This window comes from Micrasema longulum, unplaced genomic scaffold, assembly GCF_059751315.1.
Source record: "Micrasema longulum isolate JH-2025_06_02 unplaced genomic scaffold, ASM5975131v1 h1tg001716l, whole genome shotgun sequence".
NCBI lineage: Eukaryota > Metazoa > Arthropoda > Insecta > Trichoptera > Brachycentridae > Micrasema > Micrasema longulum.
In genome coordinates this window covers 111,959-171,798 of record NW_028278894.1, presented here as the reverse complement: position 1 = coordinate 171,798, position 59,840 = coordinate 111,959, and the positions used below count along the sequence as shown (strand labels likewise).

At 32.1% G+C, this 59,840-nt stretch overlaps 1 protein-coding gene across 3 annotated transcripts; it reads left to right on the top strand.

Annotated features, from left to right (window-relative positions):
- The first annotated feature begins 8,108 nt into the window (after nucleotides 1-8,108).
- Nucleotides 8,109-49,746, top strand: LOC148274232 (high affinity copper uptake protein 1-like). 3 transcript variants are annotated; one of them, XM_088237406.1, is made up of 4 exons: nucleotides 8,109-8,300; nucleotides 44,363-44,496; nucleotides 47,384-47,622; nucleotides 48,235-49,746. In XM_088237406.1, exons 2-4 carry the CDS (start codon nucleotides 44,374-44,376, stop codon nucleotides 48,434-48,436), a joined length of 564 nt encoding a protein of 187 aa, XP_088093532.1. In that variant the 5' UTR covers nucleotides 8,109-8,300; nucleotides 44,363-44,373; the 3' UTR covers nucleotides 48,437-49,746. The 3 variants fall into 3 exon arrangements, with proteins under 3 accessions (XP_088093532.1, XP_088093533.1, XP_088093535.1); XM_088237407.1 differs by lacking the exon at nucleotides 8,109-8,300 and adding an exon at nucleotides 28,990-29,056; XM_088237409.1 differs by lacking the exon at nucleotides 8,109-8,300 and adding an exon at nucleotides 30,025-30,041.
- The last annotated feature ends 10,094 nt before the right edge of the window (nucleotides 49,747-59,840 follow it).

Here is a 59,840-nt window from a genome sequence, read left to right as displayed (position 1 = left end):
AAAGTCGGTAAGTGGTTTTATTAAAATATTTAATAAACATTTATTAAAAAATAAACTCCCGAGTTTCAAATTTCGATTGGTACGCGAGTGAATAAGTCTTTAATTTCGTGTGTATTTGAATGAACACCCGGGATGAATAGGTTAAATAAAATAATTTCTCTCGCCAAAAATTCCAGTGCAGTAGAAGAAATATAAAGTAAAGAGACTATGCATTTTTGTTTGTAAATTTGTATAAATCAATTTAATTGACAGTTATAATACGTAGGCCGGTTTTGAGGTTTACTACCCCATAGTCAGCATTACGCATCCTGTCCTATATGTTTGTAAGTATACGTACTGACGATGGTTACTCAGGGAATCTTCATGTTAATTAATTAATTAATTATGGATAACTTATATAGCGCCATTTTCGTAATAAAATACCTCAAGGGCGCTTTACATGGTGATTCTATTGTTAAGTTAATTTAATTGAAGCTTTTAAATTTGTAATTTAATTAAAATAATTTATTTTGTTGTCACGTGCTACGGATTTATTCAAATGATTTAGAGAACAAGTGGGTTTTAAGTTTTTTCCGAAACATCACTTCATTTTCATTGCCTCGCACCTCTGCTGGGAGAGCATTCCATGCCATAGGGCCTGCGACCGCAAATGCGCGTTCACCAAATTTAGTGCGCTGTTTGCGTAGAGGTATAATAACTTTTCCTCTCGCCGTAGACGTAGCTGATCTAAGCGTGAGACGCCTGTCAGCTAGTTCATCTGGAATGCATAGTTCCCTTAGATATTCTGGAGCCGAGTTGTGCAGTGACTTATACATAAGCCAACAGAGTGTCTATGTTTTGCTCAACGAAGTTCGGCAAAAGGTCTCTAGAAAATATTGCCCATTCCGAATTTGATAAACTGTCCGATGAGCTAAAACACGAAAAGTCGAATAGCAAATCCAAAGTGTCTCAATTAAAAAATATAACTTAAATATTTTTGATAGTGATAGTTATTAATGTAATTTATTTTTTTATGGTGTAAAGTACTGTGTTTTATGTTTCTTATATTATGTTTTCTGACTATTTCCGATGTATTAACTATGTATGATATTATGTATTGTCACAAAAATGTTTTCTTTTTATGTAAGGTCCCTAATGAGTTTTTTTAATAACTCCTGGGAGTATAATATGTACTTTATGTTTTATATGTTTTGTGAACCTTGAAATCGGTGAAGAGTAGGTAATAGAGTCAGAATGTATCATTATCATAATCGTCAATAGCGCCATGGCCCATTGTGGGCCAGGCCTCCTCCAGAATCTGTCTCCATTACTCCCTGCATCCAGTTCGTCAGGGCAATTGCCATCGTGTCAGTTTCCACATTATCTATCCATTTAAATTTCGATCTGCCTCTGCTTTGTCTGCCTTCCGGAGTGTCATTAAGCATTTTATCGATTTTTTATCTTAATTTATTCTGTGGATTTTTGTTGTTGTATTGTTAATTGCCTATTAAACTAAGCCAAATATTTGAAAAAAAATGTTTATATCATATTATCAGCGCTATGAATTTTTAAGTTTTGTATTTCGGAAATAACATCGCGCGTGATGTTGGAGGTTTTTCGTTTATGGCAAGCAAACCGGATATCCTTCATAACTCTCATATCATTAATTAGTTCATATGAACTAGTAACATCGCTAAAAGTAGTGCGTTTTAAAGATATTTTTTATGATTTTTTCGTATATTTTCAAGAAACTTTGCCATACAATTGGTTGCTCTAATTTTTACCGTGCAAAAAAATCATTTTTATCCAATTTCCCGTAGATATAAAGTTCCTCATTGAAAATATTTTTAATATAATTTTCGAAACAAGTATTCATCAATATTTGGGGTTTAAAAATTAACACATACAAAACGGCCCGCAGTTGTCTCACGTCGCTTTGACGTCACACGTCATGCCCGCCGAGTGCTTTTCTAAGGGCCTTTTCACACATGCCACGCTAATTCACCCGGCCCGGTAATTTTACCGGGTTCACCCAACAAAAGGTGACACGTTGTGTATGCGTTGTAGGAAGAACGCGGTAAAGTTACCGGGCCGGGTGGATTTGCATGGCATGTGTGAAAAGGGCCTAACAAACATTTCGTACAAGTATAATTCGGTAACATAGGGCCCAAAATACCGTTTTCAAGCAAATAAACATGTGCGCATTTTAAAACGCTGTAAAAAAACTATACGACTTCGCACGGAAAAAATAAACATGCCGTTTCCATTGTCATTTTTTCCTAATTTTAAAATAATACTAAATGAACGTGAAAAGACCCCGTTGCGTAGTAAATTTTAGAATTTATTTATAAAATTATGCAATACAGTTTATTATACAGGTATGTATTGTAAAAACAAGTTTTAAATCAAAGTAGATCACCCAGTTAACAGTTGCATAATATTGCTTAAAACTTGTCCTAAAATGTTTACACAAATGTTTTGAAACCTACTTTGCCCACTGAGTAGTACCTACTACCTAACTTACTTGTTAGGTACCTACCAATATTTTACAGTTTTAGATACTATTTATATCAAATTATTATAGGAAAATAGATTAATATATAACTGACATTGGTATTTGGTCAGAAAAATTTTGAATGAGGAAGTTCAGTGCTGCGGGAAATTGGATTTAAAAAATGTTTTCTTACACGTGGTAAAAATTAGAGCACTAAATTGTAATGTGACGTTTTTCGAAAATCAACGAAAAGAATAATAAAAACTGTTTTCACATAAACGAACCAGTTCATGTGAACACGTCTTTATAATAACCAATCAATAATTGTAGTGTTGTTATGTTGTTGTGATAGATTTCCGGTTTCCGGACCAGCCATGCTTTTCGATGTATTGCGATGATTAATTATAACAACTTACTCGGCGATTAGCGGACAATTTTTCGATGTTTTTTTAAAAAGGAATAATCCGCTAAGCTTCTATTTTGAGGCTTCTCAGCAGGTGGGATCAAGGGGATACGGAAGGAAGTAATGAAAAATACACCACAACACCCAGATGAATTGAGAATAAAAAGTTTCTCGGATTTTCTTTCCGCAACTGGCGGGAATCGAACCGGCCATGACAGTTTCACAGCTGGCCGTCAAATCAACTGCGCCACGGTGCCTGCTTTTAAAAGTCAGAAAAACTCACTGAATTAAACTTGTGACGCTGAAGGCTGAAGGCGGTGTAATTTCCAAGTTTCGGCGGGGGTTTTCAAAATTACAAAACTTTGATAAATCAACGCGATGACAAAATGATACATACTAATAAAATGAATTGAAAATTTGCCTTAATTTAATAGTCGATTAACGGTCGGGGTAGAGTGGGGTTCGAACTTCGGACCTCTGATCCGTGAATCCGCAACACTAGCCACCGGACCACAACCCGATTATTTTGTAAATGAGTCGTATAATTCCGAACCCCTCTATAGTCAAAGATGGAAAAAATATATTTTACAGAGAAAAAATAATACTATTCGTAATATGCCATATATGCCCTATCCTGGATTCAAACTAAAGATAATTACTCTTCTTTTCTATGATATATTTTGCTGTTCTTTAATAATAAGGAATATTTTTATGTTTTTATTTTTTTTATTTCCTTTTTTAATTACTATAAAATGAAAAAGTATCTTATAATCTTTTACAGAATATTTTCTTTTCTCTTTCTTATATTACACAAAAATATTATACCTGTCAATTTATTATAGGAGAAAAATTCATAAACATTTCTTGTATACCCACGAACAGGCCATGCCTTTATGGGATTTTTTGGTTAACTATTTTTTACTGTTAATATGTGTTTCATTGCTATGTAATTATCCTTTAATTTTCATATACTCCGTTTTACCTTTTATGTATGTTGTAAAAAAACAAAAAAAAATACAAATAAATAAATATTTATATATAGTATAATATGTGAGTATATATATCTATCGTAATATGCCATTAGACGGCCGATATGAACATTAAAATTTTACTTAAAACATACAGTAGAAATACAATACCTATTTACAACCAAACCATGATTCACAATTAATTTATTTTTTTAAATTGCAAATAAAAGGGTTCGGACTAAAGTATTTGAACTAACTAACTAACTAACTAACCATCACGCCATTTCCCCGGAGGGGTAGGCAGAGAGGATAGAACGCCACACCACTCTGTCCTGGCACACTTCCTTTGCTTCCTTCACATTCATACATCTTCTCATGCACGCACGTCGATTATTCCGACTTTTCACATGACCACTTTCAAGAATTTGTTGTACTTGATCATGCCATGTCTTTCTCGGCCTTCCTCGACTTCTACAACCAGACACATTCGCATCATAAATCTTTTTAGCCGTTCTTTCATCATTCATTCGCTCCACATGACCGAACCATCGCAAAAGACCTTTCTTAATTTTGTCGATAATGCTTAACTCAGCCTTGCATTCTGCTCTAATTTCGACATTAGGGCACCTATCATACATTGTTTTTCCACACATTCGCCTGAGGGATCGCATTTCAACAGCATTCAGTCTACTTTCGTCCCTTTTTTTCCAACTCCATGCTTCGCTTCCATACATTAGGGTTGGTACCAGAACTCTATTATGAACTGCTAATTTAGCCTCTTGCGATAGACACTTATTTGCTACGACAGACTTTAAGGCACCATTAACTCTGTTACCGGCACTAACCCTCCTTTCAATATCCTTGTCCATATTTCCATCTCTAGTAAACATACTACCCAGATATACAAATTCTTCGACCTGTTTCAAACTATCTCCATTTACTACAATCTTACATTCAGTCATAGTTACATTTCTTTCAAAGACCATGACGTTCGACTTTTGCACATTCATTAGCAAATCACTCTCCTTGCACACTTCGTAAACCTTTGTAACCAAGGATTGCAGTTCCTCTTCGCTGTCAGCTAGGAGGACTGCGTCATCGGCGTACAGAAGGCAACTGACAGTTAGATTACTCATTTTCACTCCCACATCCATACTTTTCAATTCTTTCATACATTTATCCATGTATATGTTGAATAACCACGGTGACATTACACATCCCTGTTTGACTCCTTTAGGGATGTCAAACCAGGAAGTTAATGACCCATTTACCTATTTTAATATATTTAAAATTATGATTAAAGGCATATTTTAATTTATAAATTAAAAAAAATACCGCAAAACTTGTATTTATTAAATTTATTTGTATAATTTGTTTTCTTTAAACCACTAGAACAATTTTTACTGAAATACTTCGATTTTAAATAGTACCAATGTACCTAAGTTAAGTCTACCTTTCAATAGGTGGAATCTGCCGGTCGAAAAGTAATTATATTTTAGTTACATAAAACTTTTAAGTGTATTTTTTATAAGTTATACGTTGGAAAATAATTGTTTTATCTTATTTTTCTTAATTAACTTAATTTTTTTATTTGCCTGATTTTGAAAAAAAGCGGCGTTAAAAAAATCGTATTATTAATTTTTATGAGACTGTTTTGTGATTTCTGGGTTTCGTTGAAAATCTATCATAATCCACCGACCGGTTTAGAAACGAACGACTCAATTGCATTCTTTATAAAAAACATCGTTCTATAGTGTAAATGAAAATAGTACGCACATAGCATGTTTTATAATTCAACATAATATTTAATGGGTTTCAAAACAATGTTTTATTATTTTCTGTATACATCGCTTTTTTTCTTTTATTGGTTCACTGGTTTTTTTATTTAAAAAATAGTTAATAGACTATCAAACTAATCGATTTTTTTTATGAATCGTATTATAATCGCTACGATTTTTTAAAGTTATGCAATTTTGAAATTATTCCTCCTGTGACGTTACGAGCTGTCTTCGGTAGGTTGTGCTGCCATTTGAAAGTAGAACCGCGTAACTGTAAAATTACACCTAACGTAGAAAAAAATGGCTACCCGGAAACCAAACATATATCACAACAAATAATATCGCTATAATTCATAGGTTTGTGTGAATTTAAACTTGTGACTTTCCAAAGTAGTTAATTTTTATTAAAACCATTTTTATTATTTTTCCGTGTATTTTGGAGAAACTTGGGCGCACCATTAAGTGCTTCAGTTTTTGCCGCGTGGAAGAAAACATTTTGTGTATCCAATTTCCCGTAGTACTGAACTTTCTCATTCAACGTTATTACTACCCTTATCACGGGTTACCCCAGTAAGTACACATTAACAAAACATTTTTGGAACTTAATCTAACTTAATTTTTTTTTGGAAACACAATATTGACATCTTTACTTATTCTAACATTATTGATCACTATTATACACCTATTGCCCTAATTTACTTATTAATTCACTATTTATAATATATCTAACCTAGTATTTTTAAAATATAAACTCCTTATAGTTAATTAAAAATATATTAATTTACACTTTTCTCATCTTTTAAATTTTCTGGCATTTCTTTAAACAGATTTATTCCTTTGTACATAAGGCAGTTCTGGGACATTGTTTTTGATTTCTTTTCCAGTCTTATATTTGCAGATTCTCTAGTTGCATAATTATGAAAGAGCTCATTATTTTTATTATTTGTTTTGGAAATATCTCGGAACTATTCCATTAATTATTATGTTAATTTCATTAACAACATTGAATTTGATTTTTTTATCAAATGTTGTAATATCTAGAAGTCGAATCATTTTCTTAATTTACGGACGTCTACCACATTTTAATATTTTTCTCATCGCTTTGTTTTGCATTATTTGGAATCTCATCAGATCTCCCGCATTACGTAAAAATATATTTATTACTTCTACATTGAATTATTGTTTTTATTTTTAAATAGTATGTATGTATGCTTGTGTTGTATCCTTACTAAACACAGAGCTTTTAGTCTCACAGGGTTTAGTATACGTAATATATTATTATGGGGTTCGAATTATCAGTAGGGTTGCAGTGAGTCATATCTTGCTGGAGGGTGTTATTCTATAAAATGCTGCAAACGCCCAATTGCATTCTACCGGCAACACTACCGACTAGTCCAATTCGTTAGCGTCCACGTCGCGAACCCTGGGCAATAGGATCACACTCATAACGGTGTGATCATAGCAGATAACGGTGTGATCACAGCAGATAACGAGAGGAAGAAAGGCGAGTTTCTGACGCCTCCAAACCAGAACCAACCAGCTAAAGGTAATCCTGACAGAAAAATCGACCAGAGAGGGCAAAGGGAAACCACTCTGGTAATATTTTCCCAGGAATCACTATGGCGAGTACATTCAGCAAGCAGTTATCCTGGCTGCGGAATATAAGACTAGGACATGATCGAGATGCTTTCGTTTTAGCGATCGCTAACGTCAGAGGGACCTGAAAAGGCACAGCAAGAAGAATATAATATAATATTATGTACTTTTGTAATAAATAAATAAGTAAAGATGTAAGACTCAAAGGCGTCGTGAAAGCAATAGAGCCATTGAGTGGGTATTCAACACTTGAGGATGTAAGTATCACTAGTCCTGAGTTTGATTTCTGGCAGGGTGGACGTGATTTATTTACTTATTATTTAATTTTTCACTTAAATAAAGTTTATTACACATTATTTGAGACATAAGTCTCAACTCCATGGGACTAAAAGTCCTGTGTTGAGTTGGGACGAGCAATTAGTTGACACCAACACACGAGTATATCATCACCAATAATATAGGATCAGAAACACAATAATAATAATAACAATAAAAAAAATTGGATATATTGAGCATCAATATGGTAAACAGTAAACTCAAACATTTGGAAAATCATCAAGGAGTTTCCCACTCAAATCCTTCTCAATAAGAAAGATGCAGTCCTTAACTCCTCTCTGGATAATAGTTTTTGTCCTGATATTGAATTAGTATTGGTATTATCGTCCGTAGTGGTTAGAATTTTGACATTTTTGGGTGCCGGGAATGATGATGATGATTTTTCAACCAGAACATGAGGTCTCCTATGCGACTAACGTTTTTTCAACTTTCAGTTGAGGTTTTTCTTTTAAATCGCCACCACTGTATATAGCATACGAGTATAGTAGTTCTATAATTGGTCAGATAACCACAAGTGAAAATTGCTTTAAATTAGTAGCGTTGCGGTGATCAGAGACACTCGTCGAACACATCTCGTGGTGTGAACAACATTCCCAGAAAGAATATTATATTTACTAACCGTCGAATTTTCCGAACTTTATAATAACAGTTTCCGCTCAGAAATAATAAGTAATTAGCAATCAGTTATAATTAATTTGTTTTTGTGATTTTGTGTTGTGGATTTTCCGCAGATTATTTTGATACAGGTAAGAGATTTTCCACTAATTATAAATGTTTATACCTCGAAATAATTTAACCTAGTTAAGTAATACATTACGGTGGTGTAAACATCGATTTTTAACATTATTTTAAGTATCTACATATGTCAAAATCTTGAAAAAAACAGATAAAAGAATTGTAGATATACCGTCATCATCGTTCCTTCTGCGCACCTAATGGTGTATAGGGTATTGTATTGGTACACCAATCACACCTTATCTTTATGAGTTTTGTTACCAGGGACTATAAAATATTGCAATATAAAACCACAATTTTAATAAATAACAAACAAAAATACGTGTTTTTTTAAAACTATTTTAAAGTAACTATTTTTCGATCAATCTTTGTTTTAAAACAAATCTGTTTTTATTTGAGTGTAAAGATAAATTTAAAACGTATTTATTAATTTCAAATACTATTAACATATAAAAATATGATGGTATAGGCTCTCACATAGGCATAAAAATATGCTTGAAAAATATTTGTTTTAATCAAACTAATTAATAAATAAAATGTATATTATAAGGATAAATACAAGGTTGTATGTTTACATATAAAATTTACTGTTTCATATCCTATATTCATAAAAAAATATACAACAATAGTGGCTGATGAAACAGATGTTTAAAAAATAATGAATTATTAAAATATGTTAAAGAGAATGATGAGAAATTCTAATTTGAAAAACATACATACATAATACATATGTTTTTAATGTACCTTGTTTATGTCCTCGCACTGAAATTACTCCCTCTGCTGTGATGAAATTTATTGATTGAAGGTTTTATTTCAATACTTATGGTGCTTTGTTAGGATATGTTAGGAAACAGTTTGTAGGGGTAAATAATTCCATCTCAAACAGCATTAATGTATCTTCGGGTGTACCACAGGGTGCTCACCTTGCTCTTTTGCTATTCAATCTGTTCATCAATGATATAAAAAATGCTTTTTTTACTTCATCAATTTGGCTGTTTGCTGATGACACTAAAATTCTCAAACAGATTGACAGCCCTTCCGATTGTTCACTATTACAATCTGACTTTTTGTCTTTTAGCATCTGGTGCTCATCTAATAATCTACATCTCAACTTAACTAAGTGCAAGGTTATGAGATGTTTTCGTCTGGAAAATCCAATCATATACGACTACTCACTGAACGATGAAATATTATCATCTGTGTCTAGTATACGAGATTTAGGTATTATACTTGACACTAAACTTTCTTTTACAATTCATACTGGAGGTTGAGCTTATCCAGAGACCTATATACGTATAATGAGTTAGAGACTACCTTGAATATATCTTCTCTTCAAGACCGTCTAAATAAATCCGAACTTATAGTCCTATTTAAAATTCTAAACTCACTTTTTGATGCGCCTGAACTACTGTGCTCAATAGAATTAAATATCCCAACTAGAAACCTCAGACAAAACTTACTCTTTCATACCGATGTCCATAGAACTAAATATGGTTTTCATTACCCTATGCCCAGAATTCTTAGGTCTGCCAACAAACATACCAATCTTGATTTCTTTGATAACAAGTTGTCTTCTTTCAAACGATCACTGAATCAAATTCAATTATAAACACCTCTCTCCCGCTTCCACTCCCACAAAGTCTACTATAAACCATTGAGTCTTTCTAATTTTTTTATAATAATTTTCTATGTATAAATGTGTCCATAAAAATACCCATTGGGCGTATATATAAATAAATAAATAATGTTAATTAATAATTTGAAAATAAATTTAACGTGATTTTTTTCGCTCTTTTCTACGTGATTATTCGAATTCTAATGTTATAGGGAAATAAGCATTTACGTATGTTTACCTTCCCAGTAATAAAACCCTAGACCTCAAGTATGGAAGGCGAATGTGCCAAACACTACACCACGAGGCGGATTAATCTCCACTCGATTTCTCTTCCCAGGATTTTTACCTGAGAGTAGCCATCAGCCAATTCCACTAGATAGAGGAATATCCATCTCCTCCTCCCAAAAACTCTGCGACCTAGAGTATGCCGATGCTGCGGTTATAATTGACGATTTAGTCTGGGGTCTTCAGGCCACTGTAGATAGCCTAAATAGGTACTCCGCATGCATGGGTTTAAAATTAATATTGCAAAAACCCATGTATTGTGTAACACTTCATGTCTTGATGCCCAAAAACCCCTGACTCTGTCAAACCAAGTCATCGAAAGGGTCGAGAGTTTCAAATACCTGGGTGTATGTGTTAAGGAAAATGGCAGCTTTCAAAAAGAACTGGGAGTACAGCTAGGAATAGGAGATCGGATATTTACTCAATGTGATATGACATGGCGATACTTGCTTCCTGCGCTGGTCATTCTCTTTCCTTTGGGGACGACTGTTTAGCTCGGATTTGTATGGAGTGTCATCTCTATATATTTTAACTCAATGTCTATCACACGTTTGCACTAAATTATTGCCACAAAAACATGACGAATTTATGTTTTAATGTGTAAATAATTGTAAATTTTACGGCAACGTATTTTATGCACATTAAATAAATTATTATCGCTTTGGCATTGACTAATGCGCTGACACTTGATTTTTAAATTGTTTATATAAATATGATGACTTGAACACATGTAATTTCAAATCAACACTTTAATAATTAAAAATATTTCCTATGCAATACAATTCACTTTCTAATGAACTAAAAAATATACAAAACATATACGTACTTAAAAAATACCCAAATAAATCAGTTCCTACAGTCCGTGTGACGAGTGATATGTGATGTTATTTTATCGACTTTTTATTTTAACTATTGTGTTATTATACATAATATCCCCTCATACTAGCACTTCTGCTGATGGGAATATTAAGTACAAATAAAAAATGCAATGTTATAGCAATATTTTTAATGTAAAAATAAAAGTAAATAATATTAACATATTAGAGAGATATGGAGGACATTTTAGATATATGAAAATGGAAGTACAGACATTTATAGGATGACCCGTCGCGTCGTTTCTTGTGTTTTTTTTTTTTTAAATAATGAAACATTAACATTCTTATACTTCACCCAAATGATTCAATTTTGGTGGCCATTTTTCATGAGTTGTAAATAATTCACTATTCAAAAATGGAAATCAAGTAGAGGTAGAGTGGGGTTCGAAACTCGGACTTCTGATCCGTGAGTCCGCAACACTACGGGACCATAACCCGTTTCAGTGGTCACATTACACACTGGAACAATTACCATTCTGCCAGTGTTCCACATTCCTTCAATTCCTCTATCTGTTGAATTTCCTGAAGTTAAAGAACTGAAATCTCAAAATATAAAAATCCAAATACCGGTAGATTCTAAACAAAAACACAATTCGTCTAATGATAAGGTAGTATTAATATGTTATCTGTTGTCAAAACCACATGACGAGTTGTTAATTTGTTTTGGAGCAAGGAGCTTCTCATACCACAGATAAGATTAATTTAAAATAAAATTGAGTTGTAGCTATTTTGGAATAGAGAAATATGGACTCCCAGATCACAAAGTTAACAATCGCAAAGTTCAATTGTCTATAAAGTAAAATCGAAGTTTTTGTACGAAAATATAGACATTTGTACGAAGTTTTGAAGTTATCTTCAATTGAATGTAGCTATGCAGAAAGCACAAAATTTGAAAAAATGTGATATTGGTGTTATCGGGTGTAGTAAGGTCAATCCTATGTTCAGCTAAAAACCGCCTGGTAATTTTCATACAAAAAACGGAAATAATCACCTTTTGAAAATAGCGTTCATAACAAAAACGGCATTTTTCAATTTACTGAAAACACACACAGTAATAGAACAATCTTACGGTATAGATGCTGATGGGAAGATAAATGCCTCCAGAAATCTTGTTTTTAGTGGATAAATACGACAGTATTTTAATTTTATAAATGCATTAATTTAAAAAATACCGGTCATAAAAAATCACTAATCATTTCTAGAAACATAATGAAATATTTTAAAAGTTATTATAACAATTAATGGTGGTGATTCTTTACAATTAAGTTCCATTATATAAATATAAAATAACCATTAACATATTACAACAGAGATGAAGAACATTTAAGAGAAGGTAATATAGAAGTCCAGGCATCTACAGGGCTTATGACCTGTCAATGGCTGGTTTGAGTGGCCACTTTACACACTGTGTAACATTCATCATTCTGCCTGTATTTGAACATCTATATTCCTTCAATTCTTCCATGAACTTCTATATTACCTTCTCTTAAATGTTCTTCATCTCTGTTGTAATGTGTTAATATAAACAGCTCCCTAAGGAGTTGAATCCAGTCCTTGTCTACAAAGATTTGGACAAACTCAAAATATTGTTGATAAAATAACCAGATTAATACATAATGACACAACATATATCAGAGTTTTTTTAGGGCCAGCTGTTTTCTGCACAATGGTTATGAGGTAAAAATCATTAAAGCTGGCCAAATACATCATTAAATTCTTTTTTCTATTACAAAAAAAAAAACGAATTTGTGCATTATTTATCATTTGTCAAAGTAAAAAAACATTCCTACTGTTGTGTAGATTTGGTTATTCACTCTTTTCACAAAAGTGCTATTATCTCAGTTTCACTTTTCTATGGCTGGCTGCTTTCTACATAACTACGTTTAATAAATAAACTATGAACTCACGTTGAGATTATCTTCAGGTTTAGTTGTAAGGCGTTATTTTTAAAAACAGATTGTTGACGCGATTTGACGCGAATCACAAAAAGTCCTCTCCTGAAAAATTACGAAAAAAAATGGTCCTCAATGAGGAAGTTCAGTGTCTTTTTATTTTTTTTATATTTGATAATAGAATATTAAACTAAGCCATTTTTTTTTTTTTATATATCGTATTATCAGCGCTATGATTTTTTTAAGTTTTGTATTTCTAAAATAACTCCGCGTGTGACGTCAGAGGTTGTTCTCTGAAAGTTCTTCCGGTTGGTTCATTTACGGTGACCAAACCAGATATCCTTCAAAACTCTCATATCATTGGATGGTTCATATGAATCAGTAACGTCGTTCAAAGTAGTGCGTTTTAATTAAAATATTTTATTTTTTTTTCGTACTTTATCAAGAAATTACGTCGTAAAATTTAATGCTCTAATTTTTACCGCGCGCAAGTAAACATTATTTGTTTTTTGAAAATTTCAAGATAGCTCTGGTAATTTTCAACGTAAAACCGGCTCAGGGCCAATTAAGCAGTCGTCTTTAAGTAAAATGAAATATTATGTATCAAAAATGGAATACTCACAAAAAATTAATAATTTAAAAAAATAATTATAGGTTACCGACGACGATACTAAAAATGTTCACATAAACACGAACATTTTCGTACAGAAAATTCAAGTTTACAAACTTTGTTACTTTCTCATTTCTCAATGTTTTGATTAGGAATCTACCCGTGTACAATAATAGTTCTGTAATAGTATTAGTAGGTCGGAAACTCAAAGTCATTCGACCTTGAAGGTGGATGTAGTTGTGCCATTTATATTCAAGTCATATGAGTATGTGGCGTAGGCGTGATACAATTCAATTTTATAATGATAAATAACTGTGAGATAATCGTTTTTTTTTAAAACGCCTGCGTTCTTGTTATATACTAATATATTAAATTTTGACCAGATTTATGGCAGAATACTGATTGAGAGAGTAAGAAAAGTGACTAAAGATAGAGTGTGGGATATACAAAGTGGATCTATGAATGAAAGAGGATGTATGGATCAAATATTTGCTATGCGAAATATGACAGAAAAGTTTCTGGCCAAACACCAGAAACTTTTCTGCGCATTAGTCGATCTGCAAAAGGCAAGTGATAGAGTTGACAGAGAGAAATTGTGGAAGGTTTTATCGGAGTATGGAGTGAATGGTAACCTGACAAGGGCTGTTGCGTCTCTGTACAAGGACAGCACAGCATGTGTGAAGGTGAATGGGTCATTCACATCGTGGTTTAACATTCCTAAAGGAGTCAAACAGGGATATGTAATGTCACCATGGTTTTTCAACATATACATCGATAACTGTATGAAAGAACTGATTGATTTAAGAATGTGAGCAAAAATGAGTGGTAAAACTGTCTTCTGTATGCGGATGATGCCGTGTTTCTTGCTAGCAGCAAAGAAGACCTGCAATTCTTGGTAACAAAAGTCTACGATTTATGCAAGAAAAGCGATTTGCTTATGAATGTTGATAAATCGAAAGTGATGGTTTTTGAAAGGGAGGAAAATTCAACTAAATGTGAGATTAGTGTGAACGGAGATATTCTAAATCAGGTAAGAATTTGTGTACCTGGGAAGTATGTTTACTAGGGATGAAAAGACCGAGAGAGGTATTTTAAAAACCTACTTTGGCAAACAAATGTTTATCGCAAGAGGCTAAACTAGCAGTTCACAATGGAGTTCTGGTGCCAACTCTAATGTATAGAACGAAGTATGGAATTGGAAAAATGATGATGAAAGTAGGTTAAATGCTGTCGACATGCGATCCCTCAGGCAAATGTGTGGTAAAACGATGTATGATAGGTGCAAAAATGTCGAGATCCGTGAACTGTGTAAGGTTGAGATATGCATTATCGAGAGAATCAAGAAAGGGGCGCTGCGTTGGTTTGGACACGTAGAGCGAATGGACTATGAAAGAACGGCTAAAAGGATCTACGATGCGAATGTTTATAGATGCAGAAAACGAGGAAGGCCGAGAAAGACATGATACGATCAAGTCCATCAAATACTTGAAAGTGGACATGTCAAAAGTAGGAGAAGATGTATGAATGTAGAGGAAGCGAGGTCTGTATGCAAAGATAGAGTGATATGGCGTTCTATCCTCTCTGCCATCCCTACGGGGATGGTTTGTTTGTTTGGACCTGTTTTCTGGTCGTAAAGTCGTCAGTAACAAGCATGTTGCGGTCGCGGGGAGTTCGATCCTCAAACCTTGACCCGTGAATCCGTGCCACTATAGTATCATTTACATGTGGAAAATATAATAGATATGACAATATTGTCTTGTCCGCGATATTGTCCGAATAGCCTTGACCGCGCAGGACAGAACACTGGAACAATATGAGAATTCGGCCGCTGTTCACACGTGAAAACTGTAAAAATGAATACACGATTATTTATTACGAGCGAGTTTACGAAAAATACTATTTATTTTAAACCAAGAAGTATTGGAATAAATTGGTAAAGAACGAACTTATTCATAAAAATGTTTTTTTTCTGCCTCCATTTACGACAGACAAAATACGCGTAGCGACGCGCACGCGTCATGCAAATCGCTATTGTCATAAGCTCCTGCAGAGATTATGAGGCCCTGTGGGGTTATCATTATTCCGCGGAGATAGCCTGTCCGTCTATCTCGGTGGCAATGTCTCGGAGTAATGTTTTGTCCTACGAATTTTTGTTTACACAAGTCGTGGACAGAACTGTATTGTTCACGTGTTAACGGCCTTTATGGAATCACAAACCCGTCCATTATTTTCAGTATATCTAAATATTTATAGACAAATGCTGGATTAATGCTCAAGATTCTTAACAGGATGATTGACAGTTATAACTACAGAACTAGGAAATCTGTTGAGAAGGGAATATGAAACATTAGGCATTCACATGGCTTGCCGTAATTGACTATTAACATAACATGGAGATTTAAGAGAAATAATATGGAATTCTAGGCATTTACACGGCTTATAACCCGTCGTCGGCTGGTTTAAGTGGCCACTTTACACACTGGTAACATTAATCTTTCTGCCCATGTATTTAACCTTTCTCTTCCTTTAACTCTTCCAACTGCTGATTTTTGTGAAGTTAAAAAGCTCGTAATAATTTTTCAGGGAAAATCATTTCTTGAAGAAAAAACACTAGGTAATAATTTTTCATTCGAAAAATTGAGTACGAAATGAAGTTGACTACAGCCAATAAAAATATCAACATTTTGTGATAAAAAATACCAATAAACGACTAACATTGGTAAGTCCACAGGATAAATGTTGTACCTTCTCACTGTAAAGATATGTTAAATTTAAAGTTATTGTCAAGTTAATTCCAACGGACGTCATTTTGCTGTTTTTATTTTCATTTCTCGGGAAGAGACAATGAATGCAAACTGGACAATGAATGATTGAATCTGTTGATTGAAATGGTCGTAAATATAAATATATTTATACCGAGAAGCGGAAAACTTTTAATTCGACTATTATAAATAAGTTGACATCATCATTAATATTATTCTTCTAACCAGAGGCTCATTTAGTGTTGTTCTTTTACACAAACAAATGCGAAAGGTCAATTTTTTGTTAGATTTCTTCCAGTGTCTTCCAGTATTAGCTTTTAATTGGTGATGAATCTGGGCCTATCATTCTTATTCTTATTCTTAAAGGTGAAGTTCAGTGCTAAACTAGCTCCTGACGTCACTGCGACATGTGAATATCTAATGTAACGGGTCGCCGTGAATAGTTCTTGCCCTACAAGCCCAGGTCTTTAAAGAGCCTGGCTACTGTGCGGAAGGTGAAAGTTTTCATTTTGCTAAATCTCCCCCTCCAAGCCCAGATCCGTAAAGTTCGGGCTATTTAGTAGGGAGTAGAGGTGTGTAGTTCGCGAACGACCCGGTCGTACTGACAAGGTCGGGAACATTGAACTCGAGATACGTTTTTCACATCTCGGTCAGTTAGTTTGCGAACGATAAGAGCGCCGAACTAAATGTGTTATCGTGTCATTGTATCTTCGTGTCATTTGGATCTCTAGTTCATTTAGTTCATTCTAAGACTGTTGTTGTGTCTAAGATGTTGTGTACGTCCCCTGTCTCTGTGGTTAGTAGGTAGATTAAACTCTTTATCTGTACTCGGATGGACAAAGGCACGGGATTGCGCGGTGTGGGGTTGAGTGGGGAGTAGAGACATGCTGTGGAAATTTCATGCGTATATGTGTATCTTCCTCGGGTGATTAAATTACGAGTAGGTAGTAAGTAGGTATTATGGATAAAGATTTGAAGTTACGGCGAAGCGCGGTACGGAGTGGGGCAGGGTGTTGAATTTTTCGCGCGAAGCGAAATGTTTTTAAAAAATTTACTTCTGCGCTTGGTGATTTTGTTTTTGTTTTTTTAAACGATTTATTTTATTTTTGTGAAAGTGCATAAGGTGTTTCGGAAGGCTAACTGTTTTAAAATAACAGTTACATTTTTTTAAACACTCTAACTCATATTTTATTAAAGCCCTTTAAATGTGAACAAGAGGTTAGTTTGTTCGCTCGAGTTCATTAGATATTACATCTTTTAATGTTTAATATCAGTACTTAAAGAAAACTTTTATTAATTAATTTATTTATTAATTTCAAACTTACATTCGTTAACATACATATTCACTAACCTATTACGGCTTTTTATGCTAAACTCGTGTTAAACCATAATAGTTAGCATAAAAAATATAAAGTGTAAAGTAACTTTATACAATAGTGATTAAAATATTATTTATCAAAGAATAACAATTCAAATATAAGAAAAAAAAAATAATTACAAATGAAACAATGTTTAAAAATAAAAACATCAATCTTATCGTGGAATAACTTATTTGGTCAGTTATCCATTTTGTATTTTTTATGTATTTTTTTCCATTTACATAACTTTATTTTATATATTGTATAACTTTACACGTTATAGTTATAAAAATATGCATTAAAAAAAATTTAAAACCCGCTAAGGGGATTTATAATTTTAAAATACAAACAAAACATTAATTATAAAAAAAATAACAAACTTTGCATGAAATATAATTGTGCTTATTTGTTCCATAAAAAATGCCTTAACGTTATCTTTGTAAATAAAACAATTTACCTTTTTTAACGGGTTTGTAATATTATAATATCTAAAGAACAATATTATAAAACCGAGGAAAGAATTTATGAATAAAATCCCATAATTAAACCAGACAAAGGTTTAAAATTATTTGTTTCATTCACCTGCTCGTACACATTCGGCTCAAGCAAACAAAAGAACTAAACGAACTAGAGACACGAAAGATTTGGATATACAAATGATAAGAAGATGCGAAAGATGCGGAGATATGATGACCTAAATGAGCCGAATGAGCAAAAGATACATTTGTTCAATTGAACTACCTAAAAGATTCGGTCACTTTGGTGATGCAGATCAAATGATACGTATCTTCTAGGTGATAGGGTCTTACCCACGTCTAATAGGGGGAGAGCTCTTTAACATCCCCAGGGATGCGGCTTATTTTATGATGTAAAGCATGATATTCACATATAATGTGTGTAGGTGTTTCCTCATCTGCACTGCAGAACCTACATCTAGAAGTTTCAGAAAGGTTCATTCTAGGAAGGTGTTTGTTTAATCTGCAGTGCTCTGCTAGGGCTCAAGTGATTTGGGCCTTTTGCTTTCGCAGGATTTGACCCCCATATTAGCTAAAACCGTAACGCAAGGACTGATTATTTATTAATCCAATTTTGTATTCTAGCGGGATCATATAAATAACAGCTTTAGTATGCACCGGTAAAGCAGATAATGGGTACCGATTATTTCTCAATTTCTTGACAATTTGCCAATCAGTTTTATGGAGAAACTAAATAAATTCGTATCGCGTACCGAGAGCTCCCTCCACAGTTTCACAGAAATAATGCAGCTCTTGATACTGTAAATAAATACTTCTCCGATGAAATTGTCAAAAGAAATTATGCAATTGCAATAAGTATTAATGATTCCGTGTTTATTTTGTACTTCCTTATTCTTATTACAGGACAAAATTTACTTTTTATGTGTGATGAAAAGTATTCTTCGCCCACATACGAAAAATATTTAAATGCACACAAGGTATTAAAAAACACGTTATTCTATTATAGATAGTCACACATTTTCAGATTAAATGCTGCTGTTGGAAATATAAATTAGTATTTTGGACAGTTCCTAACTCTTGAATGAGGAACTTCAGCCCTACGGAAAATTGGATACCCAAAATGTTTTCTTACGTGCGGTAAAAATTTGAGCATTAAAGTGTACGGCAAAGTTTCTTGAAAGTGTACGAAAAAAAAAACCGAACGACGTCACTAGTTCATATGACTCAACCAACGATAAGAGTTCTGTGAAGATTTCCGGTTTACTTAACTTCAACGGACCAATCGGCAGAACTGACCGAGAAAAAATGGGAGAGAACTTGAAATGTCACAGGTGGAGAAATTTCAGATGGACAAAACTTTTGAAAATCATGGCGCAATACATTAAATACGATACATTAAAATTTAAAAAAATATTTTTTTGGTCTAAACCTAACTAGTCTAACTTAACTAGTTTAGTTTGGTCTAAACCTAACTAGTCTAGCTAACGTAGTAGTCTATTAACAAACATTTTTATTTTGAAACCACTGAACTTCCACTATTATTTTTGGAGACTGCGTGGAACGAAGCAAAGTATTACCTCCTCTTTAGATCACACAGTTCACACTACGTTAATTTTTACTTTTTCCATGGCTTCACATAGCAAACAAACATGGAAATAACGTAGATTTGTTCAAATTTATCTTTATTGAAATTAGAATCTATGGTTTTAGGGCATTTATTTACTAAACTGTAATTATTAACAATGTGTAGTACTGTTTCTGGCACTGATTACCTTAATATAGATGTAGACAATGCTCCTGTCACTCCAAAACTTAATATTTTTATCTTCTGTTATTTTGTCTTATTTGCTAAAGTAATTTTTTTTCTACGTTTGCCACTGTTTTTTATTCGTGTTGTTTATATACACAAGTGTTTTGTATTTTGTTTTTATGATTATATTTTTCATACTTTGTTAAAGGCATAAGCCGTTAGAAAAAACAACATGTATTCAACAATAATCTTTAAGTGCAGGTCAATGAACAGGCGATAAAACGTGAATCGATTTAAATATTCAATTTAAGCGTAATCAAGGTGCGACATTTTGTTGAGACGTTATGGAGTTTTGTTCTTGCATAACCACATTTTCAATCACGAAACGAGCAACCGCAATTATCTCAGCTAAAAAGTGTGACAAAATCTAGACTATTTGATTTTGAAACAATTCACCAAATCGTATAACGCCGTTAACAAGTTTAACTTGTACAATTGCGAATCACTCACTAAAAATACTAAAAGTCTCGATCTTAGGCGGTAAAATTTTCAATATTTACTCGTAGTTATTTCATTTATTGGGGAGTCATACATACAGCATAATACAGAAACAAGTAATAAGATATAATAAATACATTAAACAGTCGTAAGGCCATAACTTTAGGAACCTAAAAATGATTCACATACTCGCAGATTCGTTCTAAAATAATGTTTCGTTTTTCAATCCGGTATCGAGAATGTGCAGATTATTTATTTAAATCTTTAATTACAAGAATAAGTACTTTGGCAGACGTATTTCTAAAAACAATATTTTCCAGCCAATCGAAAAATAGACTAGTCAAAAGAAGAGATAGTCAAAAATTTGTACTATAAACATGAAAAAATCGAATTAATGAAAAATAGCAGCTGTTTTTCAACGGGGAGATAAAGCTTGCACACATTAACTTAAATAATAGTACATTATGTCATATATGTTGAAGGATGAAGAATGTGGAATTAGGTAATGAGTTTGAAAGGACAGAGAAAGAGGAACCAAGGAAAAATTAAAATACATTTAAGTAGTATTAAAGGTACGGAGATTGTCATTTTTGTCAGCAGATTGTTCAGGTTTAAGAAGTGTATACAAGAAGCATTTTAATGCTAATGTAATAATATGAACTCAAATTTTATTTCAATCACTTAAAGTATTATTTTATTTTTCACAATCTTCACAATTTATTTTATATAATTCATTGGTTTTCAAGCACATAATAAATTTAAAAAAACGTGAACCCATTTCTTATTTATTCAACATATTGTATTTTTAAATTTGGAGAATAGAAAGGGAAATTTGAAAAGGGAACATGGATGTCTAGGCACTAACAGGGTTTATGACCTGTCATTGACTGGTTTAAATTGCAACTTAACACACTGTGTTGCAGTTTTTAGTGTGTAAATATCTTAAATTCTTCTATCTGGTATTTTTGTGATGTTAAAGAGGTGAAACCTTGATTGATTTGGCTTAGATTCAGCGATGCCATACTTGAATGCGAAATAATTCAGTCAGATGGGTAAAAGCTGTAGCTTAACCTAATAAAACTTGCGTTTTTATGGTACATATTGAAATGGCTTTAATTGGTTTTATCTAAAAGAAAAACCCAAATCGATAACTTAAAACTATCTACATGTACAATTTTTTGTTTATGAATTGTTTAAAGTACCTACTTGCCTTTTATCTCAAGTGACAGTTGCATTGTTAGTACCTACGCCATTTGTTTGCTCATTTTACTATAGGTTTTTTATACAAAGATAACAGTTTACGTCGTACAGTCAACTTACTGTCAATAATGCTTCGTAAAGCTGTATTTTCATTGATGCTGCGTAGGTTTACAGACGCCACGTCATGTTTGCAGTCGGTTTTTCCGTAAACATCAACTTGTTTACAGCTTACAGTCAAACCTACAAAAGACCATTTTATCTCAACTAGGGTTATTAGTAGTGGCGGCTGAAGGGGTTGAAATGGGGGGGAGGGTATTTTTTTTACTGAATAGGTACATGTGTATTTCACAATAATTTTCACACATTTTTTTTTGTAAAATACATGAATTTATTATATAAATAAAACACGAGTGATACTTTAATCCACAAATTTGGAATATCCTGTGACCGGTTTCATCGCTTTCGCGACATCTTCGAGACTGGTATCTTTATTAAAAAGTTAAATGTATTTATACAGAACAGAGGTAAGGATAGATAATTCAAAGTTATATGGAAGTAAATTAAATAAAGTTATTTTTATCTTAAGGATCATTATCAACAAATTTTCTTTGGGTTAACTGATGAATTGATATAATGCTATTTTAATGAGTTTAAGTATTTTATTTTATTGTTGGTGTCCCATCCTTCGTGAGTGTGGTTTTGTAAATAATGATTTCTGAAAAACAAAGGATAAAAAGTCATTAGTAAAATTATATTACAATGGGTAAAGTAATGGAGAATGCACATGTGTTATCTGTTCATTAAGTATGTGTTATCTGTTCATTAATAGAAACTTAAATGTTTTAAATACATGAATATCTATGTCTGGATAGATTTTTACAATATGATACAAACATTTACAAAATACCTAACATAGCGACTGCACTTTATCTTGGCTCATAGAGTTTCTTAAAAAGGTCTCAATTCGCTTCAGCGCCAGCGTCGAAAAACATCTTTCAGTCCCAACTGTCATCATCATAATTCCACAAAGTCAAATTACTAGTACATTTAACTTTTAGAACACAAACTAATAACTAAAAATGTACAGGATTTAAATTTTACGAGTCAATATAAGTTTAGTGCATACAAAACAGGATCCTAACAAACACTAGGTAATTGGACACGTGCAAGAAACAAAATATTATATAATATTAATTCGCAAAGCTCATTTCAATCTTGTCAATAGGGAAAAGAACACAAAGCTTATGTTATTTATTTAACTTTTTGTACATAATGTCATTTGTAAATTAGCGGGCTTATTGCCAAATGGCAATTTTTATCCAACCAACGGATAAAATTATAGTTTTTATTTTTATGATTCATGTTACATAACATATTCAATAGAAAATAAAGTTTAAAAAGCTAAAGATATATTAAAATAGAAATAAATAAAATAAATAAACGTTGTTACGTTAATCCTTTCTATGAAGAATTCGTCCTTTTTAAGTGTAGGTGTGTAAAATACATAGGAATTCATATATCATCTTATCTCTTCCAGTCTAGACCAATGCCAATATTATATTATTATTCAATCTAATTCTTATATTTCTTGTTTCATATTGTTATCTCTACCGGGACAATGCCCGTGTTCGAACTAATTTTGGGCGAAAAGTTCCGATGTTCATGTACGCACGGGACGTTTCATCTCTGTCTTTTTCATGAGAAAATCTAGAGATAAGACATTAGCTTTGGGACAGTTACGGAAATGACCCGCGCACCGACATAACATAAATATTTGACGACGCACAATTGTATTCTAGATAACATGTTTAAATACATGAAGATTAATCGGTCCTTGTATATTCGAATAAACTATTTAAGAAAAATACATATTACCTAATTTCATCATATTACATACTTTCTTAAATTTCCCCTTCCCTCCAATTTAATATTTTAATTGGAGGGAAATTTTGGGGGTTCATTGACCCAATGGATATAAGGGAAAGCCGCCACTGGTTACCAGAGCCGCGATTACAATGGAAACTTAAGGACGTCATACCTTCACCATGACGGTACAGTTGAAGATAAATTCTCCCGAGCGATTACGAAGATACACTACCGATCCTGCTACTTTAAGTTTTGAGTAGCTACATCGATATGTAACAAGGGGACGCGTACGCCACGGTAAACATGTATACGCACTAAAATTACATACTTTTATTATGACGCCATAGTTGGAGATAAAAATCTTCTTAACGATTACGAAGATACACTACCGGTCCCCCATCATCCAGTTTTGATGTAAATACATCGATTTTTTACTGACGGGTCCTGTACCCCGCGATCCGCATTAAAAGTGACAAAAATTTTATTCCACCGAGCAATTTATCCTTTTATTACGATTTGTTTAAATTTTCAATCGTTTTAAGGTTGGCACTTTTTTCTTAAAAGCCTATTAAAAATATGAGAGATTCGATTAGATCATATTATGACGTCGAGACAAGTCGGTAGAACATATCGAGGTAGGTAGAGATAGCACAGAATTTATGGATACTATCTCGGTAAGTACCGATGATGATAGCCTTTATAATCGCGGCCCAGGGGCTTCAATAGGAAAGCGGGTCGAATATGGTTAAAAATCCTGTTTTTTTTTTTTTTTAAACGTACGGTCTTTAATTGCGAATAATTTTAATAGATTTGATTACGTTGAATAAACACTTTTTATATTATAGCAACTCGCAATAGCTTTCATGAAGTTTGTTTTTCTAGAAGTTTCCGTGTAAAATCCTTCAGATGTTATGTGTTTGCAATTATTTTGTGGTTATAATATTGCTCGTTCACTGAGATACAAGTGGAAAATTTCTTTCCACATTTGCGTTGTATGGCCTAATACAAAAATCTTAAATGATTCGTAAAATCGAGTGCAGTCATTGTTCAAAATGAAAAAAAATACCCGTTGATTTTCAGCTAGTTCTTCGTAAAAGTCTGCTTTGTATAAAAAAACGTTTTCGTAGTCATGACAAAAATCTGATCTCGAATGAAATCCGGCCGAGGTCCGGTCTAAGCTCTTAAAATCTGGTTAAGACCGGATTTATCAGGTCAGGTGGTAACCAAGATCAACTAAGTTTCTACTATCAATTCAATCGGTATTCATCGATAGGTCCTGTCGGATATACAGATCTGGCGGCTTCCAAAAATAATTAAAAGGCTTAAAAAAAAATTGTAATCACTTGGGCGAATTAATCATGTCCAATCAATTTAATCCCAGCCAGTGAATTTACTCCCCTCTTTTCAACAATCCAATGAAGTGCATATTGGGTACTCCTAGATTACCTTCTATCAGTACATAGATGCCAAGGATGCCAGATTACAGAGAGCTCCTTCGGACAGCTTTCCTTGTTCGGCAACGAGCAATTTTTCCGTGTATATGGGCACCGCCTTATGTAAACTTATGTCGTCAGATGTGGTGTATGGTATGTGGTGGGCAAGCTATCAATTCCATTGGGTTGTGGTCCCGTGGCTCATGTTGTGGACTCACGAATCAGAGGTAAGAGGTTCGAACCTCTCTCTACCCCAACTCGATTTCCATTTTCTAATACTGCGTTATTTACAACTCGTTGAAAATTGCCACCAAAATTGTTTTTAAAAGATATTTTTATTCGTTTGTTTTGTTTGACATTTGAGAAATAAACCTAAGGTGTATTATATTAAGGAAGATATTTTTATCCCATAAAATAAATATTTTTTTAATTATGGCAATACTCAAATTTATAAAAACCGTCTGCCGGAAGTACCTTCAAACGACAAATACTAAAAAATCTCAAGGTAGGCAGCATTTTCCTATTAGGTTTGTTGTGTGGGATATATTTTTGTCTTATAGCACTAAGACAATTAACAATATTATTTAATAATTAAAATAAAAATAGATAATGTTACCATAAAATAAAGTGTAGTTGCATGCAAAAATAAAAAACCCGAAGTAGAAATCTTTTCTACCCCCGCGAGAAAATTCAGAATAGCACCCCTAAATGGACATACAGTATCTTCATTCTACATAGTATGTAGAAATGTCCGGAGAAATAAAGAATACAATAGGGTCTTTTCACATACTTATTTTTTTTTTTAAAAAAAGCATTTTTTTTTCTTCTGCGATGCAATTGTAAAATATCACAACTGGTCACAAAACTTTAATTGGCTTTTTGCAACCAAGCCATGAAATAGCGTATCACATTGTTAACTTAATATTAAATAAAACTTGGTACTTACTTTCCCTATTAGGGTCTTTACACATTTTCAAAATTTATATTTAAAAAAAAAAGATAATGGTAACTGTATTATTATTTTTTGGTAAACGGGCCGGCGAAAATAATTGTTATGGTATTTGTTACAATTAATACAGTGTAAAGTTTCCACAAAACCAAGTTTTGTAAAATTTCCATTAAAAAAAATGCATTGTTAAATTCAAAATGATGAAAGCGTCATCTATGAATAATTAGTTTAATATTTTCGTTTAGAATCACCTTAAAACTTAATGCTATTCGTTATTGGAGTCGTTTTTTATTTGCATTACACAAATTGGATGCTCTTATTTCTACGAGGCTCGTAGAACAACACGACAACGTTATGAACCTTATTGCGCGTGCGCTGAAATTCGAACATTTGTAATTGAACTGGTATGGACTCAAAATAAAGACTAGTATCTAGATTCTAGCGTATCTAAAGAATACTATCAAGGCCAAAGTACCTTGATATTTAGTACGTAGATATAGGAAATACGCATACGTATGTAGGTATAAAACATTTAAGTTTGTAAGTATACAAATATATATATATATTTAAGATGAAAATGAATAAAATAAAGACAAATATTAAATTAAATTTTAACTATAATATACATAAAATAAATACAAGAGCATCAAACAATTTAACTTGCGAACAACCTAGGACCAAAAGAAAAAGAAAACAGTTTTTTGTATACAGCAATCAATTTTTACAATTCATTTTCTAATGATCCAAAAAATATACAAAACATATACGTACTTAAAAAACACTTAAATAAAACAGTTCTTACAGCCCGTATGACGAGTGATTTGTGATGTTTTTTTATCGAATTTTTATTTAAACTATTGTGTTATTATATATAATATCCCCTCATACTAGCACTTTTGCTGATTGGGAATATTTCGTACAAATAAAATATGTAATATGTAAAGTTTAAAAATCTTGTATTTTGTCATAAATACGAGTATATAAATAAAATAAAAAATAAGTGAAAATTCTTGATGGAAGTTCATTGTAATTTATTACATAAATAAAAGACAAGTGATACTTTAATCCACAAATTTGGAATATCCAGTGACCGGTTTCACTTGTATAAATACATTGAACTCCTTAATGAAGATACCAGTCTCGAAGATGTCGCGAAAGCGATGAAACCGGTGGCTGGATATTCCAAATTTGTGGATTAAAGTATCGCCCGTCTTTTATTTAAATAATAAAAAGTGTGCAGGTATGTTTCCTAAAAATATTGCTTGAATTTGTTAATCGCGTGCACTTGAACATTTTCTGCGGTCATTTTATGATTTTTTGCAATTTTTAAATAAAAAAAAAAAACACATTATTATTTTCAAATATTCAAGGGATGCGCCCCATCCACAGCATGTATGGGCGGAACGCGTCTGGTGCAGACGGAGAAATTATGATGATGTTGTCCATGAAATCTCGTATTTCTCATTACCCATATTGTAGGTACAAAAACTGTTGCATGCATGAAGTAAATAAAAACGTATAATTTATGTTGACTCTATAAAATGGTTATTAATAAATCTCCTCTCGGTAAAACCAGAGGCAGAGGCGAGAAAACCAGTTTTGCAATGGTACGCGGAATTCACTTTTACTCCGCGGCGCGCGTAACTTCTACTCTGACGTCATTATTTAGTAATAAACACAAAAACGCAAATTTCAAATCTTTATTGTTGCACTTTCTTGACCAAAAAAAAAATGGATGTGAAAAATAATCAGACATTAATTTCTCTATTTATCCCCTGGCAGAAATTTTATTAAGTACTATATCACGTTTGTAAATAACAAAGGTTACGATTCTAAAATTCTTACTATTAAAAGTTTGTTGGGAATTTCAATATGTAAATAATTAGGTACGAGCTGGTACGATATGATTGTTTTAAAGATTTGAAAGAATATCAATAATATTTTATCAAGACGTGCCATGATCAGATAAACCAAAATCACAAAAGACCAGTCATGTCAAAAGCAGACGCCCCCGAAGGGCGTGTATGGCAAATTGCATGAATGTGGAAGCAGCTAGGATTGTATGCCAGGACAGACGTGTGTGTTGGTCCATCCTCTCTGCCTACCCTAGCGGGGAAATGGCGTAATGCTAGTAGTAGCTTAATCTACGTGATGGACTTACATATTACGACTATGTATAATGAAATTTTATTGACATGGGACAAATAATTATGCTTGATATCTTTACATACACACATGACGATCAGTTTTTCGCTTCAGCTGCTAGTTAAATAAAATCATCGTCATTCCCTATCTGCACCTAATGGTACATATGGTACTGTATTGGTACACCAACCGCATCATTTTTGTTACATAAAATTAAGATTAAGTCTTACACTTGAGGACAATGAAGTTTTCAAGTGTAAAAAATATTTTTATCGCTAATTTCCTACATCAACCATGTCGGAAATCGAACTCGAGACATCTTGCGTGATAGAAAAATCCGACAGTGGAACACGAGGCGGACAGACGAACAGACGAAAAACACATTTCAGTACTTGACTATAATGTTGTATCATGATTATGAATCTTTGTTACATGCCGTATGTTTTAACAATATCTTTTTCATTTATTTGACTCTATTTTAAATAATTTTTGAATTAAACGATTTTAAAACTACACAAATTGGTATAATAATTTAAATTAAGTTCAGTTGAATATCCGAACAACAAATCAAATTCTAGGTAAATGCATTTTGCTCAAAAAGTATTTATTTAATATAAAACGTATTTATATATACATACATACGTTTACGTATATAAACATATGAAAATATTATGAAATATATTAGGTTACCAATTTTTAGGAGTTGCGAGGGTCCAATATATTATAGTACTTACTTTTAAATCAGGTACAAAATAACCTTGTGAGGTAATAATGCTGATCAGACAATCAAGAACTAGTCATTATTGCGAGTGGAACGTAGCAAGCCACCGGTTTAAGATCCATTTGAACAAATAATTATGCATATTGTTTGGCTCTGTGCCTTCATTTTGTTTACCGATTGAAGTGAGTAGTGTTCCGGTGTCGATTAATAAAAGTAGGGACCAGACAACGATAGTCTTGGCTCTCGTTCTGTTCATACTTACTTCATCAGAACAAGTTAATCCAGCGAGTTGAGTGGACATTGGACGTCAGTCTGTTATCGAAGTTAAACTGGTACGTTTACTTGCGTATATCAACTCAATAACATGTTCTCCTGGTAGATAAAATTAAATCAAAACTACGTTTTGTAACATTATTCAAATGTATGGTTTTTGTATGCGGTAAATAGTGTAGAGTGATAAAATATAATTCATTGGTTAATTCGTTGCGGAGTTATTAAAATGATATTATTTCCCAATTGAAGAGTGAAGTGAAGAGTGATTAAAGATCGTTTAGAGAAAAGCGTTTTATCCGTTTTTGTGATTTTTTTATATGACATATCAAAGTGATTTTAGACTTAGACAATCAGATTACTTAAATACACTTTGGTAATTTGCGATCATCAACATTCGTATTAAATAAGAATTTTTGAGGGCATTTTGAGAATACATCCGAAACTTTAAAGCCTCATAGTATCGGATTTAGTGAGTTAGTGAACAAATTTTCTTGCTGGTTATGCAGCTTTTAATTGTGATTACAAAGGCATTCCTTTGAAATTCATAAATTTAGTCTTAGGACTCTATAAAAATTCACTCTTCAATTATTTTGTACAACAAGCGTATACATAATAGTTGTATGATTATGTTCTCTTGGTATATGGAGTTAAATCAAAACATTGTTTTAATAGTAACATTTGTCAATTTCAAAGTGCGGTTTGATGTGTGAAGTGAATCAAACGAAAAAAACAAGTGAAAAGATTCTAATAGTTACAAGTTTTATTTAATATGAATTATTAACATCAGATATGCTATTTCAGTGGTCGATTGCAAAGTCAATAAAAGTTTTGTGATCAATTACGACATTTCAGAATTATTTGTTACGATTGCTTCACTTGTCGAGTTGATAGTTATTTTTGGACGGCCACTGAGCCTTTTAAGTGACCATTTTCCAGCATCATTCAGATTGCTTTCAAGATTTCTCGGATTTAATGCCGAATATCTTTGTCATAATAATACGATTACCACTGAAAGTTTGACTAACTAAAATAGTTTTTAAAATAGTTAAGTGAAATCAGATTAATATTTAATAAGCACGTATGCATAAATTATTGACTAATTATATGTTACTTTCAAGGCTTCGCTGTATTCGTGCGTTTTATTATGTTTTCGTTTTTATTGTATATAATTGTAGACTATACGAGTATGCATAAAATTATGCACATGCGTGTACGTATGTGCAAATTACGAATGCAGCTATGTATGCGTTTGTGTATTGTGCATCAAAAATATTGTTTTTATATTGATAACTTAATTTTACTACTACGTTTTTAATATTATAAAAAATAGTGAAGATGCATAACAAAGAATATAGTCTTTTGCGAAATTACAGTGTTAACAATCTCATTGCGTATGTAACTACATATAATCAATCGGGTCTTAAGACCATAAGGCCGTAAACACTTCGTACAGCCAAAAACACTTTTTAATTTTTCAATTTTATTTATTGTAAAAATTGTTAACAAAATAAGTATAAAATTCTAAATGTTCTGTGGGTACTTGTTTTTAGACTTTCTCTAAATATTAAATACCCTGTTAAAAGATTTATTTATTTACACATTTTATTTATTTTTAGATATATATGGTTTCTGTTTCTTGTCTAAATTAGCAAAAAACTCCTGAATTGAATTATGAACCTACTCACAGAAATTTTAATACCATACATACAATGATGTCAGTGCAAAACATGAAGTCAAATTTTAAACTTGTTAGTCAAGGTTTATCGGTTTTTCTTTGTCTACCTATTCATTATTTGAAGTAAATGAATCTTTTTTACTACAAACAAATGTCTGCGAAAAAAGAGGATATATCTAGCTACTCGCCTTTCTGAAATGATTTTTTTTGCGTTTGGCCAGTATAAAGTTTGAAATAATTATTGCAATCTAATGATATAAGAGGATTTCAGAAACAAAAAAACTTAATTTTGAAGTCTGGGCTCTTACAAGGTTAGGGATCTCTTATTGGCTGGACTATGTGACAAATATGACAATAGACGCTGTGGAATATTCACCATTATTTATGTTCTTCCTTTATTTGTTAGGGAATCATTTCATATTGTTTATCTACTAAGTTATATGTTTAAAAAATGAAGTCTAAGTTCATGACATGGATAAAGCCCTGGACTAATTCGTTTATCTAATCAAACTTATCTTAGGTATTAATAATTGGGGATAAGGGCTAATATGTCTTTTGTTAGTGTAATCTTCGGTAAAAAAAAAAACTAGCTTCCAAGGTAAAAAAAAAACAAATGCCGACCTCGTGTTTTAAGTATTCCGTTCATAAAATATATGACACGGTCATATGATATAATGTAATTAATATCAAGTGATCTATCGATAATATTATTCACGTAAATATTATTTCAATAGAATAAAAATTGAGAAATTCTTCATAAAAATAATTATTTTTGCCATAATTTATATCAGACGGCGGAAGCACTAATAATTGTGCTGCATATAAGGTAAATAATAATCATCATAATAACACGAAAATATGTGGTTTGTACACGATTTATTGGTCAATTCAGTGTAGGTGAAATATTTTATTTAAGTTGTGTTGCATAAAAACAAGTTAACCCTTTGTAGATTTAGTAGAGTTATTGAACTTTTTATTTTTAAATTATGTTATTTATAGTTTGAAAACGATTACATACAATACTTTTTTTGAAAAATAATAAAGTTGTACAAATTTGTATGGTCGGCGAATTGTAATATCAAAAGTTGTTTTTTTCCAATACGATATATTTACAAAAATAAATGAATAACCCGCATTCAAATCACAAAAGTATTTGAAAAAAAAAAGAATTTACCTATTATAGGTTATTATAATATTAAGATTTGAAAAAGAGTAGTAATTTTACGCAACCAAACGGGTGACGGCTCTACGCAAAGATCCCCAGGACCCATTTTACTTCAAAATGGTCGATAAATACATTTTTTTTATATACGCACAATGGGCATTATTAAGGACATATTTATACATAGAAAATTATTATAAAGAAAAGTAGAAAGACACAATGGTATATAGTGGACTTTGTGGGAGTGGAAGCGGGAGAGAGGTGTTTATAATTTAATTTGATTCAGAAATCGTTTGAAAGAAGACAACTTGCTATCGAAGAAATCAAGACTAGTGTGTTTGTTGGCAGACCTAAGAATTCTGGGCAAAGCGGAATGAAAACCATAGTTAGTTCTATGGTTATCGGTATGAAAGAGTAAGTTTTGTCTGATGTTTCTAGTTGGGATGTTTAAATTTATTGAGCTCAGTAGTTCAGGCGCATTAAAGAGTGAGTTGAGAATTTTAAATAGGACCATAAGGTCGGGTTGATTTCGACTTATGTGCCGACAGCGATTAGTTACATCAAATACATTCTCAAAAAAAAGGTATATGAGGATTTTTTTTAAACGACGACACTATGCTTTATATAATGGCCACACAGATTATTAAACGTCAAATGATGTATAAAACTGTTAAAAAAACGGAAAAAAACGAATGCGGTTTGGTCAATTTAACCTAATTATGTATTTTGAGTAATGCCTAAGGTCGCAATAATGTTCTAAATGAAAATCATCATGTTTGATTTCAAGTGTTCGCGTTTATTTGACGTTTAATCATTAGTGTGGCCAGATATGAAGCAAAGTGTAAACGCATGCAAAAAATAAAAATCCGTAAATTAATCAGTCCTAGGGGGTAGAAAATATTCGAGGGTTCTGTTTCTATTTCTCACACATAACTGAATTCTTTATCATAAGTAAATATATATTTAGAAACATATTAAGTTCTCATAATAATTACTGCCTTCAATGATTTTTTTAGAAGCCAGTGATAGGTTAGTGACTCAGCTTTTTTGTTGAGTCGAAAATATTTTTTGCAAATTGTATAGTTTGGAATCATGAAAATAGTTATGCGATAAAACTGTACGGTATTCTTTTCCATTTGTAATCATTTACTTTTGAAAACATAATTATTGATCATCTTGTATGGATATATAAATATTCATGTTTGCTAAACCAGCCTGCGCAGCAAAGTAAATGCTATTATGCTAATGAATAAATTATCATTCTAAAATGGGTTTTTCCTAAATTCACAAACAATATCTGTACGTCAAAAGAAAAATCATTGAACGAAATGATTTCCAAAACCTTATAACTTTTGAACCAAGTGAAATAATTTCAACCTATAGAGAACTTTCAGTATAAAATAATAGTATTTGAAATAATAATAATATTTAGCATATTAAAATATTTTATCAGGGACTATTGATGTTTTTCACATTTAAACAAAATGGAGTTCAGATTTTTATTTCAACTTAAAAAAAACATTTTTATAACGAAAGTGGACTTTCGTGTTTTATTCACATATAAAATAGCTTACTTACATATTCTCTTCTTTAAAATGTTTTCCGTCTCTGTTTAAATAAATTTAGATCTTAATAACCCCCGAGGGGGGTTCACATTTTGCTGGAGGGTGTGATTCTATTAAATGCTGCGAATGCCCAGTTGCATTCCACCGGCAACACTACTGACTAGTCCAACTCGTTAGCGTCCACGTTGCGAACCCGGGCAATGGGATCACACATAACGGTGTGATCTCAGCAGATAACGAGAGGATAAAAGGCGAGTTTCTAGCGCCTTCAAACCAGGACCAACCAGCTAAGGGAAGATAATCCTGACAGAAAAATCCATCAGAGAAGAGAATTTGTCATCAGGGAAACCACTCTGGTCATCTTTTCCCAGGAATTATAACGGCAAGTACACCTAACAAGCAGTTGTTTTGGCCGAGGAGTAGCGTAGGACCAAAATGCTTTGGCGATAAGGCACCTTAAGAAGAAGAAGAAGTGTTGCCTTTAACAATAAAAAAAAGATACATGAAAACACGAAACACACAAACATTTGTGTGAGAAAAGATATACATGTTGGAGGTCCCGGGTTGGATTCCTGGCAGGGTGGAGATGGAAAACTATTTTTTAAGGTAGTTCTACACTGTAATATGTGATTGTTCCTGGACTGGCACCTGAAGTGTAAGAATAATCACTTTACTCGCGATACGCTACATTTGATTTTTCGATGCAGTGCCCTATGCACCACTGGGAGTGGAAAGGGGAAGGATAATAATGATGAAAAGAACATTGTGATTTATATGCATTTCAATGTGAGATATAATTTTGTAATGTAAAATATAAGGGTTGGTGACGCGAGACAGAGAGGCGCAAAACTTATCTCCTCAATAGCTTAGAGAGCGCATGAACTGATCCAAGATGGTCCAACAAGGTCAGCTAACACACGCGTTACTAAGGAAGTTTACTGCCTTATATATGGAAATCGACTCACCTGTGTTGAAGTGTTCCCCTCGCTCCACCAGATATTATTTGCGGGAATGATGCGGATGTTAAGTTCTTTCTTATTCTGCTTTGTGTATCAGAATTTTTGGATATTGGATGCAGTGATGATAATAATGCTATTGAGCGGTAACTTTATATGATGTTTATCATGCGGATCGCAGAAGACATCATTTGTTTTAAAGAAAAATACAGATGTCAGTTTTATTTGAATATGGAATTTGTAAATTGTTGCAATGCGGTAGGTACTGCCAGGCTGCTCAAGTTTCTACTTCTCAAGGAAAAGCCGACAGCCAAAACATATAAATGGCAGTAAACATTCACGCGTAACCAAGGGTATTTCCACAAATCAAGAATAGCTTTGAAAATAATATTTAAAATATTTAGAGTGGATTTTTGCGATTCTAATAATATGTAATAACTACCAATATGTAAAAAATAACTTTTTTTTTATAAAAATAAATATTTGCGTTCTTATGATTTACCCAAATATTTAATTTTGAGGGCCATTTTCAACGAGTTGTAAATAACTCACTATTAGAAAATGGGAATCAAGTTGGGGTAGAGTAGGATTCGAACCACGGATCTTTGGTTCGTGAGTCCGAGACACTAGCCACAGAACCACAACCCGATTCATTTATTTTATTTTATTTTCATTTATAGTATTCGGGTTTACAAACGAACACACTCAATACGGCTCACAGTTGGCGTCACATCACTTTGACGTCACGTTTCATGCTCGCCGAGTGCGTTACTAACAAAAATTGTCACATAATTTGCCAAAATCACATTGAAAATGAAAGGAGTAGAGTTATATTAAATTGAAATCGCAATATATGAAATTGAAAAATCAAAAAGTGTTATTCATTTATTGACAAAAAACACTGCTTTTGTATATGAAATTCATATTCGTATTTTTAGCTTGAAATTCAGGAGAACTTTAGCATCATTATTAGCTTTACATTTATTTCTTCAATTCATTTATTTAAACATAAAATGTACATTACAAACATATATTTAGGAAAAAGGCAAAGTCACAAAATTCAATTTTATTTAAAGCAATTAAAAAGTATTACGAAATGGAAAAAAATATTTATGAAGAAAAAAACATATCAAAATTTAAAGTAATGGTCAAGACATATGTGATAAACAATTTATAAATTAAAAATATTTGCAATGTTATTATTAGAACACACATAACAATATGTATGATATGTGTGCCCTACTTTAAGATTTAAATAAAATAAAAATATTCAATACGTACATATTATAAAAAATAAAAAAATACACGAAAGAGACTCATGTCAAAGTAGTAGGAGAATCCTGCTCCGGAAAACCCCTTCGGATACATGGAACAGATCAATATCCAGAGCGATGTTGTTCAGCATAGCGGTAGCCCTTCCAACAAGCATACCCATAGGCAGGTTGGTCCTGTATATCGGAATATGAAACAATTCATGCTGACGCTGTCTTAGGTAATTATCATGAACATACAAACCAATGCTCATCATATTTTCAGAATAATCGATCACACCGCACAACAATCGATAAAAATGTGTAGTCAAATACACATTCCTTCTATACTCTAAACTGTTGTAGCCAAGCATACCCTGGAGAAACTCGGTCGGGTAGAGCCAAGGATAATACCCGCACTCTCTCATGTAGAGATATCTCAGAAACTTATTTTTGATTTTTTATATCATAAAAGAGTACCTCAGTTCATGTGGCACCCAAATCATCGAGCCACTCTCGAGTCTACTTCGCGTCAAGGAGTTCTCAGTACGCGGGTATTTTCGAAAACCCTGGCAGTACGCAGAACAAATCCTCACATCTTCAATGCATTACAATTGATTGTTTCTATGTGTTCATAAAATGTCAGGGTGCTCACAAATCTAACGCCCAGATCCCAGATTTTATTCGCTAAGATGGATGCTCAAGATATTTATCTTAAATCAACATCAATGTTACAAATCGCGCCACTCGCACAAACACTTTATTTGCTGTGGAAAATCACAGAACCAACATTGGTTTCTTTTCACCAATACCAAGAAGGCTTAGGCTTTACAATGAAGTGTCCAAAGATAGCTCGGTTGATGTATTCCTACAGCAAAGAGAGTTATTCAAAAATGAAATTATTAACTCACTTTTCGAGAGATAAATCTTACCGACAGCGAAATAATGTATTGTCTGTCTATATTTTTTCTTATATTATCCTGTTAACAATATGTCACTTATGTTTTGATCATACTTTTTACATCCTAAAGACTAACTTTCAAATACTTGTTTACGTACCAATCCATAAGGGTTTACTTCATAACCTGTCGATTGGTTATTTACGGTCATGGTTTTTTAAACGGTTTCGGGTATGTGGAGGAATGTAGTGTCACTTACCGTTTGTCCCATAGTGCACAAAACGTCCCTTTTAGACAATTCAAAATGCGCATATTATAAACCGTTTTGGAAAATTTATCCGAAGTCCCAAAGAAAAAATATAATGCCGTTACCATCATATTTATTTTTGTTTAAATTTGTATTTAATTTATGTTGTTATTAACACAAAACCATGAAAAGATCCTTTAAATGTTGTTATTTCATCGTGTCGTTTCGGCCTTGTGGTGTAATGGTCAGCGCGTTTGCCTACAATGCGGGAGGTCTCGGGTTCAATTCTCGACATGGTTGATTTAAAATATTTTTTATTTATAAATCATATAACACAAAGTATTTTACAAGTATAATACGTTGAATTACATTCGCAGGAGTTACAACAACTCAATTCGGGACATAAATAATATTAACATTTAGAAAATAACAAAGAAACAAAGCAAGTTTAGCACCTTTATAACTAAATATACAACAACAATATACACGCCTAAAACCTTTTTTTACACAAGCAGAATAAATATATATAAAAAAACGCCTTTAAGAATAAAAAAGGAGTGAATCTACTAAGGGAGATAAGGTCATTAACATCACATGCCATGCAGATGATGCTGCCATAGTGATGATAAGAACATATCCATCTCAGTTAGTAAACATCTGGATGCCTAAGAAATGTCGTATAGTACAATGAACACGTGATTATTGGAAACATAATTCGGATATACAAAACGTGTGTCAGACCAAATCTTAGTGTATACATGGTGTATATTGTTGTTGTATATTTAGTTATAAAGGTGCTAAACTTGCTTTGTTTCTTTGTTGTTCTCAATATGTGTTATTTTCAAAATGTTAATATTATTTATGTCCCGAATCGAGTTATTGTAACTCCTGGGAATGTAATTAAATGTTTTATACTTTGTGTTATTTGATTTATAAAAAAAAAAAATTAAAAAAAGAGATTTGTATATAGGCAGACGAATATTGCCTAATCGACGTTGTGTAGCGGTTATGTAACTGTTTTGTTAGTCTACTTAGGTAGAAAGTGTTTTGAATAACCCATTTTGTTATTGTTACTCAACACATACGAATAAGTAAATATACTATCCATATTTGTTAGAAGTGAAAATAAAATATTTGAAAACTTGTATGTTTTTGCGGGTGATATTTATCGTTCTGCTATTTTGATACGAAGAAAAATCATTTTTTTACTAACACTTTATATACATATACAATATACAAGGTGTTCTTTAAACCCTGTCACATCCGAAACCACGATGATCAGTATGGGCAAGAAAACATATTAGCATATTTAAAAAAGATTTAGAACGAACAATTTTTTTAAAGAAAATATTAAAAAAACAAATGGTTGCGTACTTCTACAGAAGAAAAGCGAAGGGGACCCTGCCGCGTGGTTGACGGTATATTAGACTATTTGTTTTTTTAATATTTAATTTTTGTAAATTTTATTCGTTCTAAAAATTTATTTTAATGTGACAATATGTCTTTTTGCTCATATTGATCATCGTGGTTTCGGATGTGACAGGGTTTAAAGAACACCCTGTATACACATATAAGGGCGGGCATATTGCCTTAAGGCAATTTCTTCCTACCGACCCAAACCGTTCAGTTTGAGAAAATTACAAATACATATTGAATCTTACAATTTTATACAAAAATTAAAAACAAAGATAACAAAATAAAAAATATATAAAAAATTAACACTATACTATGAAGACAGGAGAGGGTATGGGGAGGAAAGAAGAAGGACAAAGGAACGATTGAAATATTTAGATAGTGACATTTCAATATCGACTTAAATGTAAATAAAGAAGGGGTGTCTCTAACATTAGTGGGTAGATTATTCCACAATCGAGCTGCTACTATAATTAGAGCGATGACAGGGTATTAAAAGGGTTCTCTCGTTACTAGAACGGAGAGATTAGTCCGTGTTGTGAAAGAGGTTGGAAGAGCTCTCTCAGATAAACAGGCGAAGTGGGATTATTTAAAATATTGTGAAGAAGTGATATAATGTGAATGTTTCTTCTATGCCTGATACTGAGCCAGTGTAGTTGCGTGCGATACTCGGTTATGTAGTCAAATTTGCGAAGATCAAAGATATAACGTATACAAATATTCTGCAATCGTTCTAACTTATCAAGTAATTCAGGGTTAGCATCTGGATAACATACATCCGCATAGTCAAGAAGTGGAACCTGTAATGAAAATTAGTATCTAACTATGATTTATTTTTAACCATATTTATTGTCAATGAGGAAGTTCAGTGGTTTTTTCAATATTTTTTTTTATTTGTTAAAAGACTATAAAAACAAAGCCAATTTTTTTCAATTTTTATATATCGTGTTATCAGCGTTATGATTTATTAAAGTTTTGTATTTCTGAAATAATTACACGTGTGACATCAGAGATTCTTTCCTGTTTATTCTCGATCAGTTCTGCCTGCCCATTGGTCCATTGACGGCAAACAAACCGGTAATGTTCCATAACTGTCTTATCATTTGTTGATTCATACGAACTAGTGACGTCGTTCAAAGTATTTCGTTTTTATTAAAATATTTTTTACTATTTTTTCGTACATTTTTAGGAAACTTTGCCGTAAAATTTAATGCTCCCATTTTTACTGCGCGCAAGAAAACATTTATTGTATCCAATTTCCTGTAGGGCTGAAGTTCCTCATTGAATGCTTTTGCTTAAACAGGAATCTTTTAGAATATACCGTTCGTATTTAATAATAACTAATAACTATAGATTTCATAAAAAAATATTAGTATTATGGATACGACGCCATTTCTAGAAAAATTGGTCAAAGAGCACGAAATCGAAAAATTCTCTTTTAATTTCTTGACAATTTTACGTTTAATATAGAATAATTAAAACGAAACCCCTACCTACAATGCTGAGAGATAAAACAAGCTTACAAAAACAAAAACATTAATTTAAAGCACATACATACATTAATATAAATCTTAGATTGTTTCAAACGAGCATTAAATATACGTTATTATTATTATGTAGATTTTGCCTCACTGTCAATTCTACCAAGGTTACGACATTCACGGTTTTTACAACTATCTACATTTCAGAATGTACTCAAGACATATAACAACAAATATGAGCACTGTTTTTATTTTAGTTGTTATTTATAACATGTTTCAATCCAATTTACTTAACAGTTATCTTTAGTTAATATGTTAATAATCTACATTACATTTCAAACCGGTTCAGCGTTACAAAAAAAAACATAGGTGTGATTCGATAGTGATTCGAAATGAATTTTCCTCCATATTTTCCGACGCACAGGGTTGCTATCGTTATCTTGTTAATTAATATTATTAAGTAATATGTTATAGTATTTGTAACTCATTGATTTATGGATACATTTAGTATCATATTAAATGTGTAGAGTGATTAAATTTAGTATTTTTAACAAATTTTTACGGTTAGTGATATTTTTTTTATAAATAAGTACAAACAAAAATTGTAAAGGTTGCATTGAAAGTGGTTAAAAGTTTCCGTTTTGAAATTATTTTTCTGAAATGCACAGTTAAAAAATAGTGATTTTGATATTATGTGATATTATGTATGATTTTTTTGCATGTATTCTGTGTACATTGTACTTTTTAACCCCTACGACTGAACTGTAAGAAAAAACACGCCAATTCAACAAAAATAATGGTTCACAAAAATCGCTCTTTTCCCTCTTTCCAATTATTCCAAGAAACTAAACTTTTGGAAATAAGACAAGTAACAAAGAGTTGACAGAGAGAAATTGTGGAAGGTTTTATTGGAGTATGGAGTAAATGGTAACCTGACAAGGGCTATTGCGTCACTGTATAAGGACAGTACAGCATGTGTGAAGGTGAATGGGTCATTCACATCGTGGTTTAATATTACGAAAGGAGTCAAACAGGGATGTGTAATGTCACCATGGTTGTTCAACATATACATCGATAACTGTATGAAAGAACTGAAAGATTTGAGAATGGGAGCAAAAATGAGTGGTACAACTGTTAACTCTTCTGTATGCGGATGATGCCGTGCTTCTTGCTAGCAGCAAAGAAGACCTTCAATTCTTGGTAACAAAAGTCTACGATGTATGCAAGAAAAGCGATTTGCTTATGAATGTTGATAAATCGAAAGTGATGGTTTTTGAAAGGGATGAAAATATAACTAAATATGAGATCAGCGTGAACGGAGATATTCTGAATCAGGTAGAAGAATTTGTGTACCTGGGAAGTATGTTTACAAGGGACGGAAAGGCCGAGAAAGATGTTGAAAGGAGGGTGAGTGCCGGGAACAGGGTGAACGGTGCACTAAAATCTACTTTGGCAAACAAATGTTTATCGCAAGAGGCTAAACTAGCAATTCACAATGGAGTTCTAGTTCCAACTCTAATGTATGGGAGCGAAGTATGGAATTGGAAAAATGATGATGAAAGTAGGTTGAATGCTGTCGAAATGCGATCCCTCAGGAATGTGTGGTAAAACGATGTATGATGGGTGCACAAATGTCGAGATCCGTGAAGTGTGTAAGGCTGAACATGCATTATTGACAGCTGCAGTTGGTTTGCGTTGGTTTGGACATGTAGAGCGAATGGACAGCGAAAGAACGGCTAAAAGGATCTACGATGGAAATGTTGATGGATGCAGAAAACGAGGAAGACCGAGAAAGACATGGCACGATCAAGTCCATCAAATACTTGAAGATGGACTTGTCAAAAGTAGGAATAATCGACGTGCGTGCATGAGAAGATATACATCTTTACATGAGAAGATGTATGAATGTAGAGGAAGCGAGGTCTGTATGTATCTTGGATAAAGTGTTATTGTTTTCAATGTTTTAAATATATATTCAAGAACCAAAATGTATTTACAAGTAATTCAAATAGATCAAGTCAAAGAAGGAGTCGTGCGCTAGAAATACCACATTGTAAAACGAGGCTTGCACAGAGACATGCATATTTTATAGGCCCAAAAATGTTTAGTTCTTTTTTTACTGATAATATTTCATTGATCCCAAACTTTAAAAATTTTCCTTCTTTTGAAAAACACCCACTATACTGGATTTATAATTAAGATATTTACTTTTTTTTTCTATGATATATTTTGTAGCCCTTTAATAATAAGGAATTTTTTAAATATTTTTTATTTTCTTTTTTAATAACTATAAAATAAAAGTACCTAATAATCAAGAATATTTTTTTTTCTCTTTCTTATATAACACAAATATATTATACCGGTATATTTATTGTAGGAGCAAAAATTCATAAACATTACTTGAATACCCTCGAAAAGGCCATGCCTTTGAGGGATTTTTGTTTACTATTTTTAGGTAATATTAATATGTATTTCGTTGCTATGTAATTATCCTTTATTTCTTAATACCCTGTTTTACCTCTTATGTATATAGTAAAAAAAAAATAGCAAGGACAAATTCAGGAGAGTCAAAAATATTATAGAATGGAGTCAAATACTACAACGACTCACAGCCAGTGGCGTATTATTACTTTAAGGACTTACCCAACTACTTGAAATATTATATTGGAAACAAATTTTAAATCAACTCTAAGAAGCACATGATGAATATACTAACCGGACGACACATGATATGACTTGACCTTATAATATGTTTATATAACCCTGTTTTTTTTAAAATTATAAATAAATAAAAAAATGTCATTGTTAGGTTAGGTTAGGTTAGGTGTGTGGCAGTTAAACAATGTGGTACTGGGTACGAGGTTCTTGGATTGATTCCTAAATGGTTAACCGTAAAAAGATCTGAAAAAAAAAATTACCAATAAATCTCGTTGATTACCCATTACGCATTTTTTATGTTTTACTTTTTATACCTACAATTTAAATCATACGAGCTGAAGCCGACAATGCTTTGATATTGCTAGATTTGAGGACATACACGTGTATATATATATAAAAAAATATATATATTTATAAATCATATAACACAAAGTATTTTACAAGTGAAAAAAAAACTCAATTCGGGACATAAATAATATTAACATTAAAAAAATAACACATATTGAGAACAACGAAGTATTTTACAAGTGAAAAAAAAAACTCAATTCGGGACATAAATAATATTAACATTAAAAAAATAACACATATTGAGAACAACAAAGAAACAAAGCAAATTTAGCACCTTTATAACTAAATATAGCACAACAATATATACGCCAAAAACATTTTCTTACACAAGCAGAAGAAATATATTAAAAAAACACTTTTAGGAATAAAAAAAGTAGTTAATCTACCAAGGGAGATAAGGTCATTAACATCACATGCCATGCAGATGATGCAGCCATAGTGATGATGAGAACATATCCATCTCAGTAAGGAAACGAAATGTCGTATAGTACAATGAACACATGATTATTGGAAACATAATTCGGATATACAAAATGTGTGTCAGACCTATCAATCACTTTAATTATTATTAAATTAACTAAATCAAATGTTTGATATCAATTACTGTATTTAGTTAAAATTAGATGTGTACATAAACATTTTTGGTTTTTGTGTTTCGGGTTACATAAATTGTGAGGATATGCGGTGACAGGGAATTTTGGTAAATAGGTATATGAACATTGTTTTCCTCATTTCAAAAAAGACAACTACATTTCGGACCTTTTATGCCAAAATAAATTAAACAAAATCGACGTTTCATAGTTATGAAAAAAGGTGTTGTATTATATGTGGAAAAGTATTGACCTTGGTACTTGTTTATGATTAAATTCCAAATTTATAAATAATTAATATTTAAATATCGAATTTAAGTAGGTACCTTTTTTTTAATGATGTAATTATTTACTACCATTATCATTATCTGTTTATCCACACCAGATGGTGCACAGGGCACTGCACTGGTACACAAAATTCAGTGTAACTTGAACATTTGTTAGATGAATATGAAGCAATTAGTCTTACGCTTCAGGAGCCAGTCCAGGGACAGTAAAATATTGCAAGGGAAAAAAACACCTTCAACGCCAATATTTTATATTGTTCTTGCCGGGAATCCGACCCGGGACCTCAAGCATGGTAGGTGAATGCACCAACCACTACACTGCGAAGCGGACATATCGGACAGTTGATTTTATTTTTTAAGATTTTTGCCTGAGGGTAGCCATCGAGTCGAAAACACCTGCCCTTGATTTTTGTTCTATCTCACTAACAGAACTGTATTTTTCATCTGTCTGCGAAAAATAAAGGAATTATTATCGTTTTAAAATTAAATTAATCTCTTGAAGTTTAGTATAAATAATATTTAATGTTTTTTTGCTTTATTTAAAAAACGTTCGGTTTTTAGATCGTCTGAACTTGAAAAGTATTCTGTCGTTTGGTACAACGCGTGGATAAATTGGAAAAGTATTCGGTCCTTTGGTAACACGCGGTGGAATTTGAAAAGTTTTCGGTTCTTTGGTACAACACGCGGTTGAATTTGAAAAGTGTATTTCATTCTCGGGTACAGCACTTGATCGAATTCGACCAAATGCTCGATCCTTTGTATATCGCTCAGCGAGCCGTTAAGTTTAAAAGGTAAATTCGAGTCTTTGACGAAAATTGGTTTAATTTTTTTCAGAAGAGGAAATCATGAACCACGACCACGAACACCATAACCACGGAAGTATGAAGATGGGCCTTTACCACGACCATGGTGGTGGGGATGGGGGAGACGGAGGGATGGAAGGATGTGACAGCATGCACGCCATGGTGGTAAGCATTGTCAATTTCTACATGCTTAGAATCTTTTACTATTTTCTCAAACAATTTTGACTCAAAAAAAAAAATTATCTTTTTAATATACATATATGTACATTGGTGTAGGCCGATGATGTATGACGTTTTTATATTTTTTTAGACATCAAAGTGAAAGGGGTCTAAAAAGTTGCATGTTGGATCACATTGAACGTAAAAAATATTTAAAAAAATATTCCATACTACTTTTGGCCCTCAACCGAGGCTTAAGTTTATAAATGCCTGAATATTTTGTTAATTATCTATATCGATCAAATATTTTTTTTTGTTAGTAAAGATATAACTTAACCATATTACAAATTCGAACACGTTTAAAAACTACCGAAACGCAAAAAGTTTACGCTCCGCGGAACTGATTCCGTTGAGCGCCTGGCTAATATCGACGAAAATAATGGCTCATTAGTTACAATGCTGCCCATTTATTACAAAACAAAGTGCGACTCATGCCCTTATATGCTTATTTGATAAGGTTTGATGCACATTATACAATTTAATTGGACTGATGTTCTTACTTAAATAAGAATTGACAGCCGGTTTAGCAAAAAAATTGACTTTTTCGTAAACTTCAAGCTCTGGTTGAAGGCCAAAAGTAGTATCGAATATTTAAAAAAAATATTTTTTGCATTCTGAGTAATTCAAAAGGCAACTTTTTAGACCCCCATCATTTTGAAATTCGGAAAAAAATGTCATTTCAATAAAACGAACGCCTAGATGTGAAAATAATGTCGTTAGGTTCTGTCCTATTAACAAATAAGAGTATCTAGGCGTCAGACACAGATTATATGCGTCAGAAAGTTACCACAGAGTGTATGTATCGAGACGTTAAAGGAGCCGGCTTTGAAGTCGATCGGTAGATACATACAGACCATCGTTAAGCGTACCGTCTGGGTGATTTCCAAAAGTCATACAAAATGCAAGTTCAAGCAAGCATTTTTTGCTTGAATTGGGATTTATTCGAGTTTATAATCGCTTTGAAGTGGGCGCTTTTTTATAGAAGCCAATTTAAAATATAAATGAGAACTATTTGAAATGTTTATGTCGTAAGGAACGCGGACTAATTGTTTGCGGTCATTCCATTGGCTTGTTTCGATCATATGATGTCGATATGACAAGTAGGTATAACATACCAAGGTAAGATACATTTAGTACAGACGTTAAGTATACCGTCTTGATATATACAGATGAAGATAGCGTTCATAATCGAGGCACTGGAATATTAGGTTTTAAACACAAAATGTTTCATAACCAGCTGACTTTTTGCACATGTGTTCTAGATGTGGTACTTAATTGTACTTGAAGGAGGGGGGGTTCATTGTTCCGCAGAGATAACCTGCCTATCTGTCTTCAAATAAATGTCTCGGAATAATGTTCTGTATTACAAATTGCTGATTACACGTGGACAAAGGTCGAGTCCTGGGACAAAACAGTATTACATTGTCCACGTGTAAACGACCTTTAACTCGCACCTCTTTGCCTAAATGCCACAGAATTCACAATTTCCCACACTAAATAATAATAATATTTGCGTTAGCAGATGACGCTATCTATTGTTACTGGAGTGATCAAATAATAATCGACTAGAAAATATTTTTTTCTGTGGTGTTGTGGCCGTAAAGCGGATGTCCATTATTGAGTATGCGGTTACCAACTACATTGTGTCGCATGTCATTTATTTCTGTATCTAATATATGTCTCTTCAAAATATATAAAGTACGTTGATGGTAAAAGAGTAAAGAAAGTTTATTAAAGCATTCAAGAGATGGATAGCATAATTTGAAAAGGACATATCGAAGTAGCGTCCTTTAAAATAGAGACTCAGAACCAGTACAAAAAGGTAGTTCCAAAAAAAAACGATTTTTTTTCTTATTTTTCTTATTATGTGTCAAACAGTAAAAAATAACATTTTTAATTTGTCTTCCTCGTCGCTGCTCGATACAAATAAATCTAATGGTTTTCGATTGTATTATAATATCATCTTCACTCTCTGAATCTTTTTTATTCATTGCGTTTTCCACCCTCCATTAAAAAGTCTGTGATTTAGATTTGCTTGATGTTCCATAAAATGTTGTAGATTTTATGATACCGAAACAGGCAATTTTCCAGCCCCCTTTTGATTTTTTGGCTTCTATCAGCGTTTGGGTCGGCGTTAAAAGAAAATTTAGATTTTTGATTCGGCTTAAGCCTTGTAATTTTATTAAATCAATTCTTTTATTTACAATTTTCATCAGTGTTATTCTTATCGAAATCGATTTAAATGTCTGAAGATATTTCCAGCGAATGTGCTACGCCAATTTTGCTCATCAATAAATCTATCGTCGAAACTGTCGCCTCCGATCGATTTCGCAAGTTCTAATATACATTTCTTCTGATGATTCGCGGTCGATTTCTGATTCAACTGACGATTGCACAGATACATCATAGGTAGTTGTGTATACATAACCGTGTTATAAGAAGCCGTGTTGTAAGAGGGTTACCTGTATTAGTGATTACAGAGATTCCGTCTTTGTTTCAACCTATTTAGATCTAAATAACTCTCCAGGGAGGAAATCCAGCATATATACAAACATGCAGACGTGCTCAAAACATTATTAAGCTGGTATTAGAAGTACAAAAATTTAAAAATGGTTTTCAGGCGTTGCCTAGTGGGTGAATTGGTTCAGCCGGATGAATCTCACCCACATGATAAAGGTTTCAGCTCTTTTACTTCACAATAGTCTTTTTTCTATGTTTTTCTTCACTGTTGCAATAAATTTAGATTGATTAAAGTTTTTTTATGCTTCCAAACCTTAGGCGAACAAACGTAAATGTACGTATTTTTCATATTCTTATTGTTGACCGATTTTAGTTCCACACTGGGGTATGCCAGCAAATCCTTTTCTCCGGTTGGATGAGTACCACAGCTGGGCAGATGTTTGGCGCATGCGTGGCCGTCTTCTTCGCTGGTCTCCTGTACGAGGGTCTGAAGGCAGGTCGGGAGATTCTGTTCAATAGGGGAGCGGCTTCACAAGCCTCGACCAGCCAGGTCAACATCACCAAGCAGGAGTGTGGGCCAGACACTAATTGCAGCAATCAGAAGATAGTCAGGTAACCAAGCAATCAAATGGTTATAAGTCACTAAATGATAACTTTACAGGAAACAGTAAAAACTTTATAAGTCAGTAATTTTGTATGAAACTTATACCAAATATTTTGTTTTTAAGGAATACGTGATTTTTAAGTGTTTTACACAATAAAATGTAAAATACCACTTATAAATAAAAATATTACAAACGAAAATGTATCAATCCTATATACTCGTAATTTTGTCATGGCGATTGCCGTGTGGATCGAACTTGGGACAAATGCTCTAATCACTTAACTATGAGGTGGAGTTGTTACCTTGAGTAGTCATCGAGTCAAAAACACTCGTCCAGAGTTCTGGTTTTCCTGTATTTTTGTATTTTTCATCCGTCTGGGCACGGACAGTAATATTACTTAAAACAATTATGAAAATGAAAAAAGAAGCTAAAAATAAGATTTCCACTAACTTCAATTTGAAGGTTTAATCGGGCCTGAGAATTTTATAAATAGTAAAAATTCATTGTAAAATATACACATAATATTCATTATTGCATTTCAAAAGACTTGTTTGTACTTTTTTAAAAAGGCTTGTTTAGGCTGGAGATGTGAAATCTAATATTATTTTTTGATTTCTAGGTATCCAATGCTGTCTTCAATGCACGCTATCCAGACATGTCTCCATATGTTCCAAGTGTTCTTCTCCTATCTCCTCATGCTGATCTTCATGACTTACAACGTCTGGTTGTGTCTGGCGCTCATCTTAGGAACTGGACTTGGCTACTTCCTCTTTGCGTGGAGGAAACAATCTGTAGTTGACCTCAGTGAACATTGTCACTAGTGAAAACGGAAAATACAGATCGGGTGTTCAACTTGTGTGAAATCGTCAAATTATGTATTTAACGACAGACTTACAGTCATCGAAAACTACTAATCTTTATGTTTTGCCTTGGCACAGAATTTTTCACTGTTAAATTATTTTTATGAAGCTGAAAACGTTAGCCAAGTTTATTGTAGCATTTTGTGTATCGCAAATAATTGTTCGTAGCCGCGGCGTAGCACGAACGACACTCTAGCGCCATTGAAAAATGAATGTCGATGTCGTTCAGTGCTATCAAAGTGAGCTGTCAAAATATCGAATGAAGCGACAATTGTATGTTATTTTAACATTATTTGATGGTCAATAAACTATCTGTCAGCATTTTGAGGTGTAAACTCAGTTGTCGCGGGCTAGTTTGCACTAAACTACATACAAACGATTGCCTTTGTAATTATTTATTTGTTCATCTTTTTGTACAATACGTTAATATATCTATATAGTTTGGTGGTTTATTGCTTTGAGCAATATCTTTCAACAAATCAAAAACAGTCTAGAGTAGGTAGTTCGAGGTTTGAACTTAATATTTTTTGCAGAAATAAGAGACTAAATAAAAGTTTAGTTAAAAGGACGATGGGGGCGGTTTTGCACATGTTAAAGGTCCTGATTACGTTAAGTTTAGATATAAAATGTACTATCCAATTATATGACAACAATATAGAGAACAAGCAAGATGAATCTGTTGATTCTCCCTTTGTGCCGCAAATTATTTTAATTAATACATTACGTATTTAGAAGGAAAATCGACAATTATAAATATCAAATTCTAGTAATTCTAATACTCTAGTATATTCGCAAAAAAAATCACAAATATTCGAGTTGATAATGGCGATGCGATAGTTTTAATCAAATAAAGCCAAAAAAATTAGGTTTTTCGTTTTGAATTCGGAACTTTTGCTGAACTTTGATTATCTACAGTTAACGGCAACGTGAATTAATCCTTTCAACCGGGTGTTCATTCAAGCATACACGAATTTTAAGATTTTTTACTCTTGTACCTACCGAAACTCAACACAACTTAACTTCATCTTCTAAGCACATCTCTATTTTTTGGTATACGTTGGTAATCAGCATTACAAAAAAAGCTTGTTTTTAACTTTGACAGCTGGCTTCTGGATGTTTTGATTGTTTTGAAGCGAATTCCTGACGTCATTATAAATTGTGTAGAAGGCAAGTTTTAAACATATGTATTTCAGAAATTTTTTATTGATTTGATTGAATAAGTATATCGCACCTTTAAAGACAAACCGTTACTAAACGAAAATGTTCAAAAATTTAGTTAGAATTTATTCATATTTAAAAAAAATACTTATCTGAATGTTATATTGTATATAAATATCCACCATTTTTTTTTTTTTTTTTAATTAACGCAATCCATCCTAAGAAGGATGATTTAATGATCCCAAAGAACGGCTCAAAGCACCATGATCATTAATTCTATTGCGAAAAAGCCATGCATTTTTTATTTAAGCTCCTGTGTAAAATTTTGTACTTTCGTTTAGTAACGGTTTGTCTTTAAAGGTGCGATATATTGTAAAACAATAAAACATTTTAATTAAATTTTGTAGGTTGATTATACAATTAAAACCCGTTGTTTATACAAAAAATGAAGTTAAATAATTTTTAAAGTATAAAAGATAAAAAACATATAAAATACCAAAAAGTTTCACATAATCCCTTAGTAGGTACACATCGTACAAAAATATATTTTATATCCACAGGCTTGAAATTCAGGTTTGAAAGGGTTAACATGCGTACACAGGTATCAGTACTAATTATATATGTACTTAGTATACTTTATTGAAAAATAAAACATTCAATAAATACCTGTACTAAATGTAATTTTGCTTCAAACCAATGATATTAAATTTTACGCAAAGTCATAAACTACTTTTACAAATTCAATAAAAGGCCACGATTACCTTTTTGTTACCTTTTTATATATTTCCACATTTACAGTTTGATTTGATTCTGTCAGGAAATAAACAAAAATACTGTCGCAGTTAATAAACTGATATGTAATATCTTAAATGAGTTATAAAGATAAGGTTAGAATGTAAATAAAGCATAGTCGGATACATATTTTTTTAGTTGATTAAACTTAACAGATAAAATATAAAAATGATGTGTTTAAAATGCGTGATAAAATAAGATTAGACTTATAATTAAACTAACATTCCAAATTATTGTTCTTTAAAACAAACACAATTATGATTTTCATTGTTAATATATCTTTTAAATTTTAAGTTGCGTATTTTTAGATAAAGTGATAATAATTTTGACTCCCAATAGTAATACCCATGCAAAATAATTATAACATTATTTAATCATTCCAAATTGAATTTCCCACGAATGTACATATATTAAATTAGTGTATGATATTAAGTTATTTAATTTTCAAAATTTAATTTGCAATATTCTTGATTTTCACTGACCTGACTACGTTTGTCCACGGAATCAGATACCGAGATTATATATAAAGATTTCACCATCGGGCGTCCGTCGGCCAATTTCGGTTCGGACTGTAGACAAACTCCGTACGTGAAGATTAAAGCAATTATTGCAGGTAAATATTTTTGTGTGCATAAAAGATAAGCTTTTATTTTGATATTTATGCGAATATTTTTTTATAGTTTATGTTTTTGATCTTTTACATATTTCATATGTTTATCTGGCTAATAGGACCACAAATAATTCAATAGTAAATCAAAAAGTTCAGTAACTTACACATTTTTAAGATATGGATAGGTATTTTGTGGAATTTAAGTAGATTAACAATTTTTTTAAAGTAATAAGGGAGTTCAGTAGTTTTTTTTATGACTTAATAGACTATTAAAAAAAGACAAAAAATATATATATATATATCGTATTATCAGCGCTATGATTTTTTGAAGTTTTGTATTTCTGAAATTACTTCGCACGTGACGTCTCATCTTCTCTTCCGCTTCTTCTCGGTCAGTCACGCCGATTGGTCCGTAGACTTACCGTAAACCGGAAATCTTTCACAACTCTCTTATCAGTGATTGATTCATATGAACTAGTGGCGTTTAAAGTAGTTAGTTTTTATTGAAATATATTTTATTATTTTTTCATACATTTTCAAGAAACTTTGCCGCACAATTTAATGCTCTAATTTTCGCCGCGCGAAAAAAAACATTTTTATATTCAATTTCCCGTAGGACTGAACTTTCCCATCAACTAGTATATTTTTTAAATTAAATACGAGTGTTACAGTATTTTCGATGGACGAAATATTCAAACGCTTTCTTTGTTAAAATATCATCGCATTTTAAAATTGTGAATACCTACCTAAATGTAATTTCCTAAATATTTACGAGTATTTTAATTAAAAAAATATCTGACCAATTCGATAACATTTTTTGGGGAAATAAAAGAATCATTCACATGTAAGAAACAAAATAAACAAAACTTGTATATACTGTACTTTATATCTACTTCAATCAAAGTTTTATTAAATCATTTTTATATCTATCTAACTACTTACTTAAATGCTTTGCCTATCACTTTATATAAAAAACTAAAGTTGCCTACTTTTTAGTTAATTTCTAGATTTAAATACAATAATGCATTGTAGATAACATATCGAAAATAAGTAGATATTAAATAATACATTCATCCCTTCAGTGTCAATTATATGTTACGTATGGTGATTTGTTAAGTCATTCGGTCTTTTGTTTTTATTAATTTGTTTTGTTCATTCCATTTCTGAAAACATTAAATTAGTTGAAATGTTAACGTTAAAAAAATAAAGAGATCATATTTATGACAGTCTAGTTTTTTGAATTTAGCAAAAAGAAAAATAAAGTTTATGTATAGATGAAAATATATTATTTTTCTTATTGCTGACGAAGTTTTAACAATTTATGTCGCTAAAAGGATATTTTCACAAATCAGGAATAACGTTAAGAATATAATATATTTCTTTTTATAGCGGATTTTAATGATTCTAATGATATCATTAATAATGTATTAAAAACAAGTATTCATTCACAATTTTCGGGTTTAAAAATGATCACATTGAAAACTGCTCGCAGTTGGCATCACGTCATTTTGACGTCACGCGTTATAACCATCGACCGCGTTTCTCATAAACATTGCGTACAAGATGGCGCCAAAACATAATAAGTGCCGTTTGTCCCACGGGGCGCTGAACATCTCGTCTGCGGATAATACAAAATATGCATATTTTAAACCTTTCTAGAAAATTTATCCAACATCGTACTAAAAAATATATCAATTACGTTACCATCTTAATTTTTTGCTTATTTAAAAATAAATATAATAAATACACGCAAAAAGATCCTATTGTGAAAGTATACCGTCTAATCAAAGCGCCTGTGGGAGTTGTAACTACAATCTGTATAACATAATTATTATTCATAATTATGTCCTGTGCGATCATTTTTCAGAAACATTTAGTATTTTCATGAAGTTTTAACAAAACCTTTAAAGAATCCTTTTAATGATCCTTTTCGGCACCTTTCAGAAAGGATTTATAAATAAAATAACCGATCATCATAGCAAATCTTTGCGGCTCAATAATAAAATGTACTAAATTCAAATTAGATCAAATTATAAAATCAAGATTTTTTGTAGTTAGTTTTTTGTTTTAATTGTTTGTTTTGTAAAACCGTGTCTTTGTGTAAATATGTTTTAGGCATAATGAATATACCAACAATGATATTATAGGTTAATTTGTTTCGTAAATAACGTCCTGTAAATGTTGTATTTTAAGTAATGGATGAATATAGACGGTGAATGAAATGTCAGGCGCCTGATATAATGTAGTATAAAAATGTTATAAGAAATACGAGAATAATTTTATAATATGTATAAATAATATAATGTAAAGTGCCGTTCGTGCAATAGGACATATATATCGTAAGATATTGTTTAAGATTAAAATTTGTTAAGCGCTACTTTTTTTTAAAAAACACACCCCAAAAACTTCATGTTTTTTCCTCAAACTTGTTAAGAATTTTTTTCCAGAAAGAAAATCATTTAAAAATGTGATATCTTTGCTAAAATGAAGTTTTAGTAAAATTGCGTATTTTGTGGTATAAAAATGTTTTTCTTAACAAAAAACAAACTACGACCATTATGTTTTTTAATTTAAGAATTGGTTTTATATGCACCACAATTCTTTCAAAATTGTATATTTGTAAATGTATTGATCAATTTTAATCACTATAATAATCATTTTCCTATCTGTCCCTTATGGTGTATGAGACTCTGCAAATATATCGATATTTTTTGTTACAAGCAGGAACGATGATAAGTCTTAAGCTTCAGATGTCAGTACGCTTGAACTTTGAATTTTTACATATATTTTCGCATAATTATTTTATTTTTTCCATATGATTTTATTCATCCACTTAGCATATTTAATTATTTAATGACCTATGTATATTCTGTTTATATTAAGCAAAATTAATTATTTTTACTTAAGGTTATAATATAAATAAGGCATAACTATAACTTAAAAGGTTATGAGCCAAACATTCCATTTTGATAAAGTATGCAATTATTATATAATATCGCAGATAATTAGATCAGATATTGCTAAATTGGTTTTGGCTGATGTTTATCAGATTATTAACTAGGTACCTAATATGGTAGCACATAATTGAATTTTTGTATAAAAGCTATAAAAAACATTATAATTATAATACTAGTGAAAACATGTTTATATCAAAGCAAAAAAATATTGATTTGAAATCTATTTTAATATACCTATACATATGTATAATATTCATGAATTTATTTAAAAAATAAAGAAATCACCAAAAACATTGTGTTTCTTTATTAACTCTTAAAAGACTGTGGTAAATAATCTCTTTGCGCGCGGTGACGTAACATCGTGTTACCACTAGTAAAAGACGGAGTATTCTGAAGTTCAGACATTTGAAAAAAAAAAAAAACATGGAAACATACTGTTTAATAATTCGTTTTCCATAACTTATGCAAATAAACATATAATTTAGCCTTGTTAAAGCAAATAAATTAAAAATCACAAAAACGCCGCTCATGTTACGCGCGTGCGCCCCCTATCATTGTCATTAACTAACTGAAGGCTAAATCTGTTTTAGACGACACCCGCCGCAGAACAGCGTCTCTGTCTTTCCTGTTATGACTTATATCTTCGTGCTCTCTCTTGTATAAGGTATCTGTATAGATGTGATGCTGAATTAGCGGACATTCATTCTTCGCGTAGCAAGGATAAATATTTTTTGAATAAACATTTAGCATAGTTATACAAATTTTACTTTCCAAGTCGGGTGTGAAAATGTCCATTTGAAGATTACAAAAAATACAAATTCATCACTCAAAAAAATAAGCGAGATATATCAAGTCTTGTGTCCTATGTCGACTTGTGTGACATCACAGCCACACAAGAGTTAAACAAATGTATCCAAAGACAACAAAACAAAAAAAAGTAAAAAAAATTAAACCACTTCAGGGCTGCTATTCTGAACCACTCTCGTGGCACGAGAAAACAGTTTTTCTCGTGTATTTTGTATGTATATACTCGAGATAATACGACCACGAGAGCGTTTGGAATACCAGCCCAGGGTGGATCTACCTACGCACCCCTGTTCAAGCATTGGCGATGAATGGCGAGACCACCATAAGGACATTATTGTTTGGTAGTCATCATCATCATTGCCCTTTCCACACCCAATAGTGCATAGGGCACTGCATTTATGAACCTAATGCAGCGTGTTTCGATCATCGTTTTAACTCTTCGCTGCCTAATTTTTTAAATTCTAACTAAAATAAGATATTTGAGTACGTTCTTTTATTTAGATACTGGTAAATATGCTATTAAAAAAAGGATTTCTTATAATTTTTAGGTATCTAGACAACATGCTACATTATAACAGACAGTATAAAAGGTTAAAAATACAAGAATATTATAAAAACAAGAAATAAACTCTTTTTACAATTACCTTTTTATCTAACAATGAAAGTTGCGTAAACAAATTAAAACCTTAAATATTTTAAAAAATACAGCATTTGAAGATCAGCTATACAGGGTGTTCTTTGAACCCTGTCACATTCGAAACCACGATGATCAATACGGGCAAGAAGACATATTAGCACATTTAAAAAAATATTTTGAACAAAGAAAACTTTTAATAATAAAATATTTAAAATAACAAATGGTTGCTTACTTCTGCAGGGGAGAAGTGAGGGGAGCGCGGCCGCGCAGTGTTGGCGCATCAGACTCCCCCTCCCCCCTTCTTGTTTCTCCCCTGCAGAAGTAAGCAACCATTTGCTTTTTTGATATTTTATTTTTTTAAATTTTTTCGTTCTAAAAAAATATTTTAAAGTGCCAATATGTCTTCTTGCTCATACTCATCATCGTGGTTTCGGGTGTTACAGGGTTGAATGAACATCCTTTATATAACACTTTTGACAGAACACGTTCAACTGACTATTTATTTCAAATTTGGTGGCGATTTCTGAAATAAATTATAAAAGCATCAATAGTCTCAGAATAATAAAAATGTTTAGAATTAGTTTTATCTTTGATTATATTGGTATGAAGAAGATCGTTTATTGTTATTGTTATCATTGGGTAGTGTAGGGTTAAAGAAGGCAAGATGATCAGTCTCACGAAGGATCAAATCTTTAAATCAATATTTCATGTCCACCCTGCCAGGAATCAAACCCGGGGTCTCAAGAATGGTGGGCGAACTACCATACTTAGTGAGGCAGACTTATCTCCACTCGTTTTCCTAATTTAGGATTTTTACCCGAGAGCAGCCATCTGGTCGAAAACACGCCCAGGGTTCCGGTTCTATTTCACACACAGAACTGTGTTCTTCATCCGCATCAGCCTGGACAGAAGCGTATGTTTAGTAGTAGTATTTTATAATGAGGAAGTTCAGTGGTTTTAAAAAAAAAAATATTTGTTAATAGACTGTTAAACTAAGTCAATTTTTTTTAAAAAAAACTTTATGTATCGTATTATCGGCGCTACGATTTTTCAAAGTTTTGTATTTCTGAAATAACTCCGCGTGTAACGTCAGAGGTTCATTTCCGCTTATTCTCATTCAGTTCTTCCCATTGGTCCAGAAGCGACAAGCAGACCGGAAATCTTTCATAGCTCTTAGATTATAGGTTGATTCACATGAACCAGTGATGTCATTTAAAGTAGTGCGTTTTTATCAAAATATTTATTATTATTTTTTCTGTACATTTTCAAGAAACTTTGCCGTACAATTTAATGCTCTAATTTTTACCTCGCGTAAGAAAACATTTTTTGCATCCAATTTCCCGTAGGGCTGAAGTTCCTCATTGGTTTAATTTTTTGTCTAGTAAAATGCATTAATTTGTTTTCCTTACTTTCCTTTTTTTAGCTTATGCTTATTAAAATTCTTTGAAACTTGTCTTAATTTTTACTTTTACAATTTATTTTAATATTGTTTATATATTACCTTAGAGGCAGACGGATGTAAATCCAGAATTTGATGAAATGACATTTCGGTTTTCGTATCCAGTTTATGATGTCCATTGATTTAAAGAAATTAAAATATTACAATGTAAGAACCAATGTATTAAGATACTGAAAATACAAATGAATGTTCTGAATTATTAGAAATCACTTAGAGAAAGTAGATTCTTAAGGCTATTGTTGAACATTTGACGTTTGGGTTTGCATCCGTCTGCCTCTGAGGTACAGCTATATTTTATTGTTTATATGGTAAAATCAGCTCTAAACTATTCAGCCTTTTTACTGGAGTAAAAATTATCATTATCAAGCCAGCAAATGCGTGACATTAAATAAGTTCTGTAAATGCCTAGACCTGTATAATTGAACATGCTCAAAGATACGCACCTCTATTGAAATATTTAAAATCAAATAAGTAGTTTTAGTTTGTTAAAATCAGCAAAAATATTTCATAAAACAAAATTTTAATTTGCTTATTTTGATAGTGGTTTCTTACTCAGCATCATGGTATTTTAGTTTGAAACTTATTCTACAGATGTCTCTAGTGTATATTATTTATTTTATTTGATTTGATTTAACATAATATCATATATTTTGATATGGCATTCGTTTCGTTTTTCTTTATGTATAGTTTCACCTTTTCATACATTTTTTTTGTAAAAAAAGTAACATATTGAATAAAAAAATGAATTTTACTTTTAGTAAGCAGTCGCTACCGCTGTTCACTCGTACACAATGTACATCCGCTATATTATTAACGAGGGCATAATTTTACGTAGAAATAAAGGAAAATGTCACAAAATTTAGATGATTATCCAGAGACCTATATACGTTTAATGAGTTAGAAACTACTTTGAATATATCTTCTCTTCAAGACCGTCGAAATAAACCCGACCTTATAGTCCTTTTTAAAATTCTCAACTCACTCTTTGATGCGCCTGAACTACTGAGCTTAATAAAATTAAATATCCCAACTAGAAACCTCAGACAAAACTTACTCTTTCATCCCGATAACCATAGAACTAACTAAGGTTTTCATTTCCCTATGCCCAGAATTCTCAGGTCTGCCAACAAACATACCAATCTTGATTTCTTTGATAACAAGTTGTCTTCTTTCAAACGATCACTGAATTAAATTCAATTATAAACACCTCTCTCCCGCTTCTACTCCCACAAAGTCTACTATAAACCAATTTTCTATCTATAAATGTGTCAATAAAAATTCCCATTTGGCGTTTATATAAATAAATAAATAAAATAAATAAACGATTAAAAATGCTTGTATTCCTTTTCAAAAACTAAAAAATAAGATTTCACTTTGGTTATTTTAATGTCCAATCTATTATCTTCAAATCATTTGATTTTTTTAATATAAAGTTTATATTTGAAGCACTAACTTTGTGGGTATTCATTAAAATAACATAAATAAAACAACTTTGTTTTTATTAGTGGTTAAAAACAAAGTTGTTTTATTTATTTTATTAGAATTTTTTTAGTTCAATACTAACAATAGTCTTTATATAAGAATCGATGTACCAAAGTTTAGTCTTAATTTAAAAGGGCGTATTTTGCCGGTCGAAAAGTAATTATATTTAATTAAAAGAAAGTATATTTTTTTTAATACTGTTTTTATTTAATGCAGTTTTTATGTTCATTGCGCGATTTTTAAAAAACATATTTTTAAAATAGCAAAATTGTAAGACTTCCTCATTTTTCGTGCGTTTTACTTGATTACAGCCCTTACAAGCACGAATTTGGCTATCATCCCCTTTTCGCACCTATTGGTACATAGGGCACTGTATTGGTATACCAATCGCAGCATATCTTGACCATTTTTGTTACATGAAGGTAAAATGATCAGTCTTACGATTCAGGTCCCTGTCCAGGGACTATAAAATATTGTAGTGTGAAAATACCCTTTTAAATAAATATTTCATGTCAACAATGCCGGGAACCGAACCCGAGACCTTTTGTATGGTTAGCAAAAGCACTGACCACTACACCGTGATGCCGACATAATATGTAGTTAGCTATAGGCCGAAGTTAGCCATAGTTTGTAGCAAAACAATGTTGTCTGTTGCACGTCAGTTGTTAACCTAAAAACCAAGCAAAAAATGCAACGCTTTTTTTTTGCTTGGGCGACGGTTTCTGCCCTGCGGTACTAACCGGTCGATTAGGTAAATCGTAAGAAAAAAGTAAGTTTATTTAAAAAAAAGAATTCAGTCTCTAAATGTTTGTAGAAAAGCTGAATTTCCTCCCTAAGGAGTTATTTAGATCTTAGTTTGTTGCAACAGAGAGGAAAAACATTTTTGAGAACGGAATATGGCAGTCTAGGCAGGGCTTATGACCTGTCATTGGCTGGTTTGAGTGGCCACTTTACACACTATGTAATATTCACCATTCTGTCTATGTTCATGCATCCACATTTCCTCAACTCTTACATCTGTTGACTTTTGCGAAGTAAAAGAGCAGAAATCTTTATTGATGCGGGTGAGATTTATCTGACTGAATTACTCCACCTGTAAGCAGTATGCTTGAAAATATTTCTAATTCCCATAAACCAGCCAATGACAGATCATAACTTTAATATTTTTGAATGATTTTAACTGTTCTTATATTGTAATATTTATAATGGACAATGTCCGTTAATAAAATAAATAATAAATAAGCCCTGTAAATTTCTAGACTTCCATAGACCATTCTCGAAAATGTTTTCCCTTTCTGTTGCCACCTTTATGTTGTAAGATGACCAGTCTTACGCTTGAAGTACCAGTCCAGGGACTACGAATTATTCTGGTTTGAAAACACTCTTTTAAATAAATATTTCATGTCAACCATGTCGGGAATCGAACCCGAGAACTCTTGCACGGTAGGCAAACGCGCTGACCA

What these genes read in the sequence shown, in the direction of transcription:
- LOC148274232 (XM_088237406.1), top strand. Translation starts at nt 44,374, where the DNA reads ATGAACCACGACCACGAACACCATAACCACGGAAGTATGAAGATGGGC. An exon ending in ACAGCATGCACGCCATGGTG is followed by an intron (nt 44,497 to 47,383) that starts GTAAGCATTGTC and finishes GACCGATTTTAG; the next exon opens with TTCCACACTGGGGTATGCCA. An exon ending in AGCAATCAGAAGATAGTCAG is followed by an intron (nt 47,623 to 48,234) that starts GTAACCAAGCAA and finishes TTTGATTTCTAG; the next exon opens with GTATCCAATGCTGTCTTCAA.